Genomic DNA, 72,089 nt, shown 5'->3' with positions numbered 1-72,089 from the left:
TTTGCTAGTTTGTCAAGTGTTCTTCGTTTCGTTTCATTAAAAGAAGAATGTATTGTTATCACGCTGCGCCTTGGTCCTCCTCTCTTCCACCATATAACGATCGTGARAGCCGCCTAATTGCCAGCTAGCTGATAGCTTTACACTTGTGTATGTGCGTACATGTGTGAATCTATAATATTTTTCGGGGGGAGGGTGAACTCAGGAGGATGGTGATTGTTTAAACTACTTGTCCCTATTGTATATTTGAGAGATGGTAGTTATCGTCTGGTAAATGTTTTCATTTATACATCATAGCTTGATGTCTTTATCCCTGACCTGCTGGGGTGCGTTTGTGGTCATTGCTTTTGGCGCCGCGCGACACAGGTTTCTGGGCGCATTGGGGAATGCCGATTGGTTGACATTTGGGTGTGCATTTAGGCTCTATTGGTGACTATGAACGTACCCGAGGTTTTTGTTGTCGTTGTTGTTGAGACATGATCAAGTGGGGCTAAATAGTCTGGTCATTATTGTTGTAATCAAATTGTATTTTGTTACTTGACTAACAATATGTTCATGCTACAAGGAACAGTCAATGTACTTCTAATTCCATACACATATAATTTAGAATTAACCTAATTCGAGCAGTGCTATGCATAGCAGGTACAGTACATCTAGTTTAAAGACTAGCGTCTAAGGAAATGGGTTCTTTAACTCCCTCAGTTGGGGAGGGGGTTGGGTGGGTTTGTGGTAGGGTCAGGGTATTAGCTCACGAGATGTTTACTACTTTATACTTTCATAATTTCATTTTGTACACGTTGTATACGCTCAACGCAATTTTGTTTCTTTCCTTTTCCCTGTTTCTTATTTTCTTTAAAGATGTCTTTAAAGATAGATCACCTAATAACTATGCATTTATGACACTTAAAATTAGGGGTACTAAATGCCCAGTCAAATGCAAACGCATTCTGAATTATCTAAAMRGGCATAAGGTTGATATAGCTCTTCTTCAGGAGACACACCTGACTGACTCTGAGCATGATAAACTGAYGAGAGAGTGGGTAGGTCTATTCATCTTTCACCTCTCGGGCAAGAGGGGTGGCCATACTCATTAATAAGCATTGCCCCTTTCAGATACAATCTCAGATTAAAGACAAAGGGCGTAGGTTTATGATCATTCAAGGTTTCATTAACACTGAGCCCGTTACCATTGTGAACGTGTATGGGCCTAACCATGATGATCCTAAATTTTACCAAGGCATCTTTTTGAAGTTAACGTGCCCATCATCAGAGATAATAATGGCAGGGGATTTTAACTTGGTAATGGACCCGTCCAGTGATAGATCTTCCTCTAATAGTATCAGCCTCACACAGGCAGCTAAAAATGTTAAAAGCAGAAATGAAACATTTTGGACWTGGAGATTTCACAACCAAAAGAATACTCATTTTACTCCCCTGTCCGTAACAGTTACTCTAGAATTGACTTATTTCTTATTCCTGCAGCCAAAGGATGTTTAACTACTGGGTGTAAGTACTTACCAAGATGTATATCAGATCATTCTGCCCTGCTGGCTTCAGTACCAGTCAGTAAAACACAACCACCCTCAAGAAGATGGAGGTTTGGCACATACTTACTAAATAATCCCACATTTGTAATATTTCTGAACACTCATATAGACATATTTTTTAGCACCAATAACAACTCTGCCTCCCCCCTAATTTTATGGGAAACTCTCCTTGCATATGTGAGGGGGAAATCATATCATTTAGTTCAGGTGCTCGTAAGATGTATAAGGCTCAAGTAGATTCATGGAGAATGAAATTAGAGATCTGGAAAATGAACATAGTGTAACATTTGACGACTCAACTCTGCAAAAATTAGACTCAAAGCGATTGGAATATAACACCTTGACAACCCATAAAGCGGAAAATGCTCTTAGGAGAACAAAACAAAACTACTACAAACATGGAGATAAAGCAGGAAAGTTGCTTGCTTGGCAGATAAGACGAGGGGATGCTAGTAGAGTTATTAGCTCTATTAAGCTACCCAATAAAACAATTGTTCACAATCCTGAGAAAATGTATCTAGTTTTCAGGGAGTTTTAAGAAACATTGTACATGTCTGAAYGGGATGCCCCTGCCACAATGCATGWGTTTTTGAATAAACTAAATTTACAACCTTTAACTGATGAGGATAGAGAGCACTTGGAGAAAGAGATTACATCAGAGGAAATTAGGGAATCCATTTTCAACACTGCTGGGGGAAAATCACCAGGGTTAGACGAATTCCCTTATGCCATAGAGACAGAAAAGTTCCCAGACACACTTGAACAGGCACTGATCACAGCTTTGTTAAAACCTGGGAAAGATCCTCTGCTTTGTGGGTCGTATAGACCAATATCTCTATTGAACACTATTGATTCTTGCGAAACTCAAAGCTCTTAGACTGGATAAGGTTCTTCTGGACTTGGTTGATATGGACCAAACAGGCTTTGTAAGAAACCGCTCATCTCCTGATAATATCAGAAGATTATTTAATATTATGCATTATTTAGAGAATGACCAAGAATCTGTAGTGTCGGCTAGATGCGGAAAAAGCTTTTGACCACATAGAATGGAACTACCTGTTTGAAGTTTTACAGAGGATGAATATTGGACCTCAGTATATAGGTCTGATTAGATTACTGTACAAATGTCCGGTAGCTCAGATGCTGACTAATMGAAACATTTRCTCACAGTTCTCCCTATCACGTGGCACAAGACAGGGTTGTCCCGCTAGTCCGCTCCTTTTTTCTTTGGCTATAGAGCCACTGGCAGAAGCTTTTAGATCTCATCCACCCATCCATAGTGTTCGTATAGGTGGGCGTGAACATCTGGTCTCGCTAAATAGCCGATMACATTTTGCTTTACCTCACTAAACCAGAAATTTCACTCCGAACATTAGTTGACATCCTGAAAGAATATGGGACCTTTTCAGGATATAAAATWAACCTATCGAAGAGTATAATTATGCCTTTTAACAGGGCAGCTATGCAGAACCCAATCTTAGACCAGCCGTTTTGTTGGAAACCACAGGAAATGACATATCTTGGATTGCAAATTCCTTCTGAAATTATTAGGACATATCAACTGAACTAAACTCCACTTCTCAAAAAGGTTGGGGAAGAATTGGATAGATGGCGGGATTTACCAATTTCTCTTATTGGGCGGGTCAATTGTGTAAAGATGAATATATTACCAAGATTCTTGTACCTTTTTCAAACCTTGCCCTTTCCTATTCCCAAAGTTTTTTTCAAACAACTTAATAGGAAGGTTTCTTCATTTCTGTGGAAAGGGAAACCCCCCAGAGTGAAACTCACAACTTTATGCAAACCATACTCAGAAGGAGGACTTACTCTACTGACTTCCAGTTGTATTACTGGGCATCTCAGTTAAAGGCTGTGTGGGTATGGAAAAATACAACAGCAAGTTCACCCTCTTGGAGACAGATAGGGGAGGAGTGTCTGACCCCTGCTACATTGGCATCTATACCTTATATTAGCCCACCTAAAGCTTTGCTAGGTCTCATAAACAACCCTTTCATGAAAAACACTTTAAATATATTGAAGTCTGTAAACAAACAGAAGGACTTATATCTATATATGAACAAKCACCTTTCTATAATAACCCCATCTTATCCAAAGCCCTGAGAGATGGTATTACATTTTCTTGGTTCAACAAAGGAATTAAAACATTTGGTAATCTCTATAGATTAGCCCTGAGAGATGGTATTACATTTTCTTGGTTCAACAAAGGAATTAAAACATTTGGTAATCTCTATAGAGATGGAGAACTACTATCCTTTCAACAASTGGCATCTCATTTAAGTTACCTCAAACTCATTTCTTCAAGTACCTATAGGTTAGGCATTATGTTGCCACTGAGCAGGGAGGTAGGATTCAGCACATGAGWAAACCTATAACTGATCAATTGTGGCTGGAAAGGAAAGGGGTAAAAGGTTTCTCTGAAAGCTTGCATGAAGTGGCATGATGACCTTGGTCTCATTGTTGAGGATGAGAAATGGGGAAAGCTCTTTTTAGATGCTCWGCGTCTTTCATTTWACACAAGGCACAAGTGGTGCAATTCAATATTTTACYTAGGGTRTACTTTACACCAGAGAGATGTATTATTGTTATTTGTTTTTGTGTTGAATCATTTATTTTCTAGCATGGAATGTGAAGGTCGTTCTGTTTCTTTTTTTGTTGTTAATCAGTGAAGCTACAACTTTGTACCTGAAGTGTACCTGAAGTGTACCTATGATAAAAATTACAGACCTCTACCTGCTTTGTAAGTAGGAAAACCTGCAAAATCGGCAGTGTATCAAATACTTGTTCTCCACACTGTATATAGATATATATTTAAATTAATCTGTTTATCTTAATTTCCATAAATATGAGGTTCTTACTGTGGAATGCAGTGTTTGATTTTCACCAAACATAATGGGACACATCTCATCCAAAAAGATGACTCAAGTTTGCCAAAAACATCTGGAAGCACCTGGATGATCATCAAGACTCTTGGAAGAATGTTCTATGGACAGATAAGTCAAACGRATACTGTAACTTTTTGGCTGATGGGTRCCATTATGCCTGGCGAAAACCAAACACTGCATTCCACAGTAAMAATCTTATACCAACAGTCAAGTATGGTGGTGGTATTGTGAAGGTTTTGGGATGCTTTMCTGCCTCAGCACCTGGARGACTTGCCTTAATACAATGAACCATGAATTCTGCTCTGTATGAGAATGTCAGGCCATCCTGCTGTGAGCTGAAGCTGAAGCGCTGCTGGGTAATGCAGCAAYACAATAATCCAATACATGAAAATGGCTAAAAAGCAACAAATTCAAACTTTTTGAATGGCCTAGTCAACGTCCAGACCTAATCCCAATTGAGATGTTGTGATAGACCTTTGGTCACCCCCAAAGCCAATTCCTCCTTTGCCTGCCTTTCRTTCCAGTTCTCTGCTGCCAATGGCTGGAACYAATTGCAAAAATCACTGAAGCTGGAGACTCATATCTCCCTCACTAATTTTAAGCATCAGCTGTCAGAGCAGCTCACAGATCATTGCACCTGTACATAGCCCATCTGTAAATAGCCCATCCAACTACCTCATCCCCATATTGTTATTTTTTGTTGTTGTTGCTCCTTGCACCCCAGTATCTTGACTTGCACAATCATCTTCTGCACATCTATCACTCCAGTGTTAATTGCTAAATTGTAATTACTTCACCACTACGGCCTATTTCTTGTCTTATCTCCCTAATCTTACCTCATTTGCACACACTGTATATAGATTTTTCTCTATTGTGTTATTGACTGTATGTTTGTTTATTCCATGTGTAACTCTATGTTGTTGTTTGTGTCGCTTTGCTTTATCTTGGCCAGGTCGCAGTTGTAAATGAGAACTTGTTCTCAACTGGCCTACCTGGTTAAATAAAGGTGAAATAAAAAAATAAAAAAACTTTAAACAAGCAGCTCATGCTTGAAAACCCACAKATGATGCTGAGTTAAAGCAGTTCTGCATGGAAGAGTGGGTAAAAAGGTATCCACAGCGACGTGAGAGACTGATCAACAACTACAGGCTTGCGTTTGGTTGGAGTAATTGCAACTAAAGGTGGCAAAATCAGTTATTGAGTGTAAGAGGGCAATTAAGTATGTCATTGCTGTGTTATTTGTTCACGCAGGTTCCCATTATCTAATATTAGGTTTTGGTTGAAGATCTGATAACATTCAGTTTCAAAAATATGCTAAAGTAGAGAAAATTTGAAAGGAGGCAATTACGTCTTCACAGCACTGTGACTTTATCCAGCTATACCTGTATCCTTACATGTTTTACAATATAAGAACACCTTTAATTATGGGGATTCTTTAATAAATGTGTTAAAGGGGTCTCTGCGTTCCATTGACCAGATTGGCGCACATTCAGGAAATCTGATTTAATAAAGTGGATATTCGTCTAATCCGTCCTGATTTATGTAATGTAACAGGCCCACAATGTAGTTACTCAAGTCCGATTTGGATACATTTGGCTGTTTTCGCTGCATAACATTTAGAAGRTGTRCCTTTTCAGGTTTAGAAGAAGTGACTTCTAAATTCTAACTCCTGTTCGTATAAGCTGGTTAGCATAGCTAGCATACAGAAATTGGTGGTGGTAGTCAGTTGTTTTTAACTGTATTGCAGTTGATTGGTGACGATGACATGAACATGTGTTGGTGTTGACATCCATACAAGCATTATACTCAGATTTTTACCTCAACATAATGTGAAATACACATATAAACAACAGCCTAAATGTAGGCTGATTTTGCTGGGGGGGCCAATGAGGAGATTCGGAATCTTTCCCCCACGGCCCTTTCCCCCACACGTTTCCATGGCATTTCCATTGTTTTGGTCGAGTTCGATTGACGTCTTTACCGCATGTATTGTGTTTAATATGTAGGCTTACCTTTTCAAATACAGTCTAATCAATTTACAGATTTATTCCATTTAAAACAATGGCTACTGTACATGCAGCTTCTCTCCGCAGGCATTATGTTGTTCTATATGGTTCTTAAATGACAGAAAAAGCTGAGTAATGTGCAATGTGTTGTTTTCACACAGCTGGGGTTTTATGGAGGAAATGCACCGTGAGTGCTTCCTCTCTGAGCTGTTCCCTTTACACTAACGGTGTATAGAAYCACATATTACTGACAGGAAGATCCTACTTTATATTGCATTTTAATTGGATGCACACCTACACACCCACACATGTTCTCATCACTCACAATGTAAGGAAGCCGTACCATTCACTTAACTCTCACACGTAGCTTCTATCAAATTCATAGCCTAAAATATGCCTTCAGTGCAGTCATATATCAAACCAGATGGTTCGTGCCAATAATAATGCCGAACAAATTATGTCTGACCTGTGAAAATCATATTTATTTTCTTCTTTTGATGACACCTTTTTGTGGATTTTATTTCACTTTTCAGTGCAGAAATGTAATTGAATTAAGATAAGACCATTGAAAAAAAGATTACAGTTAAATGAAAGTATGCAGTTGTCTATGATGTTTATTTTCAGTAACTTTACTCMGTGACCCGCACACAGTGGAATAGTTTTATCAATACTTAAGGTTGGATATCTTTTCGACATCAAGGGGACACTTTGCTCAGGTTAACCTCRCAGTGTCTGAGTTCACCTGATGTTAAATGACCTGTCAGAGATAATCTCTTGACAGGGAATTTACACACAATGGTGTCGAGCATCCATATCAACTCAGTAACAACTCAGTACCCTCTCCAAGTCAATGTGCCTTGAAGGCCTCAATCTGAGTCGCCTCAATCCGAATATAAAGAGAAATAACAGTTTCCTTCATGAGCACCTAAACCTAGACCCTAACCCCCTTCAAAGTCAACACTAAYTAACTAAACACTGGAGCAGTCTAATTCCATTGATTATGATTTACAGGTACTGTCTACATATTAGGACATATTAGGACAGCCTCAGTCTCAGCAGGAGGTCCTAATATGGATACCATATTGGGGCTCAACAGCAATGTTATTGAGTGTTGATTACTAGAATGATCAACAGGACAGTGTCTGGATCTAGGCATTAAACTTAGCCTCACACTTAACTTTTGACTTTTCCACCTAACCTCAATGACCAGAGTCAGCAGACCAACTTCCCCTCTGTGATATTCTCACAAGATAAGAGGGAAAACTCTCAGGCAGCAACACAGTCAGAGAGACTGAATACTATCCACTGCCATCAGTATACACAAATACACTAAACAACATTCATACACTGACATAGGTAGCGTCCCCAAATTGTACCCTATTCCCTATTTAGTGCACTACTTTTGACTAGGATCCATAGGACTATGGTCAAAAGTAGTGCAATGCATGGGAATAGTGTATGTGCCATTTGGGAAACAGTCAAAGGTATATATGGAGACCTCAGAGGAACTTGACCACTTCTGGATGTAAAACGTATCTTTCCGACATTGTGGTCGATGCACAGCAAGTGGACCTTGAACTTTGTAGTTATTGTTACGTTTGTGCAGCAGGTTATAAAGCTTTCTGGCTGGGTACCATCCAAAACATTGTCTTATCGCTGGGGGCTGTGGAGTTTGGGCCCTTATCAGATGGCCTTGTGGCCTTACAATAACATTGGCTCTATCAGAGCCGGGCAGACCCCTATCTGGCAACGCTGCCCTACAACAACAATAAATACAGCATGCGAGCAACACACACACACTCAGATGCTCCCAACCTGAGTGTGTGTGTGTGTGTGTGTGTGTGTGTGTGTGTGTGTGTGTGTGTGTGTGTGTGTGTGTGTGTGTGTGTGTGTGTGTGTGTGTGTGTGTGTGTGTGTGTGTGTGTGTGTGTGTGTGGGTGTGTGTGTGTGTGTGTGTGTGTGTGTGTGTGTGTGTGTGTGTGTGTGTGTGTGTGTGCGTGCACTCACTAAAACATGGGAATGATAATAGATTGACCATGACAGTGCTGGGCATGGTCACTATCTGGGGCCATATGTATCATTAGGATGCTGATTTTCCTAGTCTCTTGATACATACTGCCTCTGGCCAATGAGGAGAACAATCCCACTCCACCTGAGGAGGAACGTCATTTGAATCAAGAAGAGACAATATCCCACTGGGGGAAAAACTGGTTGAATCAATGTTGTTTCCACGTCATTTCAACCAAAAKAATGCAATGTGATGATGTTGAATAAATGTGGAAAACTGAATGGATTTGCAAAAAGTTATCAACGTAAGGGAATTTCTTCGTTTTCTTCACCCAACTTTTAACTTAAATCCACTGACATGGGACATTTTTTTGTTGAATTGACGTTAGCTCACCACGTTAGCTCAACTGTAGATCTAAACAAGAAGTTGAACTGACGTCTGTGCCTAGTGGGATATAGTGATTTGCTGAAATTGCTGAAAGCAAATTTCACATTTCAAAACCTGCTGCCACATCAACTACCACATTAATATAATGCAAGGCACTAGTAGTAGATGAGATTTTTGSATTCACCAGTGTGGTGCAATAAAATAAATTGCCGCAGAATTGTGACGTGGTGGAACGTATCTCTGATGCCACAATTATTGTACGGTGGGTGATGCACAGTTTGAATTTCACTTTATTAGCTAAGAAGTCAATCACAGATTTGATGGACCGTTTATTATGAGGTGCAGATCTAATCCCATTGTGTGKTGAAGCACAGATTTGCAGAGAAAATCAAAGCTACTGATTTCCTGTGCTGAGGAAACCCCCTTTACAGAGAATGGCTTTATAATGCCGAGTGCCCGGGGCTTCCTTAAGGATAAATAAAAACATAAATAAAAACATGTCCGACCACTTAACATTTATTGTTCCTCTTTCAGGCTGTGAAGTAGGAACCATATTGTTTATAATAAATAAGTCCATTAGCAGCTTTGGGCCAGGTGGGTGACAGGGGCCCCGGGATATCCCACTATGCCCACCCCAGGCACCTACGCCCCTAGGCCCAGGGCAGAATTCTTCCATTTAAGGCAGTCGTGGCCTAGGAAGGGGGGTGCTGGGTAGTGGCGGGCTGACTAGGCTGAGGCCCTGTCACGTTTTCTCTAGTGATAAGAGCAGGAGCAGGAAGCCATGCAAGGGCAGGAAGGAAGAGCGCTTAAGCTGCCTGGAAGGTGTGAGAGAGGGAGAGAGAGAGAGGGGAACAGGGAGAAGGAGACTAAGACTAGAGAGAGAAATATATATATGAGAAGACAAGGAGGGAGTAAGTGAGAGGAGAAGGGAGAGAAAGCAAAGCGGAGTAAGAAATTCAGTTGATTAGTTAACTGTAGACCAACCCAATGGTTAGTGAAATCTCGCTGTATGTCTAATGAAACATTTTACATTTACATTTTAATCTTTTAGCAGACTCTCGTATCCAGAGCGACTTACAGGAGCAATTAGGTTTAGACAGGAAACCGCAGGTTTAGACAGGTGTGAAGGACAGCCCTTTGGCCACAGAGTGAACCGGGGCTGTGTCCCAAATAGCACTCCTTTCTCTATGTACTGTTCCACCTTTAACAAAGCCCCATAGGGCTCTGGTTAAAGTAGTGCTCTGTATAGGCAATAGGGTTTCATTTGGGATGCTGCCCTGGAGTTCAGAGGGGAAATGGGTGAATTACTATATTTGGTCAGAGAGGCCAGCGTGTTTGTGCAGGAAACACTGCTACATACACCTGTTTTCCACAGCGTCCTCATACTTCCACTGGATATCATAAGGTGAATGCACCAATTTGTAAGTCGCTCTGGATAAGAGCGTCTGCTAAATGACTTAAATGTTAAATGTTACTAGATTCAGTTTTCTCCTAGCAGAACTCAGCTAGGCGAAGTGAATGTCTGTGCCTCGCGTACTCCCTTATAAAACCTTCACTTGAGAAACAAGAAAAAGAGGCAATAGTATTTGTCGATCTTGAGACAACGTAGCCAGTATACTCTTCCTTAAAATAGTCAGAATTAATCTAAGATGACTCAAGAAAGCTGTCATTAATTTTGAAATGTTTTGCRGAGGAGATCTTAGTCATGCAATTTTACTATTTTATCTAACTAAGATATTTGGTGCAGCATTTCTCAGGTGAATTTTTTTTGCATGAAAAAGAGTCTTCTCTTGTTAAATGACAACAAACACTTAATTGAAGAATCCCTACTGTCGACTAATCACAGATGAAGGTGCGTAGACTTTGCCTACCGAATTTAGGCTTGCCTCAAGAAAATGTTTTGTGTGCACGAACCCTTGAACGAAGACCAAAACTAACAYAAACGTCACAAATTGTCATCATAATATATGCACGAAATGACATGTATGGACATTAGTTAGCATAATGCCATATAGTGGTATTAGTAGCGATCAAATGTGATAATATGATCAAATGTAACACCTGGATACAGTAACACAGACCTTAAGTCGCTCCCACAGAAAACCTATACAGCGAAATACATTCAAATGGCTCCTCCTTAATAACATGCATCCCTATGACTGCAAAAGATGAATGCTTTAGGGGAAATCCCCCACCCATCCTTGTTATATAAAAAGTGCTAATAGCAGCAGTGAAGCCCTGTCACCTGACACACCTGACAACTATTTGGGTTGTGACAGTAACAGGAGAGAATCTCAGAATCTCAGCTCTACCACACATCTCTCGTTTTTTTCCCTGAATTCCCTCTTTTTAATCAGTCTGTTCATCTAAAAAGGATTTAAGGCGACCAATAAATAAAGCTCTCATAATGCCTCTCTGGAAATTAATTTCACGGGAAACGGGTATGGTCATGTAGGTCAATAGTCGCCYCCGCTTTTGTTTATTTTCCCTTCATATAAATGCATGTTTGGAAATACGGAGAAAGCAATTCCTGTTAACCAAAACTTAACTGGAAAATGAACTGAATTAAATTGTATGTGCACTAGGATTGACAATATAAAGAGCAGTTGTTGGAGAAATATAGTCTAGTAGGCCTATGGATGGGGAGAAATACAGGTTAGATTGCTGTGATTGTGGTGTTGCAAACTAGAGTGAGCCCTCCCCTGGAGCTAACTGGAATAACAACACTCTCAGGGCTCCCTTCTATCCATTCTTCTACTTATTGACATAACATACCTACTACTGATTCAGTAGACCATCAACAACATTTAAGTTCCACACACAAATTGTATTCATTTTCCATTTTAAACTTATACATGTAGGCCTAACTATACATGTAGGCCTTTTGAATTGTACCGCCCCATGTATACAAATATACAGTATGCTCATCAAATGATAATACATTCCCACATTTGAGACCTAATGTCCTTGAATTGACTCCTTCTTTATTGAAAYGCTTCATCTGGCGGAATGAGATAGTGCACTACTTTTGACCGGAACACCARGGGCCCTGGTCAAAAGTAGTGCACTACATAGGGAAAAGGGTGCCATTTGAGACATACACAGCCTTGTAATAACCTTTAAGTGGGTGTAGTATCCTACTAAGCGGGGGTTTCTCCCTTGCTGTAAACACTATCAGGTACAGGGGCCTCCCCGGCTGCCACTAAGCAGTAAATAAATATGAGGCTATTGTATTCCTGCAGCCTAACTGTCCTTGCTCTCTCGTGCTGAGTAAACGCACACATACAATGGGAGGCCGGGCTGCTGTGTCATTTGCCATCCCCCTGGATCCCCGCTCCAGCTCTCCTCACCATGGGAAAGTGGCTGCGGAGGAAAGGAGAGGCCGACAATAAGGTGAGTTGCAACCAATGCTTTTCCTAAATTAGGTTTTATATGGAGACAGCCCGCATATGTACGACAAAACAGGCATCTCACCATTTTTACAGCTTCCACGGTGACGTTTACTGTAAATATAAACGGGTCAGATTCCAACAGGGTTACATTATTGTTGATATGATTTTGAGTTATATGGCACTCTTTGGGTCACGTTATTATAAAACTTTCAGAGGAGAAAACAACTCTAGCCCTGGGCTTGTTGTTTTGTCCTCGCAGGGTGTGTTACCGCTGGGAGGATAAACTCAAGTAAAAACTGAAAGTTGGGAGGCWTGGTGGCCACCTTAGGGTGGGTGGCTTCCTCTGCTGTGTCTCCGCAGGAAAAAGGCGGACAGCCAGAGTTCCCTGGAAGAATGCGCTAGGAGACCTTGAGGCCTTGAGCTATAGGTACCCAGACCCAGAGAGGCCCCCAGGAGAGGCACATTACTCAGGCCTGTCACTGCCTCAAGCCAGGGAGAGCTGCCCAGGCCTGCCTATGCCAGGCACAGGCGGCGGTCACTGCAGCTCCGTCCCGTAATCACGGATGACATACTTGGAGTAGTTTTCCAGATTGGTTTTCCTGTCTCTCCAGCTGCGAGTGGGCAAACAGCACAGGAAGAATAACAGAGGTTGCAGCCAGGCTCCCAGAAAGTGGCGTTTATAAACAGAGCAAAAATAAAAGTTGAAAGGCGCACTGCTCTCCTCCTGAGAGCCTCAGAGAGAGGGGGAAGTGAGGCCACGTCCTACGAGAGTCCAATCTCCCTTAAAACCCCCTGCCTCAAAACCCCCTGCCACTCAAACCCACACGGTGTTTACAAAAGCAGTGCCACCCCGAATGACCACACTATGCCACAGCCAAATGCTTCCAAACACATCCTAAAACCATTCGGAGACCCCCAAATTACCTCCAGGTGACATTTTTATCATTACAGTATAATGCCATGTCAATCCACACACCTTATACCACAAATCAACATATAGACTATGTGAAATAACAACATCAAGCTCATGGCTGGTTAATCAGGTGTCAGGGAGCTTTATGTGGTGGCCCTGTTTGCTCAGTCAGTTCAGGTTTACATGGTGGCTATCATGTAGGTAGAAGATATGGCTCATTGCCATACAGTGGTGCTCCGGTCAGCATTGTGACTGCAGCTGAGAACCAGCTACCCCGCTGAGAGGCTYGGGCTGTATCACTCAAGCTTACTCTGCTAAGCCAATTACTACAGGTTCTCATGTCAATAAAAGCTAACAGGTGCCCACCATGGAGGGGAAACAGGAGGAGGAGGAGGCGGAGGAGGAGGAGGAGGAGGAAGAAGAAGGTGTTAGGGGACAGACAGATTGTGCCCCCAATGAGAGATGTTGTTGGAGTTGCTACTGGAATTGTCATTGTATGGAGATTGTAGTGTAGTCACACACACGCCAAGCACACACACCACACACACACACACACACACACACACACACACACACACACACACACACACACACACACACACACACACACACACACACACACACACACACACAACACACACACAACACCACACACACACACACAACACACACAACCACACACACACACACACACACACACACACACACACACACACACACACACACACACACACACACACACACACACACACACACACACATGCTCAGGTATTGTTCTTGTCCCTGACCTTCATACATCGCTAACAGATCCCTTGACCTTTGAGAATAGAAGGTCATCCAGAGAGTGCACAWTCCACAGACACATCAAAGACCATTGAAGAAGAACTGTGAAGACACATCTTAAATTGCATAGGAGCTTGTTATTGGGATTTAGAGTTTAAGTGTAGAGGAAGGTTATGCTTTGTTTTAACAGTCCACTATTTACCTGATATTTAGAAACAACATATTAAAAGCTACATTTTTATTACCTAATAAATACTTTTTTTATTCCTTTGGGATTCATTGAAAATGGTAGCACTAACCATCACCAGTAAAACACAGTTACACATATCAGTAAATATCAAATAATTACCCATTACCAAATGTTAGCATGTAATAGTTGATGAATACATACTAGTAATAATAATAATTAAATAGTATAATGTATTACATTTGTAAAGCACTTATATGTTATTACATATACCTATGAGGTTATATCCTGATAAAATTCAAGTGACCTCAGACTATTTTGCTAATGAAGTGATGTCCCAGGTGTATTGAGGTACGGAGAAAGCAGGGGGAATCTGTTCCTGTGACGTGTGGACACGGTGGCACACCATCTGCAAGGCTCATTAAATCAGTCTCATCAAATCATAAAAACACAACTGCACAACACTCATATACAGTACATACCCAAACGCTGAGTCATAGTGTACTCTGAGAATATTCAGGAAGAGCCCTGACGTTATTTCCAGAGGACGTGGTGTAGTAGGGCAGGGTAATGGGCTTGCTAAACAAACTCCAGATGATCACAGCGCGGGTAGCTCCCTGTGAGCAACTCATAGTACATACACTGATTAAAGCGTCCAGGTGATTATAAAAAAAGAACACACGCACCCACAAACACACACACACACACACAAAACACACACACACACACAGTACATACGACTACGCTTAGGTTGAGGATTGTGTGTGTAATCAGTTCCTATATGTGTTTGTTGACAAGCTCTGGGCTCAGGAGCCTCTAATAGAGTATTGTATCTTCCCAGCAGGTCACAGGGGCCACACCTAGACGCCCCATTCTATTCAGTCTATCTGTCAGACTAAAACCCCATTACTGTAATCAGCTGTCTGGTTTTCTGGTGGTGTCTCCCTGCTCCAAAGGCACCCACTCCACTCAAAAGAAGGGTCCCCACTGTGTTCCCCCCCTGGAGACCGGAGGTCCCATTTACCCATCTCTTCTCTTCTCTCCTTTCCGCTCTACTATATCTCTTCTACAACATTTATTCTCCTCTCCTCTCTTGTCTCCTCTCTGCTCTACTCTCCATTCTCCATCCCTATCCCCTCTCTTCTCTCCCCTCTACTCCTTCCCTTTTTCCATCTCCTTTCTCCATTGTCCCTGCAGATAGGAGCCAAAGCCAGGTTCCTCCCCAAGTTAGCCAATGATGGCCTGCGTCTGAGCATAGACCTGTGAGACTCAGAGGTGAAAGCCCATTGAAACTGTTGGACTGAGACTGAGACTGCCCTGATGAGGTTATTGTAATCTGATTGTCCAAACAAGAGCTTGATTGGAGTTGCCCCAGATAGACTCATAATTAACTGTTCTGCCCTTAGATTTTTATCAGAGACTAATTAATGGGTTTTAATAGGACTGGTTGGTTTTTAAGCTTTTCATTTCAAGCACACCACACACCTACAGTGGATGGTGGTCATTTTAAGCTGGAGTCAGAAATGTCTTAACATGTCTCCTTAGTGAATCCCCTTGCCTATTTATTTGTATTTATTAATTCATTAATTTAATTATTTTCCAAGCTCTTTATGTTGTCCATTCCAGTGCCAAGTCTATCAAACAGCCTCTCTATTAAATTATAGAGAGAAATCAAATTTCTCGTCACGAAGCCGTCGAGAGTCTCAAATCAGAGTTTCCTGTTTCCTGTTTGACTCTTCTTCTCGTCCACAGACAGAGAAACATTCCTGAAGGAGAATTCACGAATGAGCACTATCAGTAGAGAGCAAGTCTGGGTAGCTGCAGCCCAATATGGCAACCAGACTATGAGCAAGTGGTTGTGTCGAAAGAAGTGGGTGTATGGAAAGCGAATCCGCTAATTGGGCAGATTTCTTGCCACTCGAGACTGTTTTGCATGGCTGATTGAGCTGCACGGCGAGTTGATAAGCCGGTGACTAGAGTAGTGGTGTTGTATGGAGGTGCCTGCCGACCTGAGGTMCTTCCCACTGGGCAGCTGTATCAAGGTATTAACGGCGGTAGTTAAAGTAGCAATATTTCTTCCTACCGTGATTTTATTTCAAGTAGAATAGCAGCCGCTCCATTTGAATCTTATTACCATCTAACAAAAAGATAACAATAATACATATAAGAACAACCTGTAAAGATTGTTGTTTTTTATTTGGTGTGGGGGGGTGTAGGCACCTACATCCTTCAGTAGGCCTCATGAAGTTAAACTCAGACATCTCAAAACTCACAAAGTCAAACCGACTGCACATCTCTCCCACTTGACCCATCAAAGCCCAGGAAACATTCCTCAATAAAGCCCTGATCAACCACATACCTGACAATAAGTGACAACTGCAAGCAGACTGGTGCCACCATAGGTCCCAGAGCGGTGGGGCAATTTTTGTCTCCTGGGGTCCAGAGTTTTTCCTTATCTGTTAACCTAACCAGGAAAACTCTAGACCCTTATAAGGTATGACAGCGATTAATCAGTTGTAAAAAGGTTTTATAAGGGCCATGATGGGACCAGTTTTTCCTAATCAGGTCACATGGTTTTAAAAAACTGGGGGGGAAGAAAACGATGAATCCTTTCACTGCTATCATTGACACTGTCTCTGTTGGTCCTTCAGGAAATTCCTGAAACGGAATATGGATTGTAGCTAAGAGACCAAATTACAACAGAGAAACACAGTAGAGAAATGTAGGATTAGTTTAGAGAAGGGATCAACAAATTGTGCACAAGAGAGAGAGAGTAAGAGAAAGAGAGAGAAAGAGGGAGAGAGAGAGAGAGAGATTGAGAGCTTCTAAAAGGAAGTGATTCCCAAACCTTCCATAACAAAGACATCACCTATAGAGAGATGAACCTGGAGAAGTGACCCTAAGCAAGCTGGTCCTGGGGCTCTGTTCACAAACACAAACACAAACAGACCCCACAAAGCCCTAGGACAGCAACACAATTAGACCCAACCAAATCATGACAAAACAAAAAGACATTACGACACATTACGACACATTGCAAAGAATGAACAAAAAAACTGAGCAAACTAGAAAGCTATTTGGCCGGGGGGGACACAGTGGCAGAATACCTGACCACTGTAACTGACCCAAAAGTAAGGAAAGCTTTGACTATGTACAGACTCAGTGAGCATAGRCTCGCTATTGAGTGAAGCCGCCGTAGGCAGACCTGGCTGCCAAGAGAAGACAGGCTATGTGCACACTGCCTACAAAATGAGGTGGAAACTGAGCTGCACTTCCTAACCTCCTGCCAAATGCATTACCATATTAGAGACACATATTTCCCTCAGATCACACAGACCCACAAAGAATTCGAAAACAAATCCAATTCTGATAAACTCCCATATCTTTGGGTGAAATACCACTGTGTACCATCCCAGCAGCACGATTTGGGACCTGTTGCCACAAGAAAAGGGCAACCAGTGAAGAACAAACACCACTGTAAACACAACCCATATATGTATGTTTATTTATTTTCCCTTTTGCACTTGCACATTGTTTCAACACTGTATATATACATAATATGACATTTGAAATGTCTCTATTCCTTTGGAACTTTTATGAGTGTAATGTTTACTGTTCATTTTTTTATRGTGTATTTCACTTTTGTCTATTGTCTATTTCACTTYCTTTGGCAATGTAAACATATGTTTCCCATGCCAATAAAGCCCTTTGAATTGAATTGAGAGAGGAAAGGAGAGATTTCAAACCTTCAAAATATCCTGTGTATTGAGCTTGTTGTTGTATTTATGTGTGAGAGAGATAGTGTCTCTCAGTCACACATAAACACACACTGTCTGACGGTTTTACATGAGTATCATGGGAATGGACCTGACGTCAGATTTCTTCCGTTCATTCAGGGATCTGTGGGTTGGAGCCTGGAAGTGCTGAGTGGAGCAGCTCTTTAGGCCCCTAATCAGCCCTCTCTCCTTGGGCAGGTCGCTGGAGCTCAGTCCCCTGGCCTCCATCTTGCGCTTCCCCCTTCCCCACAATTAATAACCATCCCTGTCATTATTCAATGTTTCCTCATGTGAACCCTCAATAAAGGATGCATCAAAAAAATATGTGTTGGTGAATTTGAGTGTGGAGTGGGGACTTGTGATGTGTTTTATTGTAGCATTCGTTGCTTGGCTGATGGAGCTAACCTGCCTGGGCCTGTGCCCAGTCAGGTTGGGGCAGAGTGAGAGAAACATTTTCATAAATGGATAAACATTTGGCAGCCAGAGGCATARGAGTCGGGAGATGTGTGGATCTTTGGCATATATTTAGAGCCTTTGTGAGATGTTTTAAAATGAAACAGGAAGTGCGGAGGTTTATGCCCCTGGCGCCCACCCTATTTTCCTCCCCTCGCCCAGTCAAGAAAGACATAGGCCCAGAGATAAAACAGTATGTCAACAGCCTGGCTTCTGCCAACGGCTGGGCAAGCAAAAAACCCAACAGCCTCTCAGTCCACTCCAGTTTGTTGACATAAGTAATAAATATTCCAGATCATTTGTTGCCAGTCATCCATCAAAATATAGTTTTCTTTATAAATGAATCTGTTGAAATGTTGTATAATTTAGTGCACCACACATTTTAATCTGTTAATTGTATAGCATTCACTTGAGAGTAAGGACATCCAAATGTAAGGTTATTTTAGATGTATTTATTTATAAGAAATACTGGGTTGGAAACATTCATCAATAAGAATACATTTTGACAAAAACAAAATATACAATATAAATAACAATGCTAAAAATGTCATCTTTAAAACATATAATAACATTTCCATACTTCTAAATAATATRAAATAAGTTGGGGAAAAAAACAATCATTTAAATTATTACATTTTGGAGTTGACATAGACAGGTTGGTTGTTTAGCAACTCAACCGAAGCGTGCACAACTATGGGGGAAAACAGACAGGGTTGGCTTAGATTGCTGACAACATGTAAACTATATTTTGTCTCCAAATGTTTATTGAAAACATAAAACCTTCGCACAATGAGCACTTGTTATCTCTCAAATACATGGTTAGCTAGCTACAGAATTTTTGCCATATTAGCATAGACATGACATGAGTTCAAACCCCTCAAAACAAGAAATGGTATCAATAACAAGATACAACGAGCTGAAACGAGCCACCTACGATTCCCCACATGGCAGCTTCTTGTCATGTTTCRTAGCTATCTGATCGTTCAGAATCATAACACAACACAGCCTTCTGCCTCATCGATGAGAGTGCATCATTTTCATGACGTTGTCAGCCAACCCATCTATACTGTGAACAACAAAGACAGCTAAAATCTTTGCCATATATGGCAAATTACATAGTTCAGGCCTCCCGTAGGCTGCCTTGCTGGTGATAACTGTACTCCATTGGCTCAGGCCTACATGGGGGCGGGCTCAGGTACTGTTCAAACTCACTGCGGTCCAGATCATACAGCATATCTAGGTGAATCTGCTCCAGATAGAACTCCAGAGAGAGGTCAGTGGAGGAGAACAGCTGGAGGCCCTGGACCATGAAGTCCCCCTGCTCCCAATGAGACACAGCATAGGCTGGGCTGGGGGCCTCACACTGCTGCAGCCCATGCTGGGTAGAGTAGTATGGATGAGGCTCTGCTGGGTATGTCCCTGTGTTAGAGTATTCTAGAAGCTTGTTAGGGAATGTGGATGATGGGTCTGGGTAATTGGACCTGTTTGGGTAGGTCTCGGGCATATGGGAGAAGTATGCCTGGGAGTTTGGGTAGATGGCTGGGTTTGGGTAGGCTTGCTGCTGGTGGCACTGGTTTTGGATTAGGTAGTTGAGAGGGACCAGGGCCTCCACAGGTAGGGCTTTGGGGCCCTTCTTCAGCTGCTTCTTCCTGCGGGGCCGGTACTTGTACTTGGGGTGGTCGATGGTGTGCTGTACTCTCAGGCACTCTGCTTCCTGCATGTAGGGCCGCTTCTCTGCCAGAGACATGGCCTTCCAAGTTTTACCTGCAGCAACACAATCATATTAGATATTAGTATAGAAACACCACAATATGCATGCTACGCTCAGCTAACTTGCTATGTCTGTCCTCATCAATTGGTTAATAGGCTAATAATGATTTTGGTAATTGTTGAAATATGAATAGTCTCATAATAGTTTTAATTCAAATGGAAATTATGTGAATAAAACTTACCGAGCATTTTGCTGAGTTCTTTGTTCTCTAGTTCAGGGTTGAGTTTGGCAAGGCGTCTGCGCTCCTCCTTGGTCCAGATAATAAAGGCGTTCAGCGGCCTTCTGACCCGTGGTTCTGCCAATGGTTTCGGCTCAGGACTAGAGCAGCTGGAGTCGGAGTTGACCGAGAGATGACAAGATGGTACAGAGCCGAGGGATTGCGCCTCGGACATCTGCTCACTCTGGGAAGACGTACCGCAAAACTCGTCGCTTTCAAACATGGCTTTCGTTGTGCAAAGATCGGAATGTGGGGGGATCCGATCAAAGTACATGGTTATGTATCTTTTTTACCTTTGATGTTGCTTTGAGGTTGCTCTCCTACTCCACTAGTGATGGACATTGGCTATATGCGTTCCCGGGTGTCTATCCACCAATAGTAGGCCAGGAGGAGTGGATTTAAGGTGTCAAATCAAGGTGTTCTCTCAAGTCCGTGATAGTTCTTGATGCCTCGCTCAGTCGATCATCAATCAATCAAATGGCCATTTAATGTTAAATCAAAAATAATACCTGTAGGTCTATTATTTGCCTATCGAATTTTAAAAAACTATATAATTTAATTTTTTTAATGATTCGTGATAAATGCTCTCATGATTCGGTACAATGACTGCTCGATTGGATCACGACAATCTTGGCAAATGTGACATAGGCCGTCTTTCCCTTTGAAGTTGAAGGCTAATAATAACAACGTATCCATTATGGATTTACCTTTTATGAAGCTGGCAAATTCCTATGCCTTATGCCAAATGAATCGGATGCCTACTTTGTTCCCCTTTTGAAATATCTTTCCGTTTTTCTATTAAGGCATGACTTCCCTTTCCTCTGTGTGTTATAAATACAATTAAATCAATTGGACATCTATCCTCTAACATCAAAGTTCTCTGGCAGGACTTTAGTTATTCATTATAAGTCACGTGCCAATTGCACGCTCCTCAAATCAAATCAAATCAAATTGTATTGATTAGCAGATGTTATTGCGAGTGTAGCGAAATGCTTGTGCTTCCAGTTCCCGACAGTGCAGTAATATCTAACAGTAATCTAACAATTCCACAACAACTACCTAATACACACAAATCTAAGTAAAGGGATGGAATAAAAATATATACATATAAATATATGGATGAGCGATGACCGAGCAGGATAGGCAAGAAGCAATAGAAGGTATAAAATATAGTATATACATATGAGATGAGTAATGCAAGATATGTAAACATTATTYAAGTGGCATTATTAAAGTGACTTGTGATCCATTTATTCAAGTGGCCAATGATTTCAAGTCTGTATGTAGGCAGCAGCCTCACTTATCAGGTCCACTGTCTCTTTCAAAGCACGTTTTACACCTATGGGTACACTGAAACAAACGTGATCAAGGCAGGTTTATTATAGGATTATGTACACACATATTTACCCCKAACAAAAGCGAGATCTAAACGTTTGATAAGGGTGCATGACAAGCTTATCTTTGTGTGTGACAGTGGCCTATTTCAAGTCGATTCATCAGTAGGCCTATAATACAATAGTCTATTGAGCTAAAGCTATCTTGGACATTCTGTGGGTTTCCATGGGTTAGCACAAAGACATATCCAGTATGTAAAAATATATATGTAAGAAAAATATGAAGCCTATTTTAAACAGGCCTTTTTGACATGTTGGCCATGTTCGTGTTGCCTTTGCCGTGTCAGCCATTGCCGTGTCAGGTTTTTCAGAGTGATAAGATTTGCACAGGAAGTCCTAAAAGGTCAGGAAGGAAAATCTTTTGGAGTTGTGTGGGACAGTACAACCCCCCAGGGAGCTAGGGCGAGCTTGTTTTCATATAAACATGTTTCATTTTCACAACTCGTGATATTGTTCATGAACTCACAAATGTAGATATGAAAATGACCGCAGCGCGTCAACAAACCCTGGCTGTGAAGCGCAGCCTTTGAGTTCAGTCAGTGTATTCCGTATGATTTGCAATTTGCATGACTAGTCTATTACAAAAAAAGACCTAACATTATAGAATTCCTCTTGGTTTCATATGATAATCCCACTCTATTTTCGTTGATTACACATCTGATTATACATCCCCATCAACTTCAACAAGAGGCTAGTGTCATTACAGCAGTTTATGCAGATGTAGAATCAACAAGACACAGGTACGCCTGTCATCCATTCTGGTTTGCACCACCTGTCATGTTTTGTTGTGGCTAGGCGTTGTGAAAATACACACCGCACAGCAGTGTCTTCATTCATTTAGGCCTTCGCCTGCACTGTTTCGCAGTGACAGATGAATTGCTGGATATGTCTTCAGGCCCCGTAAAAGAAAAAGGTAATGGAAGTTGACACCTTGATCAAACAGACGAGTCAGTTCTGATGTTTCTTCGGTTCAGTCAATAACAGGGTGGTCAATGTTTCTTTTTCTTCTAGATGCTCCTCTTTTAGACTCTTCAAAGTCAAAGATCAGTCTGGGCGTCGGCGCAACGAAACTTTGAGCCCTGAGGTGTATGTTTGTGAATCGATATAATGTATGTTTGCTTATTAGACAGACTAATGATAACAGAACGAAGTAATCGAATTTAGGCGCTCCAATTAAAGCATAGGCTGATAGCCACACTAAATATGTGTTAGTAGACTATAGCCCTATTTGTTAAAATTTGCTCTAGCCCTATAGTTAAAGATGTTAATGATATTTTGTCACATACTGCATTCATGATCTCTCACAGGATTCGTTAATCAAGATTATGCGCTTGACATTGCATATGAAACTAATCAAATTAAGTTATTTAGCCCGAATAAAAATACAAAATGATTAAAAAAAGATATCCTTATTATTTATTAGCATACTTTAGAAGCCTAATATTAGCCTAATAAAACACATAAAACATTTTATTTTAACAACACAAAATGTATTGCAATGTCTTTCAGGGAATGTTAGAATTAAGGTTGGAATCCACATCCGAGTGTTAAATAGCACACACAGGCAGCGGCCGTGTGAAAATCGCTAATGGTTTGAATTAATTAGCTTGAATGACTCAGCATGAATACAATAATATTAGTTTCGGTTGACATTTCTGTAAATAATGTTTGACATTCAAAGTAGCGTATCTTATTCCCCCCCTTAACTCTGGTATCTATTTACCTTTGGCATTTACTGGTCAGAAAATATAAACGTGATTTATTTTTTATAGCTGTTCCAAATGTTCCTTATATTCTTAACCATTATTTTGTTATGAATTGCAGGTAGATGTGTGTAATCTCATTGGTTTCTTAATAAATTAATGGATGGCAGTTGACCCACAGTAGGCCTATCATTGCATTGTTTCACGCATGCCATTGTGAGTGTTGAAATCCAAACAGCTAGGGACAGTGATGTTGCTGAATGGTCACTATAATGTTTGAATGGGGATTGTTCTCGGAAGATTCCCCATCACAATGTTCCATTGTATTGGACAGAAGTCATATATGAGACACTCCTGAGACACTCTCTGTCTTCAGTCTGATTTGGAGTGAGCCAGGATGGCCCAGGTGTAGAGATCAGCATTGGAGGTCTCCAGGGGTCTCCACTACAGTCTCTTCACCCGAAGAGCACCTTCTCTGGAATGGGTCACCTTCTCCATGGATGTAAGAACAAGGATTCCCGCTATGACAGTGTCTTGGATGTGGATGAACCTAGGACATGCTGGAGCCAATGCTGTCCCTCAATGGACCAAGGATGTACAGTACAGTGGGAAGAAGAAGCTCATTGGATGGGTCACCTTCTACGTGGATGGGTCAGAACAAAGATTCTTGCTATGACAGTGTCTTGGATGTGGATGAACCTAGGACATGCTGGAGCCAATGCTGTCCCTCAATGGACCAAGGATGTACAGTACAGTAGGAAGAAGAAGCTCATTGGATGGGTCACCTTCTCCGTGGATGGGTCAGAACAAAGATTCTTGCTATGACACTGTCTTCGATGTGGATGTTCCTACACTATCCATAACCTAGAAAGGTTCTTCAGCTGTCCCCATAAGATAACCCTTGAAGAAACCTGTTTGGTTCCAGGTAGAACCCTTTAAGGTCCAGGTAGAACTCGCTTGGGTTCAATGTAGAACTCTTTCCACAGAGGGTTCTACATGGAACCCAAAAGGGTCTACCTGGAACCAAAAAGGGTTCTCTTATCTCTTATCTGAACATTTTACTTTCAGTTCCACCACATACAAACGTAACCCCTGCATGCAAACCACACTGACACAATACAAGATGGTCCCATTGGTGGTGATGATGATTATATCCAGGCATGGCTATCAGCCTCATGTCACTCCATCCAATGAGCTTCCTCTTTCTACTGTACTGTATGTCCTTGGTCCATTGAGGGACAGCATTGGCTCCAGCATATCCTACACGGGTTACTTCAGCTGTCCCTCAATGGACCAAGGACATACAGTACAGTAGAAAGAGGAAGCTCATTGGATGGAGTGACATGAGGCTGATAGCCATGCCTGGATATAATCATCATCACCACCAATGGGACCATCTTGTATTGTGTCAGTGTGGTTTGCATGCAGGGGTTACGTTTGTATGTGGTGGAACTGAAAGTAAAATMTWCAGATTCACCATRTCCCATCCTCGGATGATCTTCARCAACTGTACTTTCAAGCTCTGTGTATTAAAGTAACTCCAATGACAAATGTGTCACTGCAAAAAGGAGACATAGGAAAGAGTATTTCTAACAAGAGGATGTTTGTTGACGAAGCTCTTACAAAACAGTCCCATGTGGAGATACAGGTGAGTTTCCTCACAGTGGTTTATCATAGGAACTTGTGATGAGGTTTGAGCTGCGAGCTGCATTGTTTCGTAAAACTGTGTGAGAGAGGGTGGAGTGGGAATCTGGGGACTTTTGTTCAGACTCCTAGTGTATTGTATGGGCTCAGCAGGCTGCCATCAGATACACTGTCAGGCTAAGACACTATTCTATGTAACAGTCGTGTTCCCCTCCTCTCCCAATTCAATTCAGCAGGCGTGTCCCCTCCTCTATTCCTGCACCCAGTCAGTACTAATCATGTGTCTGAGCACACATCACATAGACCCAGGCCTCAGCCCTGGGTGCTAGCCCCAGCACTTGTAAACAGTGCCCTGCCCTGTCCTACGTGGGGATAGCTGAGACGATTACATGCCCCCTGGGGTGGCTGGGCTTAACGTGGTCTCATTAGCTGAACACAATGATGTCCCCACCTCTCAGAGCAGATAACACACCAGACCCCAAACAGAACTTACAACAGTACAACCACATCCTCAGACCACTAAACCCTGGTTGGCTACAGTGCTGCAGCAGGGACCAGACACAGAATGGGTGTATTCGGCTACATCATTTTTGGGATAATTTCATCATGATTATTTCTTTATTAGGGTGATTTGTGCTTTTACATACATTCTAAATAGCTCATCTGCTTTTCCTTCAGTTTTGTTTTCAACGTTTAGTTTACGTCCACATCTTGGTAACTGAAATAAGACAAAATAATAACAAAATCAAGGTATTTATATTACAGTGTTGTAATACATTCAGTGATGAGGAAGTACATCTTAACAGTATAACCAGCACCTTTGCAAGAGCACAACACAGCTGGTTTAGAAAAAGAAAAAAACACCTCTAGAGATCCAATAGGAACCAATGATGACTCTGTCCATTGTATCAGCCTACTGTGTCATGATGCAGAAAAAACATCAGTGTTCATATCCCATAAACCGATTCCAACTTTATTCCTCCCTAGTGAGTTATCCATAAATGTCTTTCATTGTAAAAATGCATTGCTCAGTAGCTCTGAAATACACTATTGAAGGAGGCATCAAACCTTTCGAGTCAATTCTATTCTTTGCAAATTAGGAATTGTATTCTGGACCTGGCTCTCTGATAAGAACCTTATCTGTTGAATTGAGTGGTTTGTTTATTGTCCGGGCTGTTGAGCTTTGGCATTTGATGAAGTATTGTATTGCCACAGCAGGCTACTGCACTACATCCAATACAGGCAGTCTCAGTCACTGAGCCTCTCTGCCGTTCTACCCAAGCACTGCTGTCATGGAAACTGTATCTCATCATGGTCCTGTGCAATGTGCCAGATTCTCATATTTGACCCAAAGGTAAAGACTTGTCCCCTAGGGAGTGTATAGCCCCTTGATCTGACCCACTGCTCTTCCCTGTCCTGTCCCCGGTCTTATCTGTGTGATCTGCCCATAGCCCAGGTCCCCTGGCAGACAGACAGATAGAGCTCCATCTTATTGTAATTGTCTCTAATTATTAACTGGTCTAGAATCAGTATCAATGTATAGCCCTCACTAGACCTCTGAGATACCATGATATCTGTGTCTTTCCTAGACGGCCTACTCAGAGATAGCAGATAAGTAATCACAATGATCTGATCTGGTCTGCTCGGACAACGACAATATTTGAATGTTTAATTAGATAGTGTGAACTGGGCAGACTATCAGACTCAGACATTGGGTTATTTGTAGCACAAGCCATGGTAAATGCTTGATAAACTCCCAGCAAATCTTTTTAGTCTTAAGTAGGAGAAATGCTTAGACCACTCGATTGACAGGCCATGTGAATGAAGTTTCGAACAAATGTTAAGTCTGGTTAAAGTGTCATTTAGTTTAGTCTAAAACACTTAAGTCTACTATTATACAAATGTGGATGCTTTCTGCGTAGATACTTTKAATTCAACATTAACTCCAGACCAGGGATTTCAGAGAAACCTCTCAAAAGTTTAAACAGTCTCTTCTTTTTTTTAAATGTTCAGACCTGATCCAGATTAAAAAGGATTTCTGTTGCTTTGAAGATAAGGACTGCAGCTCTGCCATAAACAGTAATTGTGTAGTTTCTTTCCTGTGGTGTGATTTATTTAAAGTATTATGCTGTAAGGTTTCAGGATTGTTTTCCTGGCAGGGCCTGCCATGTGTGTACTGTATCTACTACGTATGTATGGAGTTTATTATCGGCAACAAGATGCCAATCCTGAGACCCTCCCCCCATATCCACACACTCAGAAAAACACTCACGATGGCCTTCGAATGTGACATTTATGCAGCGTATACAGAAATAGCATAAGACATTTACAAATGCTATAACTAAATGCGTAGTAAGATTAGAACATTTACATTTAAGAAATTAAGTTGTACACTAAAATTCCCCTAATATTGCAATTGTAAAAGTCTAAAAGAATGTTCAGAGCTATTCCACCTTTGGCAATTGATATTACAATACACCCAAGCAATTTGATTTACATAGTGGAAGATAATACAGATAAAATAATACAAATAAATATTAAGCTATTTATGGAGAACACATATAGAAGAGGCCGGGGAGTATGACTTTTCTGATGCTATTTATTCTGGAATGCCAATGGGGCAATATGTTGTAAATTCAATAGCTTACATCTGTTGGGAAGAATATGTAGAGACGACTACACAGTATAAATATGCGTTGTTTAAAAAAATGTGTCTGATCTAATTAAAATCATGAGGAATGATGAAGAAATTAAAGATTATTCACTATATGGATGTTGTTTTGCATGTGCACATATTACCGATTGCATCAAAGAAGCCCTTTAGTCAGATGCATGTTTTCTGAACTGGGGGTGCACTCTAATGGTGGAATTCCAGAAATGTGATGTGGAATACCTTGTCCTCTTCCTGTCTGAAAGGGTGATCATTTAGATAACAACCAGGAAGTGTTTTTGGAGCATTACATTAACATCATGACATTTTTTAAATACCTTTTACGTTTCAGTCAGCTTTAGAGCATAACAGGGGCAAACTGCAAGTGTGTGCCTCAGATTGTGTTCCAAACAGGGGGTGTAGAATCATTCCAACGTCCAGGCCAGGATACAGCTGCCTATGACTAATTTAAAAACCCCTTCTCAATCTAAGGCAGGCCTTTTCACATGTAACACACAGCAGGCATCTGTTTCCTGTTTTCATTCAGAGTTTTTATTTTCCTTATTTCCCCCTCACCTGTTGGGGTCTACGTTCCTTCCATCATGTTGATCATTGGTGTTTCTCAGTAAGGGGACCTAAAGCACCGCCAGCGGATTTGATCATTACAGCACTTTCATCTGAGACTGCCGTGCGGTCATTAATCAAAGTCAATACATTAGTCAAAGTGTGAGCTATCCCAAGGCTATCCCTCTTCAGTGTATACTATATATACAGTACCAGTCAAAAGTATGGACACAGCTACTCATTAAATGGTTTTTCTTTAATTTTACTATTTTTTATATTGTAGAATAATAGTGAAGACATCAAAACTATGAAATAACACATATGGAATCATGTAGTAACCAAAAAAAAGAGTTAAATCAAAACATATTTGATATTTGAGATTCTTCAAAGTAGCCAACCTTTGCCTTGATGACCGCTTTGCACACTCTTGGCATTCTCTCAACCAGCTTCATTAGGTAGACACCTGGAATGCATTTCAATTAACAGGTGTGCCTTGTTAAAAGTTTATTTATTGTAATTTCTTTCCTTCTTAATGCATTTGAGCCAATCAGTTGTGTTGTGACAAGGTACGGGTGGTATACAGAAGATAGCCCAATTTGGTAAAAGACCAAGTCCATATTATGGCAAGAACAGCTCAAATAAGCAAATAGAAACGTCAGTCCATCATTACTCGAAGACATGAAGGTCAGTCAATCCGGAAGATATCAAGAACTTTGATTGTTTTTCAAGTGCAGTCGCAAAAACCATCAGGCGCTATGATTGAACTGGCTTTCATGAGGACCGCCACAGGAAAGGAAGACCCAGAGTTACCTCTGCTGCAGAGGATAAGTTCATTAGTTACCAACCTCAGAAATTGAAGCCCAAATAAATGCTTCACAGAGTTCAAGTAACAAACACATCTCAACATCAACTGTTCAGAGGAGACTGCGTGAATCAGGCCTTCATGGACGAAATGCTGCAAAGAAACCACTACTAAAGGACACCAATAATAAGAAGAGACTTGCTTGGGCCAAMAAACACGAGCAATGGACATTAGACCGGTGGAAATCTGTCCTTTGCTCTGATGAGTCCAAATTAGAGATTTTTGGTTCCATCCGCCGTCTGTGTGAGATGCAGAGTAGGTGAACGGATGATCTCTGCATGTGTGGTTCCCACCGTGAAGCATGGAGGAGGAAATGTGCTTTGCTGGTGACACTGTCTGTGACTTATTTAGAATTCAAGGCACACTTAACCAGCATGGCTACCACAGCATTCTGCAGCGATARGCTATCTCATCTGGTTTGCGCTTAGTGGGACTCTCATTTGTTTTTCAACAGGACAATGACCCAACACACCTCAAGGCTGTGTAAGGGCTATTTGACCAAGGAGAGTGATGGAGTGCTGCATCAGATAACCTGGCCTCCACAATCACCCGACCTCAGTCCAATTGAGATGGTTTGGGTTGAGTTGGACAGCAGAGTGAAGGAAAAGCAGCAAACAAGTGCTCAGTGTATGTGGGAACTCCTTCAAGACTGTTGTAAAAGCATTCCAGGTGAAGCTGGTTGAGAGAATGCTATCAAAGGCAAAGGGTGGTTACTTTGAAGAATCTAAAATAATAAAACAGATTGATTTGTTTAACACTTTTTTTATTACTACATGATTCCATAGGTGTTATTTCATAGTTTTGATGTCTTCACTATTATTCTACAATGTAGAAAATAGTACAAATAAAGAAAAATCATTGAATGAGAAGGTGTATCCAACCTTTTGACTGGTACTGCATATACAAAAGTATGTGGACACCCCTTCAAATGAGTGGATTCGGCTATTTCAGCCACACCCATTGCTCACAGGTGCATAAAATTGAGCACACAGCCATGCAATCTCCACAAACATTTGCAGTAGAATGGCCTTAATGCCTCCTGAGTGGTGCAGTGGTCTAAGGCACTGTATCGCAGTGCTAGCTGTGCCACTAGAGATCCTTGTTCGAGTCCAGGCTCTGTCGCAGGAGACCATGAGGCGGCGCACAATTGGCCCAGCATCGTCCGGGCTAGGGAAGGGTTTGGCCGGAAAGGATGTCCTTGTCCCATCGCGGTCTAGCGACTCCTGTGGCYGGCCGGGCGCATGCACGCTGATACGGACGCCAGATGTACGGTGTTTCCTCCGACACATTGTGGTGCGGCTGGCTTCCGGGTTAAGCGGGCATTGTGTCAAGAAGCAGTGCGGCTTGGCTGGGTCGTGTTTCAGAGGAAGCATGGCTCTCGACCTTCGCCTCTCCCGAGTCCGTACCGGAGTTTCAGCGATGGGACAAGACTGTAACTACCAATTGCCATGAAATTGAGGAGAAAAAGGGGTAAAACAATTATGAAAATAAAAAAAATTAAAAACGGCCTTACTGAAGAGCTCAGTGACTTTCAACGTGGCACCGTCATAGGATGCCACCTTTCCAACAAGTCAGTTTGTCAAATTTCTGCCCTGCTACAGCCCGTCAACTGTAAGTGTTGCTATTGTGAAGTGGAAACATCTAGGAGCAACAACGGCTCAGCCGCGAAGTGGTAGGCCACACAAGCTCACAGATCGGGACCGCCGAGTGTAAAGATTGTCTGTCCTCGGTTGCAACACTCTCTGCCTCTGGAAGCAACATCAGCACATTAACTGTTCGTCGGGAGCTTCATGAAACGGGTTTCCATGGCCGCGCAGCCACACACAAGTGTAAGATCACCATGCGCAATGCCAAGCGTCTGCTAAAGCGGTGTAAAGCTCACCACCACTGAACTCTGGAGCAGTGTAAACACGTTTTCTGGAGTCATGAATCATGCTTCACCATCTGGCAGTACGATGGACAAATCTGGGTTTGGTGGATGCCAGGAGAATGCTGCCCGCCCCAATGCATAGTTCCAACTGTAAAGTTTGGTGGAGGAGGAATAACGGTCTGGGGCTGTTTTTCCATGGTTCGGCCTAGGCCCCTTTGTTCCAGCGAAGGGAAATCTTAACGCTACACAATACAATGACATTCTAGACAATTCTGTGCTTCCAACTTTGTGGTAACAGTTTGGGGAAGGGCCTTTCCTGTTTCAACATGACAATGCCCCCGTGCACAAAGCGAGGTCCATATAAGAAATGGTTTGTCAAGATCGGTGTGGAACAACTTCACTGGCCTGCAGAGCCCTGACCTCAACCCCATCAAACAACAGGCCTAATCACCCAACATCAGTGCCCGACCTCACTAATCCTTGTGGCTGAATAGAAGCAAGTCCCCACAGCAATATTCCAATGTCTAGTGGAAAGCCTTCTCAGWAGAGAGGAGGCTATTATAGTAGCAAAGGGGGGACCAACTCCATATTAATGCCCATGATTTTGGAATGAGATGTTTGACGAGCAGTCGTCCACATACTTTTGGTCAAGTAGTGTGCGTAACCTAACCTCAATTTACTCCTCCATTCCCTATAAGCATTGATCATAAAGCATGGTGCCTTTCTTACAGAGATGTACAATAGAAATACATTATTTTCAGATTTTGGCTGAAACGCCCCTAAGACAAATGAGAGAACAATGGCATTAAATTATGAACATTTAATACAGTATTCACAGTACATCATTTGTGTTGAAAAAGCAGAATCTGTTGGAAAGTTGTGCTAAGAGACGTTTATTTTAAATCACCCATCATGACATTTATGTACATAAACGGAGCATGTTTATTTTAATCATTTTTAAGAATTGTAATATTGGAGCAGTTTGTCGTCGGTCGGTTTCAGAATCTTTTTCTCTGCCATGTTGACCACCCAGCCTGGCGAGAGGCCAAAGAAGATCTGTCTGGGGTCCTTCCTCATAAAGAGCATGTGGAACAACTCGTCTTTGGAAATGTCCGGTAAAATGTAGCCATACTTCTGGGCCAAGGCTATCCGTGCTTTTTGAACCTTCTCTGGGTCTGCCAGGTAACCACGGTTGGCAGAATCTGTGTAGTACGTGACCATGTCCTCCCCAGGTAACATTCTCTTTGGAATGGGCTGTCCACTTAAGAAGAACGGCACAGGCTTACACAGGACCGCTACAGACAGAACAAAGCACAGAGTTACTACCCCTCCAAGTGTAAAGTGTAAGTGGCGTCATAGCAAGATGATTAAAGTTTTGGCTTAATGTGTTTCTATGGAGTAACACTTTACAATAAGGTTCTATTTGTAAAGGGTTTATAAAGGACTTATTACTACGTAAATGCATTATAAATCATTAATAAATAAGTTATAAGAAAACAAAATATCTCCAGCTATTAACCATTTATAAATGCACTTAACAAATGCGTTGCATAATCATGCAACCTTATTTTCAACGGTTGCAAAGTTAACAATAGTTATTTTCTCACTTTTGGGTATGATGCATTCTTGGGTATGATGCATTCTATATATTCATACTTGATCAGCTTTAATATTGCGGATAGATTGTGGCTTCCATCAATGTAATTGTCAGCATCATTTCCAACCCCCATATATATATATATATATATTTTTGTCAATATATATAAATTATATATTTTTCTTTCAAATATATTTCCCCCTATACCCCAATGATGTGTCTCGCCCCATGTTTGAAACCCTGATGACGCAAATATATTTTGGGGTAGCCTAATGGTTAGAGCGTTGGGCCAGTAACCGAAAGGTTGCTGGGTCAAATCTCAGAGCTGACAATGTAAAAATCTGTCGTTCTGCCCCTGAACAAAGCAGTTAACCCACGGTCAATTAAGGCAGCCCCCGTACTTTAAATAAACAAATACAATTGGTACACTTATTTATTCCAGGAATGAAGGCTTCATCTCAAGATCACAAGTCACATTATTGGTGCAGTTTGCTGGTTTCTGAAAAACGTCCAACTTTGGAAGATCTGTGAAACGCGCTTAAAATAAACGACCTGGAATGTGCACAAAATGTTGTGTTGGCACTGACATTATGTGACAGTGCGTCGTGAAGAATCATGATGGACGTGGCTATGAGAAAGGTGCGAAGGCCAGACCAAAGAGATTGCGCAAAATAAACGTTGTTCACAAGATACAAATGTTGACAGCGGAGAAAGGGTAAATTCTCTATGCAATTTCTTTCAGTTTTGAATACAGAAGTTCTCCTAGATGATTTAGCATGCTGCTCAGCTAGCTAATGTTTGCTAGCACATCTGTCCTGCCTACATAGCTAGGAAACGTTAGCTAGCCCGCTAGCTAGCAGTAGATAAAACCTAAAATGTATTTTTGAATATAGACATTCTGCTTGACGATTTAACACAAGATACTCTTTGGCATGATATAGCTAACTAAATAAGTAGATCACGTTTGCTGGCTAGCTAGCTCGAAAAAGACACCCCGTTTTAAGATTTAACTTGCTAGCTAGCTAGTGTATTAGCAAAAAAWTTGATAACTACCTAGCTAAGCCCTTTCATCAGTGTTAGCTAACTATTAGTGTTMGCAAGTAATGTTAAACACTAGCTATTATTATTAATATTATTAGCTAGCAGTGGATAACATAACTAGCTAAGCCTAAATGGTAGAAATTATGATAATGATGATAGTAGAGTAATGTAGCTAGCTAGTGTCTATGCRAAATTGCCATAAATTCCTCTCCCTAACATTCCCAACTTGCGGCCCCCCAAGTTTTCTGAACAAAAAAACATATATATATATATTTTTTCTCCCATTGTTGGACATAAGACTGTAAAACACCAGGAAATAAGCTCCAAGTGATTTTATTGTAAAAAATATGTTCCCAAGTATTCCCACGCATAATAGAGAGACACGTGATCGTATACAAATGTAAGCAAGGTTAGAAATTATTATGTTCCAGTCAAACATATCAGTTTGGGCTTCTTGCGGTCAATTTGCAGTTTACAAATGACTTGGAATTATGTTCTGGCCCCCCGACCATCCGCTCAGCAAACACATTTGCCCGCGGCTGAATCTAGTTGATGATCCCTGCCATAAGGTCTCAGACTCCAGGATGGGGAAAGAAACAGAAGGGGACTGTGTTGTATTTTAAATAGTTCATCTGTTATACATTCCTATTCTGACTTGTAAATGTTAAAAAGGGGAGAAAAAGACACCCCCTGTTTATCTGAATTAGATAGGCTACTCACTATACCAATTACATTTTACATTTACGTCATTTAGCTGACGCTCTTATCCAGAGCGACTTACAAATTGGAAAGTTCATACATATTTATCCTGGTCCCCCCAATGACAGGCTACAGATTTGAGTCCCCCCAATGTATCCTTCTCTTAAATTAAATTTTGTTCTTACTATGTATTGCATGTTTGAGGAGGTTATATACTGTTATAAAATGTTTGTATCTTGACATTAATAAATAGCCAGAAGGTTTCTACTTTCTTTTAAGGTATATTTTTTTGAATATATAAATATTGGTAGGCCTAGCTCATTKATAAATGGTCAGTAGGGTTCCACTTTCTTTAAAAGGTTCTAGATCTGTTATTCTCATTGAAAGCAATAAGTGGTAGATCTGTTCTATGTGCGCTATTTCTATGCTTCCTGTTTTGAAGTTTTGTTTTTACCTTCAATTTTGTACACCAGCTTCACCCGCTAAAAATACAATATTCTGGGTTATGGGAAAATCATTTTACAGCGGTTTAGATGGTTCAATGATTGTCTACACAATGACTGCTTGTATTGTSACAAAACTGAAATTAGGCAACCAGGAAATGGCAGAGCGATTTCTGCGACGTTTAAAGGAATCTTTTCAGCAGTTATAAATATTGGTAACTAATTTGTTAATYGTCAGTGGATTGACACTTTAAAATAAGGTATCATTTGAGCAGTTATAAATGTTCATAGATCTGTTACTTAAAATAAGGTATACTTTTAGCAGTTATGCATGTGGGTAAATCATTTATAGGTTTGAGAGTTCACTCAGAGTTTAGACATACTTATAGGACAGTATTGGGTACTCATCACCACATACATGAGAGAAGATAGCACATAGTTAAGCATGTTCAGTCAATGAATGGTGGGTATGAAGACCAAAACAGTCCATGTTGTGAGAGGATATATCTTCCACTGTTACACAGACCAAAGGTATTAGGGTTACCATTTCACACCAGAGCGTTCACCATACTTGGWGAAGTGAAGTGGTAAGTGTGTGTTGATATAATCTGGTAAGGGGTAATAATTTAATTATGTCCTGGATGTAAATTTGTCCAGAGCATCAGGGTTTCAAACATGGGCCAAGACACATCATGAAAACAAAGCTCTTCTGTTRSTGGGACAGAGCACCAATGCATCACACCCAAAAGTGAGAAAATCACTATTGTTCAACTATGCAACTATTGACAATAAGGTTGCATAAGAGTTCATCAATATAAGCATTTGTAAGTGCATTTATAAAATGGTTAATAACTGGAGGTAAATATTGTCTCACTATTTGGCAAACACTGACCAGTTATTGCACTATTTTGACCAATGCGATATAACCGTTTATTAATGGTTTAATGCATTTTCAAATGATTAAATAACATAATTATAACCCCTTTATAAACACTTTACAAATGGAACCTTATTGTAAAGTGTTACCCACTACGACATTACCATCAATACTACTCACCGAGACTTCTGGGGTCATAGAAACCTGTAGTGACGATCCCTCCGTTTCTCTCAATGGCAGCAATGGCCTCCTCAGACGCCATCTGAACTTCTATGTTGACTTTCGCTGCAAAGATACCAGCACCCTGATAACACACACAATTGGATGCAAGAATAGAGAAAATAGATTTTCAAATCAATACAGAACGGGGAAAAAACTGCCTCTGGTCTAGCATAATCACACTACAATCTAATTAGCTAAATACTGCCCCCTACTGGCAAAATATATGTGCACTAAATAACAGATCTTCCTTGCTTTACATAAACATAAGTAATCAACTGCCTTGGTGGGATCGTGCTTCATCCCCAAGCTTCCGTAACAATGAATTCACACTCAAATCAAGCGGAGACACAGTCATGACAGCTCATAGGTGTAAATGTAGCCAATGTAAATACCTCGCCAACAAGCTGAACACCATAGTCCCTCTTCTGGGGCTGGATGGTCACTCCCCTGCCGTTGACCAGCTGTGTCAGGTCAATGGGCTGAGTGGGGTCAATCCGGCCCAGGTCAATCAGATACTGCAGCCTGTTCAGGGTCAGTGGCTGGTACTGAGCCCGCCGACTAGGAAGAAAAGCACAAATTTGTGAGCATAATCTCCTGTCCCTAAACAAACGGCTATAACGTATAGAAAATGTGATTGACATCAAGGCAATAACAACTACAGTACAGAGATACAGTATGAAAAGCTACAAAGCCCTACTTTGTTGCTTCTCAGACTGCATCTCTGTATTGTAACATTATGCCCGTATGACAAACATGGCGTGTTCAACAATGCACATGGGACAACAATGTATTAACCTGTGTCCCTCATTGTAGCCGTATTTGGGGATGGCTAGATAGAAGGGAGTCTGACCCCCCTCGAACCCCAGGCGAGGTCGGTTGCCTCGCTGCCTCTCCCCTTTGTGACCCCGGCCACTTCTGTTTCCTCCATGTTGGCCTCTGCCTCGCTTCTTCTCCTACAAAATGATAGATGAGACAGAATTTGATTCACATTATCAGTGTTTGTGCTATTCTTTCTCCACTATTAATGTTTCAGAATATATTACATGTGTAACAATTGACATATTACATAGTAATCAAAAGTAAATTATTTGTCATTGTCACAATTAATTTATGCAATGATTTAGCTACAGATTGGTTATATCACATTATCTGGTATACAAAGATTTTTATGACCATTATTTGGCGGTACCATGGCCTCGTTTCCCAGTTGTGATGTAACTTAAGGATTACAATGATTGTTCCAGATAAAAAGTTGTCTCTTAAATAACGATGTAAGTGTTTTCCCCAAACAAGCACACGGAGAGAACGTTTGCTAAGTCTGTAGTTGTCACGATCGCCATAAGGAGTYGACCAAGATGCAGCGTGGTATGTTTCCATCCTTTATTTTGGAATAGAAAACTCAAAGGGAAAAAACAATAAAGTGAACAAACGAAACGTGAAGCTCAAAATAGTGCTCACGGGCAACTATACCTAGACAAGATCCCACAAAGCACAATGGGGAAATGGCTACCTAAATATGATCCCCAATCAGAGACAACGATAAACAGCTGCCTCTGATTGGGAACCATACCAGGCCAACATAGACATATAATTCCCCTAGATAACCCACCCTTAATCACACCCAGACCTCACCAACATAGAGAATAAAAAGCTCTCTATGGTCAGGGCGTGACAGTAGTTAGACCATGTGTTGCTACCGATAGGATCAAAAGAAAAGCAGTGCTGCTCTCGGATSAGCTTTCACTATTCAAACCTTTCCATAGCATTATAATTACTCCACAATATTGACGACGGATCAGTTCCTAGAGTGATATTACCACCAATGGCTGCAAAAATTGATGCGGCTTATTCTAAATGCTTACCCTATATTAATGCACTAAATTAAGATTTGGCACATTGTGCACATGTTGTTATACATCATTAAATATATTTAGCCAAAATGTACAAACAGTATAATAGAAGTCATTTGAAAGAACATAACATTTATTTTAATGTGATCGAAATGTACAGTGCATTCGGAAAGTATTCAGACCCCTTTACTTTRCCCACATTTTGTTACGTTACAGCCTTATTCTAAAATGTATTAAATTGTTGTTTCCCTCATCAATCTACACACAATACCCCATAATGGGGCCTCCCGAGAGACACAGCGGTCTAAGGTACTGCATCGCAGTGCTTGAGGCATCACTACAGCCCCAGGTTCGATTGCAAGCTGTGTCATAGCCAGCCGTGAGCGGGAGATCCTTGAGGCGGCGCACAATTGGCCCAGCATCATCTGGGGTAGGGGAGGGTTTGGCCGGCCAGGATTTCCTTGTCCCATCGCACTCTAGTGACTGCTTGTGGCGGGCCGGCCACCTGCAAGCTGACCACGGTCGCCAGTTGTCCTCTGACACATTGGTGCAGCTGGCTTCCGGGTTAAGCGAGCAGTGTGTCAAGAAGTAGTGCGGCTTGGCWGGGTTGTGTTTCGGAGGATCGGTGGATACATCTCATTATTGTAACATGTTTTTATATTCGATGACGTCAACAGCTGGTATTCAACGGAGAGAGATGCTATGACATATTTAGTGCATTGAACTCAAAACGTTATATAACCTGACAAAATGTAATTTAAATATAAAACAAATACAGTGTAGTGATATGAATATCTGGTTAACTAGTGGAACCAGTAAGCTAGGTAGCTAGTAAGGAAACCTGAGCTTCGAGATAGAACTGGACTACCCTAAAATGAGGTAGTTGTTGATCAATATGATGAACCCGTATTCACATTTACGAACCTGATGATATAAAAACGGGGTGAACGTACAAATCACAATCGACTTATTACTCAAGAGTAATTTAGCTAACTCTTACTTAACGTTATCATTTGATTTAGAAAGAATAGAACAACATAAATTTTAAGTCCATGTAGCTATATACCTGAGCACAGTGTTTTCAAAACATCCAGTACTTTCATGACATTCCCTTGACCTCCTTGTCTCTCTAAATGCCAGGGGTTTACAAAACATAACTAAAAGAAAAGCACCGTTTTCAAAACAAGTATACAAATGCATGGCTTATAATATCTGGAGACTTCAATGAAACACCTGATAACTCTTTAGATAGATTTCCACCTAGAATAGCTCAGAGATCTCAGAATAGTGACATTATCACCTCATTTTGCAGTAAACTGACAGTGGTTGATACATGGCGTTTCTTTAACAGAAACTTAAACAAATACACCTGGTGTAATAGGTCAATGATGGTCAGATCCAGAATTGATCTGTTTCTCATTTATCCCACACTTTTACAGTATGTACAAGAAGTAAGTCATAAACATGCTCCTTTGACTGATCATACAATTATTTTATTGACGTTAGAATGTTCTGAAAAATCCAGTGGCATTCGAGGATACTGGAAACGTAACAATTCACTCCTAAAGGATCCAGTCTTCAACAAGAACATAAAGAACTTGATCATAGACTTGTTTAATTCAAATGATTTAGAATCAAAGCATGGAAGTGGGAAATATTTAAATTCAAAGTAAGATCTATCGCCATTACACGCAGTAAGGAACTAAAGCAAACAMTTTTGAAAGAAGATGAGCTTACGAATAAATGGAATGTTCTTTTAGAAAAGGATACCCTTTCAGCAGAGGAAGAATGAGATTTGAATACAGTGTCTCGGTATTCAAATCTCTGGAATAGAACTAGATCAAATGTACATGAATTTAGCTAAAGGGCCCTTTATTAGAACTAGAGCAAAATGGGTTGAGGAGGGTGAGAAAAACACAAACTATTTTTTTGCTCTTGAAAAAAGGAACTATAAGAGAAAATCTCTTTCTGCCATAAATATTGACAACGCCTTGTGTAAAGACCCAAAGATCATCTCTAGCTTTGTGTGATCTTTCTATGAACATCTGCATCAATCTAATTTTAACGGGATTGAATGTGAACATTTTATAAAACACGTCCATGGTCATGTTCCAATGATTTCTGATGAGTTCAAGTCCATATGGGAAGATGAGTTTTCTATTGTAGAGATTAGAGATGCTCTTAAATCTATGAAGAAGGGCAAAGCACCTGGAACAGATGGTCTTTCTGTGGAATTCTATTTACACTTTTGGGAACATTTAGAGGGACCAGTATTCAACGTGTTACAAGAATGCCTAGCTAAGGGTGAGATGATAAGCGCCATGAAACATGGGGTTATTTCTTTAATACCAAAACCTGATAAAGATCCCCTTTTCATAGATAATTGGAGACCTATTACATTATTAAATATAGATTATAAATTGATAACTTTGGCATATGCTAATAGACTTTAAAAAAACACCTTGTTAATGAAACCCAAACTGGTTTCATGAAAGGTCACCACATCAGCTGTAACATTAGGTTRGTTTTAGACTTGATTGATTAGGCTGATTCAATTGAATCAGAGGCTATTATTCTATTCCTCGACTTTTGTAAGCATTTGATACAATTTAACACAAATTCCTAAGACATTCGATGTARACTATTGGTTTCGGAACTAGCTTTGTCTCTGTTATTAATACATTTTATAAAGATATGAATAGTTCTATTATGATTAATCGGAACACATCTCAAATATTTAATATTCACCCTAGTGTACGCCAGGGTTGCCCTATTTCAGCTTTCTTATTCCTTTTAGTTGTAGAAGTACTATCTATTAGCATAAAAAAAAAAAAAATGAATTAAAAGGTATTTCAATATTTGGAAAATACATTTAAATATCTCAATTAGCAGACGATACAGCTATTTCTAAAAGACAAGGAACAAGGATACACTTAATATTATCAAATCGTTCTCTTCTGCTTCTGGTCTGGAACTTAACTTAAATAAATGTGAAATATTATCCATACATAACTCAAATTACCAATCTGTTGAGAATATTCCAGTGAAAGATAATGTGAAATATTTAGGGTTGCACATAGCAAAAAAAACACATTGTCAGTCAACATCTCAATTTCTCTCAGAGATGAAAGAAAACAAAATCCATCTTTAACAACTGGCCCCAGCGTGACCTCTCTATTATTGGAAGGTTTTTAATTGTCCAAAGCAGAGGGTCTGTCACGTTTTGTCTACCATGCTCAATCCCTATTTGAAGTGGATCAAACCAGCAAGGATATCAACAAAACTTTCCTAGACTTTATACGGAAAAATAAACAATGCAAACTTAAGAAGTCTGTAATATCAAACCAAAGAGCTGATGGTGGGCTTGAAGTACTAGATTTGATTGATATCAACAATATCTTTAAAGTAAAKTGGATAAAAAAGATGTATGCTTAGCTCTGAATCTATATGGCACTTCATTCCCTGTCATATTTTTATGAAATTGGGTGGTCTTACATTTTTGTGGAAATGCAACTATTCTCCAAATGTCATGAAAAATACATTTTAYCCTGGAAAATAAGTTACGTCCACAACTTCTCCCCACACAAGGCACTTCTGTGAAACAACAAAGATACTGTTGTTAAAAACAAGTATTTCTTCTTCCCGAAGTGGTTTGAAATAAATATTATATTTGTGCTTGATTTATTTGATAAAAAAGGAATTATTCTCTCATAGAAAGTTCTTAGAAACATAACTTCCAAATACATAAATTTAATTCTATATGTAAAGCAATACCTTCAGGACTTAATGAAATCTAATTTGTGTTTAGGAGAACATGTCAAGATAGATGCACAACTTACAGTGCAGCAGCTTGATGAATCCACAGATGTGGCTAACCATGCAATTCTAATGGTCGATGTCAGACACGTCTGGGATAATAACTTCGAGGAGCGGGTCCTTTTTAATGCTGATTTGCCCACCACCACCACAGAGGCTGTCTTTAACACAATGGATATGTACCTGGGCTCCGTGGGACTTGCCTGGGGTGGGTGCGTCGGTGTGACCACTGATTGGGAAGCTGCCATGACGGGAAAGCACTCCGGAGTATTACAGCGGATCCTGGAGAGAGCTCCAAGTGCAACCACTGCTTCCTACACAGGAAGGCATTGGCAGCAAAGGACATTGTGCCTGAGCTCCACACCACTCTCCAGAATGTGATCAAGTGTGTCAACTATATCAAAAAGAGTTTGACAAAAAGCAGGTGTTTCCAGGCCTTCTGTAGGGATATGGGGAGCGAGCGCCAACAGGTGCTTAATCATGCAGAGGTCCGCTGGCTTTCCAGGGGTAACGCGTTGGGTCGCTTTTATGAGCTTCGAACATTTCGATTGAGAGGAATGGGTCGCGCAAGTTGCTTAGCTGGCGGATATTTTTGATCATCTGAATTCGCTCAATGGAGGGAGGGGGCACAATCGATTTGAACAAAGGGACAACATGGATTTGCAGTTTGGGCAAGTTTCTAATGGGAGGATTGACATGTTTCCCAATGCTGATTTTGAGATTCAGAATCTGATCAACATACCACATTGCGATACACTGAAAAAAGAACTTAAACAGCATCATGTCAAGCTGCAGGGAAAGTTTTGCGACTAATTCCCGGAGGAGTGACTACTTCCCGGTGGAGAACAGGACACTAGACGACAGGACACCGGCCTCCTTTCGAGTGGAGATGGGAATCGTCACGTTGCCAAGCAACGAAAAGGATCTGCTGGTGGAGCTGTCATTTGATCGCGGACACAGCCACAGTTCTGGTGCAGAGTAATGGGAGATTATTCTGCTCTCGCCTGTAGTGAATCATGCTACCGTTCAGCACTGCTTATCTGTGTGAAAGTGGCTTCTCTGCTATGGCCGTGCTGAAAACTAAAAGCAGAAACAGACTGGACAGCCAGCAAGACCTCCGAGTTGATCTGTCAACCATCACCCCAGACTTCAATAAACTTATCTGAAGAAACCCCCAGCTTTCCCACTGATAGGCCACACACACACACAATAAATAGGTTAATGAGTTATTGTTCACTATGTACATTTTTTATTGTTCATTAATTCTGACATTTATATTACATTTTATTGAACTGGTTAAAAACGTACACCTTTAAAAAAACTTTTCAAGGTTGTGAAACTATTCACATGGTAATTGATGATTACGAATTCCTAATGATTGTTGTTTTTTCTATTTTAAGCACTGGTATGTGTTACTGTTCATTAACATTATTGGACTGGTTTTAATGTCATGTTCTGAGTCTGATAATTTATTACACTCCACAGGTGAACTGGTCGCCTAATTAAATGGCTTATTCTCTTGAACTGATAATACATGTTGTTTTCTCAGTTAATCCAGGCTGCATCACATCCGGCCGTGATTGGGAGTCCCATAGGGCGGCGCACAATTGGCCCAGCGTGGTCCAGGTTTGGCCGGGGTAGGCCGTCATTGTAAATAAGAATTTGTTCTTAACTGACTTGCCTAGTTTAAATAAAGGTTACATTTAAATAATTGTGAAAAATATTTGAATGACTTTCTTTAATACCATAATAGTAGACTGTGAGACAGTCTATTTTGCAAGTAAAGCCTGCCCAAGAAGGCAGCTGCAATACAACATTACAAAATGTAATAATCAGCAGTCCATAATATTGGGTCGCGACGAAATTGTCATTGTCAAATTTGGGTCCCCAAGCAAAACCATTTGAGAACCACTGACTTAGAGGACATATGACTTTTCTGTGATAAAGAAGGGGAAACTATTATACACTTTTTATATGAGTGTGACTCTGTGAAGTTATTTTAACTATTTAAGAGTTAAGGATTTACATGTTTTATTTTAATAATAAGACCCATCTATTCAAATGAAAACAGAACTTCTGAATTAGTCGTTAGTCGTTAATTTCATTCTCTCTGGTAAACTTTATATAGACAAAAACAAATATTTTAAATCTGTCCCCAAATGCAATATATATTTCTACTTCAAATCCAATATTTAATAAAATCTCTAGAATTAGTCAATAACAACAACAAAAAACGCTATTCTTACAACTCTATCATAGGTTTGTACATTTGTAACCCTTGACCTTATTTTAGGAACTTTAACTTGTGAAACTCAATTCATGTGTAGTGATTAAAAAAWWWTTTTTTTTACTTTAATGTTATTTTATGTTTCTTCAGAGAAAAAATACGTGTAGTGACATCCTATGTTTGTGTTGTTACTGTATTGTAATTTGACATGTAATAATAATAAAAAAGGATTTAAAAATAAAAATAAACATGCTATGACATAAACATGCATAGCCATCTCGAGACAACTCGGATGTAAAATTGTTTTTTCTCGAAGGTGCAGGGATGTCACATCTCCTATTTTATACCAGTAAGTTACACTCGTAACAACTCAAGCATTAGGAAACATCTATTTGATCAAATAAACCTCACGTAGCAAATAAGCCATTATTTGTTGTTGTTGACCAAATTCGACAGCAAGAACTCCTTGCTTGGTGGGCGAATAAACGCCACCTGTTGGAGGGAGACAGATTTTACGCCGAGTTGGGCCCTCTTCCTCTCTGACTATTCTAGCCATGACAGCTAGCTTGCTAGCTTTTCAGCAACTTTTGGGCTAGCTAATACACGCATACTTACAGCTTTCTTTGTCCCCGGTTCCGCTCGCAAGTTTGCTAATGTAATACGAGGCAAATTCTGCAAAATATCTAATGCCTTCCCACCAGTTTTTTTGGTAAAAGACATTGTTCTCTCCACATGCCAGTGTTACCCAAGGACAAAATCAGGAACCATGGATGTGGCTCACGTGACGTGACATATTCACATGCCGGAAGCGGAAGTACCATTGTTTCACTGATTTTTGGAACATCTAGATTTCCTACAGCTTGATTGGATTATAATATTGTCCTATCCATTGTGTTTACCAGTTAAAGAATGTGTGCTGCGCTCGCTCTCTGCCAAACTGATGCCCGCGACTACGTAAACAAACTGTACCCACATAACTATCGCAAATCATTCCCATCCAAGCATACATCGTCAATTCTGTTGTTGAATGCCAACTACGTACGTTGTATGCAGTGGCGGTTCTAGCTTGTATGGCTCCCTTCAGCGCCCGTCGCACTAACTAATTTTTTCAGACATTTGGAACACAAAAAATAATCATAACATTTAAAACTATATAAATATATATATAAAAATAAGACTCATAAATATCAAAAAGACGTAACAAAGACAAATCGAAACAAATTTGTGTTGATTTGGCACTCGAGCATCAATACATTATCCATCCCCCAAAACTGAAAACCAAGAGTCAAGACTAAACCAATTCACCTTGGTGGTGTACAGTACTGTACAAAGTTAGAGGTGCACTATTTGATAGATTCCCCCACTCTCCCTACCTCGGGATTCCAGTGGGGAGACCTGAGGTCAACCTACCCCCACCCCCGTCCCCATCTCGTACTTCTGAGTGGGAGACTTTCCCAGGCAGTAGCCTGCCTAGCTTACAAACTAGAATCAGGGCGCCCACTCCGACAAGGTTAATTGACCCACAGTCCCACACGGTGACATGATATCATTGACGTAACGTGCAAATGAGCGATAGAAAACCGATCCTGCAAATGTCACCATTCCGATTTTTTTTTATGTCGGTGCCCCGCACCTGGCAAGATGRCGCCCTGGGCGGCTGCCCATGTCGCCTAAACCTAAATCCGCCACTGGTTGTATGTGCGGTAATAATATGTCATTGCCGTTGCCTGCTATTGTACCTGCCGCTCGGAAAGCTACTGCAGCGGTGAGTGAGGGATGTTTGGCAGCGAYCATTGAAGGCAACATGCATGTTGTTACAGACAATAACTTGCTCTCACATTATTGTCTCACATACGTCTGTATTCCCAGTAAATGCCCCCCTAGTGGGCTGCTAGTATCAGTTGTTTTAGTGTAGGGCTGTAACAAAAGCCTGCACAGTAGCTTGCAGGTGGAGGGTTGAACACCCCAAACCTAGACCTACCAGCCATTGACATTGACGCGTTGTCAATAAAGCTAACCACATTGTGTATTTCTGTATTTCTTTTGCATTACAGGTGATATTTCTTCATGGCCTGGGTGACACTGGGTATGTGCAGTACAGCTCATTCATTTCATCCCTCATTTTACTCCTACCACTCACAATTGACTCAAGAGTTATCTGTATTTATTTCCATTTACTGTAGTCTTAAGCTCATAAGATGTCTTTTGCTTTTGTTCATAGCAATGTCTGGGCAGAGGCCTTTGCTGGGATCCAGACACCACATGTGAAAAACATGTGTCCTCACGCGTGAGTACCTCTGTGGACAAGCACAGCTCCTGTATTTGGAGATTGTTGATGATCGTGATTATTGATTACAGTTTGTTAATACAGTTGAAGTCGGAAGTTTACATACACTTAGGCTGGAGTCATTAAAACTTGTTTTTCAACCACTCCACAAATTTATTGTAAARAAACTATAGTTTTGGTAAGTCGGTTAGGACATCTACTTTGTGCATGACACAAGTAGTTTTTCCAACAATTGTTTACAGACAGATTATTTCATTTATAATTCACTGTATCACAATTCCAGTGGGTCAGAAGTTTACATACACTAAGTTGACTGTGCCTTTAAACAGCTTGGAAAATTCCATGGCTTTAGAAGCTTCTGATAGGCTAATTGACATCATTTGAGTCAATTGGAGGTGTACCTGTGGWTGTATTTCAAGGCCTACCTTCAAACTCAGTGCCTCTTTGCTTGACATCATGGGAAAATCCAAAGAAATCAGCCAAGACCTCAGAAAAAAAATTGTAGACCTTCACAAGTCTGCTTCATCCTTGGGAGCAATTTCCAAATGCCTGAAGGTACCTCATTCATCTGTACAAACAATAGTARGCAAGTATAAACACCATGGGACCACGCAGTCGTCATGCTGCTCAGGAAGGAGACGCGTTCTGTCTCCTAGAGATGAACCTACTTTGGTGGGAAAAGTGCAAATCAATCCCAGAACAAAAGCAAAGGACCTATTGAAGATGCTGGAGGAAACAGGTACAAAAGTATCTATATCCACAGTAAAACGAGTCCTATATCGACATAACCTGAAAGGCCGTTCAGCAAGGAAGAAGCCACTGCTCCAAAACCGCCATAACAAAGTCAGACTATGGTTTGCAACAGCACATGGGGACAAAGATCATACTTTTTGGAGAAATGTCCTCTGGTCTGATGAAACAAAAATAGAACTGTTTGGCCATAATGACCATCGATATGTTTGGAGGAAAAAGGGGGAGGCTTGCAAGCCGATGGACACCATCCCAACCATGAAGCATGTGGGTGGCAGCATCATGTTGTGGTCGTGCTTTGCTGCAGGAGAGACTGGTGCAATTCACAAAATAGATGGCATCATGAGGAAGGGAAATTGTGGCTATATTGAAGCAACATCTCAAGACATCAGTCAGGAAGTTAAAGCTTGGTCGCAAATGGGTCTTCCAAATGGACAATGACCCCAAGCATACTTCCAAAGTTGTGGCAAAATGGCTTAAGAACAACAAAGTCAAGGTATTGGAGTGTTCATCACAAAGCCCTGACCTCAATCCTATAGAAAATTTGTAGGCAGAACTGAAAAAGTGTGTGCGAGCAAAGAGGCCTTAAAAACCTGACTCAGTTACACCAGCTCTGTCAGGAGGAATGGTCCAAAATTCACCCAACTTATTGTGGGAGTTAAACAATTTAAAGACAATGCTACCAAATACTAATTGAGTGTATGTTAACTTCTGACAGACTGGGAATGTGATGAAAGAAATAAAAGCTGAAATAAATCATTCTCCCCAAGTGGTGATCCTAACTGATCTTAGACAGATAATTTTTACTTGGATTAAATGTCAGGAATTGTGAAAAACTGAGTTTAAATGTATTTAGCTAAGGTGTATGTAAACTTCCGACTTCAACTGTATATGCATTTATTAAACAGTGAAAGTATTTTCTTTTCTTAAAATTTTTCAGTCCAATCAAGCCTCTTACATTAAACGTGGGCATATCCAAGCCTTCCTGGTAAGAAGTCAAGTTTATTTAAATTTATAAAAAGAAGGCAATATCAAAGAACAGTAGCCGATTTGGGTTAATCACTTCCCTCTATGTTATAGGTTTGACATCATCAGATTGCAAACAGATGCAGAGGAAGACGAAGCTGGTATTAAACAGGCTTCAGAGAAAAGTGAGTCTACATGGTTTAGATGTAGCTGCACTAGGGCATACAGTATGGTAATGTTTTAAACTGTGTGAACCTGAGCTTGATTCTATTTGAGTTTGATTTCATTGAGTGCTGCCTGTCTTCTCAGTTAAAACGCTGATTGATCAAGAAGTGAAGAATGGAATAACATCCCACAGAATTGTTCTTGGTGGGTTTTCTCAGGTAGACTAGCCCATGACAACAAAAAAACTGTAAAACAACACTGAAGTGTACTAAACTCAGTGGTAAGACATAGCGATAGTAATGATTTATGTGCTTTGGTGTATACAGGGTGGAGCGTTGTCTCTCTACACTGCTCTCACGACCCAACAGAAGCTGGGGAAAGTGGTTGCTCTCAGCTGCTGGCTCCCTCTACAGCACACCTTCCCTCATATACATAAGATCCATTCTATTGTTTTGGAATGTAAACAGTCTATTAGCTTGTTACTTTACCAAACCACACAAATCAACAATGGTCAAAGTAAATTCCCAGACATCGACAAAATCATTCTAGAGACTTTGCAAGTCATAGCTGATTTTAAATATAAGCCTAATGTTGTCCTTCTCAGGRGTCGGCCAACTCTGCCAACAAGGAGATACATGTCCTCCAGTGCCATGGCGAGGCGGACCCTCTGGTGCCCGTAAAATAAAATAAAATGGAGAAACTGAAGACCCTCTGTAACCTATCCAACATCARCTAAAATACTTATCCCAGAATGCCTCACAGTGCCTGCCCTGAGGTTAGTATGGTTTGTACAGCAGCTGTGTGAATTCTGTAATATGGTTGAACTTAGAAGATTGGCACTTTTTGAAGTCTTTAAACATGCATACTAGAGTTTATATGAAATTATTGTATTATATTTTGTGTAGTAATACTTTTCTCTCTTGCGTCCAACAGGAAATGATGGATATCAAGCAGTTTATTGAAAAACAGCTTCCTCCAATCTAAGGGTTAGACCTACACACCCACTGCCATTAGAGCTCATTGAAGGTGACTCCTGTGATGCTCCATAGAKTCTCTGAACCACATATCTCACTCAATATAACCTGCTGCTAACTCTGACTGTCAGAAACATAGTCAGGGACAGGCCTTAGGGCTAGCTAGAGACAAGCCAAGGAGAGGGACACCATAACTTCAAACAATTGTATTCTCTGCTGGAGCCTGGTGGAATCTTTTAATATTTTAATCTGTTGCCAGATGCCAGTACTGTTGTCGGTGTAGCTATTTGCTATTGAAAAGCCATCTCTTCCAGGGAGTATTTTTTTGATTGTATGGTTTGAAAATATGAATCTTAATATGTTGATTTGTTATGGGGAAATAAAACCCTGATATAATGCAATAGTAAAAGAAGACGACAACATATTAATTATTGTGCTTTATTTGATTTGTAAGAATTGAAAGCCATTTTCTGTTAATTCAATACACAAATACAGTATATGAATGGTCACATACTATTTATTTCATACATGTATGTTCCTGTTTATGTTTTGACTGAGAAAGAAATAGGACTAAATTAGCATCACAGTATTCATATCACAGGCAAGATCTTTTTCAGGGTATCAGCTCACACTGTACGTAAAAAGTTACTATTCTTTGAGAAGAGCTGAAAGCACCACAATTTAATATCAAGTGTGTTCAACTGCTGCACCATTTTTGTGATATTTTATTCAAACTGCAGTACCAGTCAAAAGTTTGGACACACCTACTCATTCACCTACWAATTTTTCTTTATTTTTACTATTTTCTACATTGTAGAATAGTAGTGAAGACATCAAAACTATGAAATAGCACATATGGAATCATGTAGTAACCAAAAGTGTTAAACAAATCAAAATGTATTTTAGATTTTAGATTCTTCAAAGTAACCACCCTTTGCCTTGATGACAGCTTTGCACACTCTTGGCATTCTCTCAACCAGATTCACCTGGATTGCTTTTTCAACAGTCTTGAAGGAGTTACCACATGTGCTGAGCACTTGTTGGCTGCTTTTCCTTCACTCTGCGGTCCAACTCATCCCAAACCATCTCAATTGGGTTGAGGTCGGGTGATTGTGGAGGCCAGGTCATCTGATGCAGCACTCCATCACTTTCCTTCTTGCTCAAATAGCCCTGACACAGCCTGGAGGTGTATTTTGGGTCATTGTCCTGTTGAAAAACAAATTATAGTCCCACTAAGCCCAAAACAGATGGGATGGCGTATCGCTGCAGAATGCTGTGGTAGCCATGCTGGTTAAACGTTCCCTGAATTCTAAATAAATCACAGACAGTGTCACCAGCAAAGCACCCCCACACCATCACACCACCTCCTCCATGCTTCACGGTGGGAACCACACATGCAGAGATCATCTGTTCCCCTACTCTACATCTTACAAAGACACAGCGGTTGGAACCAAAAATCTCAAATTTGGACTCATCAGACCAATGGACAGATTTCCACTGGTCTAATGTCCATTGCTTGTTTTTCTTGGCCCAAGCAAGTCTCTTCTTCTAATTGGTGTCCTTTAGTAGTGGTTTATTTGTAGCAATTCCACCATGAATGCCTGTTTCATGCAGTCTTCTGAACAGTTGATGTTGAGATGGGTCTGTTACTTGAACTCTGTGAAGCCTTTATTTGGGCTGCAATTTCTGAGGCTGCAGAGATTCTATGCAGCAGAGATACCTCCGGGTCTTCCTTTCCTGTGGCGGTCCTCATGAGAGCATCACCATAGCACTTGATGGTTTTGAGACAGCACTTGAAGAAACGTTCAAAGTTCTTTCGTATGTCTTAAAGTAATGATGGACTGTTGTTTCTCTTTGCTTATTTGAGCTGTTCTTGCCATAATATGGACTTGGTATTTTACCAAATAGGGCTATCTTCTGTATACCAACCCTACCTTGTCACAACACAACTGATTGTCTCAAACGCATTAAGTTAACTTTTAACAAGACACACCTGTTAATTGAAATGCATTCCAGGTGACTACCTCATGAAGCTGGTTGAGAGAAAGCCAAGAGTGTACAAAGCTGTTATCAAGGCAAAGGGTGGCTACTTTGAAGAATCTCAAATAGAAAATATATTTTGATTTGTTAAACACTTTTTTGGTTACTACATGATTCCATATGTGTTATTTCATAGTTTTGATGTCTTCACRATTATTCTACAATGTAGAAAATAGTAAAAATAAAGAAAAACCCTGGAATGAGTAGGTGTTCCCAAACTTTTGACTGGTACTGTATGTTGAAGTTGTAGTGGTAAACGATCTCATGCCAAGGCACTTTCCCATGTCTTCTTAATATTAAGTGAAATTAGATTTCATAAAAAATAACTGAAAATACTTTAAGTCTGACAATAGAACTACACACAAATGCAATGCTAACAGATACAACATGCTTTCCCCTCATAAAACTATAGAAAAGTGCAATGTCAAGTGCTAGGCAATATAAAAATATAAATATATTTGGAAACATCTTGCAATCTGAATTGGAATACAGCGTATGTTCTTGCTCGCTTTGAGGATTTTGGAAAGCCAATATTTAAGGTAGTAAACAGTAGTTACACCTTAATTTAATATAGACATTTTTGTAAATAGAGCCTATTGATCAATCAACATGTGAACTGTAACTGAAAGCTGGACCTAAGATACACAAGTGTCATCTAAAAGCAATGTGTAGAGTGATTGATGGAGAATAAAAGTCTATGGCTCTGTGGCAGGTGGGGGTTCTTCCAGGTCCTGCAGTAAATCTGCATACGCTGTAGAGTTCATGTAGCGTGGGTATGAGTCTCTCTGCATCAGCGTGTAGATCTGCTGCTGGGCGTCCTCAAACGTGTGGGACGTGGGCTCCAGCATGTTCTTGTTGATCACGTCTCGAACACGTGAGTCCAAACTCACCTGGAGAAGTAATTAAACAACCAGAGAAGTTGAATAAGAGCAGTAGCGGTCTAATGAATAACTATAATAAGTAGGAATTATGTCAAATCTAGAGTAGTCTTGCTGAAGCAAGCCACACTAATAAGAATACTCTATGGAAAAAGCATTTTAGGTTTACAGCTATAAATGAGCACAATTATAGGATACTTCAGTCTCAAGAAAGGCCAAAGCAGTGTAAGCTCACCTCTTTAGGGGAGAGGATAGAAATGAAGCCCTCATAGATCTGTCGTACTTTCTCCTCCACCACAGTTTTGTTGGTCTCCTTTTTGAGCTCTTCGCAGGCCAACCAGAACATCATGTTCTCTTCACTAAACTCTGTCCTTAGGAACTGTCGGAAGCAGCCCCGCCCTGCGGGGCTCTTCATCAGCCTCTCAAACGACATGGTCCACATTGTCGCATCCTCCAGAGTAGGCTTGGGGCTTCAAAAAAGGGACCTTGCTCTTTATTTCATACAATAGATGTAGTTGAGAATGTTTAATGTTGACGTTTCAGCTCTAGCTCTGTATAATTACATATAGAACTCAAAACATTACATTACATATTAGTAATTTAGTAGGATCTCTGTGTCTAGAGATTTTATTAAACAGTCTCAACCATATCCCCTTTTCTTGTTTTTCCTAAACTATGAAGCTAACCCTATAGGGGATATTTACTGTGTAGTGCTGTTACCTGTCGTCATAGTTTGCGATTCCCTCTGTCCTCCTCTCATAGGTGTTTCTTTGAATCCTCTCATCCTCTGTCATAACAGTCAGACTGAAAAACAGTMAAAAACYGAAAATATACTGTATGTACAATGTAGGGTTTTCGGCTATTGTCAATTGGTGTGGTGGGTAGCAGGCATGTTGTTTGTTCCAAACTGTGAACAACAGTGGTGGTAGGTGCACATGTCCCGGATGCGTGAGTTCTGCAGGGAGGTCTTGTGTAAACACTACTGTCATCCAGTCCTTAGAGATGTGCTGTAGTTAATTTAAACAACTAGTGTAGCAGTCACCTGTAGCCTAATTAAAGGCAGGTGAGAATCCACCACATCTGGGCTCTCCAGCCACACACTGTAGCTCTGCGACAATTAGCACAACTTAATTGAGGTTGATGTGGAGTCAGAGACTATTCCCACTCCCTGAGGTGTGAATTAGCATGCTCTTATTCTGCACACAACAGGTAGTGCTGTCCTAAGAGAGCAGTCAGAGGAAGAGGCATAATCCTTGCTTACGTATACACCTATGACTTCAAAACATAAATGTCCCTGTGGGTTTTGTCCACAGAGACCGTGTGTAGCTGGCAGATGCTCCGTTTTTATGCCTCTGTTTGTGTCCTGTGCAGAGTATATTGTACAGTGCATTCGGGAAGCTTTCAGACCCTTGACTTTTTCCACATTTTGTTATGTTACAGCCTTATTCTAAAAAATATTTTTTTCTCCTCATCAATTTACACACAGTATCATATAATGACAAAGCAAAAACTGTTTTTTCTAAATTTGTTACAAATAAAAAAATGAAATACCTTATTCAAACCTTTTGCTCTGCGACTCTAAATTAATTTCAGTTGCATCCTGTTTCCATTGATCATCCTTGAGATGGTTCTACAACTTGATTGGACAATTAAATTGATTGGACATGATTTGGAAAGGCACACAACTGTCTATATAAGGGCCTACAGTTGACAGTGCATGTCAGAGCAAAAACCAAGCCACGAGGTTGAAGGAATTGTCTATAAAGCTCTAAGACAGGATTGTGTCGAGGCACAGATCTGGCGAAGGGTACCAAAAAATGTCTGCAGCATTGAAGGTCCCCAAGAACACAGTGGCCTCCATCATTTTTAAATGGAAGAAGTTTGGAACCACCAAGACTCTTCCTAGAGCTGGCTGCCCAGCCAAACTGAACAATCTTGGTCACCAGGGAGGTGACCAAGAACCCGATGGACTCTCTGACAGAGCTCCAGAGTTCTTCTGTGGAGATGGGAGCATTATGCTGTGGGATTTATGTGGCAGGGACCYGGAGACTAGTCAGGATTGAGGGTAAGATGAATGAAGCAAAGTACAGAGAGATCCTTGATGAAAACCTGCTTCAGAGCGCTCAGGACCTCAGACTGAATTGAAGGTTCACCTTCCAACAGGAGAATAACCCCAAGCACACAGCCAAGACAACGCAGGAGTGGCTTCGGGACAAGTCTATGAATGTCCTTGAGTGGCCCAGCCAGAGCCGAAATTGAACCCGATCGAACATCTCTGGAGTGACCTGAAAATAGCTGTGCAGCAACACTCCCCATCCAACCTGACAGAGCTTGAAAGGAACGGCAGAGAAGAATGGGAGAAACTCCCCAAATACAGTTGTGCCAAGCTTGTAGCATCATACCCAAGAAGACTCAAGGCTGTAATCGCTGCCAAATGTGCTTCAACACAGTACTGAGTAAAGGGTCAGAATACTTATGTAAATGTGATATTAAAGTTTTTTTTGTAAAAATTTGCTAACATTTCTAAAAACCAGMTTTGTCTTTGTCATTAAGGGGTATTGTGTGTAGATGGATGAAGGAAAAAAACTATGTAATCCATTTAGAATAAGACTGTAACATAACAAAATGTGGAAAAAGTCAAGGGTTCTGAAGACTTTCCGAATGCACTGTATGTAGGTTGCTCCAGATTAGAGGCGTCATGTCCATAGGGGGCACGTGCCCCCTCAGAGATGTCCTGTAAAATAGAAATAATAAAAATGCGTTTCATTCATAATACTACTATCCACCTAGCAATACTATGAAGTTGGCTTTAGCTAGCCCAGATAGGTTCCCAATCTCCCAACCTCATAACTAGATACCAAGAAGCCATTGCAGGCTATCAATCAAGTAGCTATCTTGTCTAACTATCTTAGCTGGCATGCCGGCTGTCGGTGGACTTTAGAAACACAAGAAATTACTAAATGCACTGAATATGACTCACATTCCTTTCAAACTTATACCCAGATTTGAGCATATTTAGTTTCTTTAACAAAATAACTACAGAGGATACAGACAGCTCAATAGGTATGCTTAGATATGCAGAAAAAMAAACATATTTTTGACATAGAATTAAGTATAATGATTATGGCTCTTGATTGCAGGAAAGACCGTTTCAGTTGTTTGAAAAATGCAAAATTCTCCAACTTTCTGTCTGGGGGCTTAGTCCCATTCCAGACCACTCCCCAGCCATCTTCACATACTTGGTGCCCTCTCAGATTTTTGGGGTGCATGATACCCCTGCTCCGGAGTGCAGAGTTTTGGTATAAGCATGGTATATATAATGTAAGGTAGCTATGGGTTACGTCCCAAATGGCACCCTATGGGCCCTAGTCAAAAGTAGTGCGCCATATAAGGAATAGAGTGCCATTTGGGACACGAACCCCTACTATGGATAGTATAGTGGTACCTACCAGGAGCAGCTGCAGCAGCAACACCAGCAGAAACAACAGGCATTGGAGGRGTTGGTGGGCATGTTCCCCATCCTGTGCTGTGATTGGAGGACACTGGCCGCGGTTTCCTGGTGCATTTGCATCTGTCTCTTGCGCATTCACAGCCGCTCTGACCCCATGGGCTGCAGACCAAGACACACAACACCACCTAGGTTGTAGGTGAGACAGACTCACAATACTGCAGACCCCCCCCCCCCCCCCAAATACAATACAGCACACTGCACTCACTTAGCTATACAACCTGGACACTCAAGTTGTTCAGATAATTCCACATAGAAGGCAGGCATCAGTCATCCATCTGTATACTTGACTCCATATCTTCTTGTAGATGACATTGAGGGAGTGAAAAATATGCCATTTTAAAGACTTGCACACAGTGGCGGATTTAGTGATAGCGACATGGCAGCCGCCAGGGCGGCATCTTGCCGGGGCGGAACGGGGCTCCCACACACATTTTTGAATGGTGACATTTGCACGATCGGTTTTCTAGCGCTCATTGCATGCCACGTCAATGATATCATGTTACCGTGTGGGACTGTGGGTCATTTAACCTTGTCGGAGTGGGTGCCTGATTCTAGTTTGTGAGCTAGGCAGGCTACTCCTGGGAAGGTCTCCCACTCAGAAGCACGAGATGGGGAGGGGAAGGGGTAGGTTGACCTCAGATCTCCCAACTGGAGCCGAGATAGGAGGAACCGGGGAATCTATCAAATAGCGCCCTCTTAATTTGTACAGTACTAATGCAATTAGTAAAATCAGACACACTACAAAATGCTACCAAATAAACCACAATTCATTCATAATACTGTGAATATATAGTTTCACAGACATATGTTGCATTTTTTTCTGGTTTGTGTGAAAATTGTTAAGAATAATATTAAACCAGTCTGCACACCACCAAGGTGAATTGGTTTAGTCTTGACTCTTGGTTGACAGTGTTGGTGGATGGGTAATGTAGTTGATGCTCGAGTGCCAAATCACACAAATTTGTTTCTATTGTCTTGATACTTCTTTTTGATATTACGAGTCATTTTTTGTATATTTTTATATTCGTTTTAATGTAGTGATTATTTATTTGTGTTGTTCCAAATGTCTGAATAAAAATTGCAGTTAGTGCAGATTGGTGCTTTTTGGGGGTGGGGGGGTGGGGGGGGGGGTCGCCCAGGGAGCCATACAAGCTAGAACCGCCACTGCTTGTACAACAGCTCGAAACCACGGAAAAATAGTAGCCTACTGAGGGAATCCCCACGGCATGTCGTCACATCAGCTCGAGCGCGCATGTCTTGCGGAATGCTCTGACCACTTCAGCAGAGCAAGAATGATCGCTGTGCGAACTTCTTTTCATTGTCAAAGCTATAACTTATTATAGCGAGAAATGTAGTACCAGTTGGCTATGCAAAATACCGTCATTGACATTAATACATAAACATATATAAGCTATATCTAAGCTATTAGACGCCTATTACCAAGCCTAACATTCGCAGGATCAAATCATTTTAACGCGCTCTGGGTTGAGGAATGCATGGGATGAGAAAGACGAGGCGTTGCTGCCTCCATCCAAGCATCCTCAGATACAACACATATGGAGACTTGGGGGTTAGAGCGCTTTTGTTTTTTACCATTTATATTTGTTTAATCAATATTGAGAACATTTTAAACGAAATACTGTTTGCTGACATACAGTATAATAACGCATAAGATGTATTTTACTTTCAAGATGGAGAATATGGCATCTAATGATCTGATGCAAATTATGACTACAGCAGCAATAAATAAATGACCATTCAATTCGGTAGCTATTTCCAAAAGATAGAACGAGATTGTCAAGAAACCATGCTGGCAATAATTATCGAGTGTCCATCATTTTCCATTTAGATAGCTGATGTTGAATCTAATTCAAATTTTAGCATTCAATTATATTTCAAAGAGGAAATTCCAATGTAACTGTACTCACTGTGTCACCATGAATGCCAGAATACAGGTGATTCTTGCCTCAATCACAACCGTCTGCACTGTGTTGCAGTTCGTTTGCTCCATGCGCATGCGTTTTGTTTGAGTGSAAAAAAAATATGTTCTGCAGCTGAAGCGTTGAAGGGCAGACCAGCTTTTACTGGAGGCTTCAAGCAATGTTTGATGATGCTCTCATAAGCTCATCTGTAGCATAGCCTACTTCACAACCACTGAATGAAACCTATACATGATCCACCCACCATGAGTAGCTAGGTTTCCATCCAATTGGCGACAGATTTTCATGAAAATATTCTAAAATCCACATGTAGAAAATATGCGCAATTTAACCACCACTAGTGTTGTCACCAAACGGACTCGTTCCAGATACAAATCAGTGCGTGATGACATAGTGTACACAAAAATATTTGTTTCGCTTCATTTTTCATTGTACCAAATAAAATGTCCATCGCATTTTCCAAAACTGTTGCGTTAAATAGCAATAGCCTTCTCTGGTTTTGGCACGTGCGCTCTAGGCAACAACAGATACGGCGCGGGTAGGCTTAGTCTACACGATGAGTATTTGTCAAACAGCAGTCAAGCATCGATCTGATCATCATGTCTCCAGAACAAGACCCTCGATATTTATCAGAAAAGAGCATCAAGCTCATCACATTGCACTTTCACAACCCTGTGAAGTTCATCATCATTTATTTAATCTGTAGCCTYATAAACTGCATGGTTTCCTGACAGGTCGCAGTGGGAGGAACACACAACATGTATTTTATTTGTATTTATTTGTTTTACCACACAACATGTCATCATGTGACTACATGTGTACTTCGATATGATGGTTATTGTATCAATATTTGCGCATGAAAGCGTTCCCTCCTACATTTTTCGCATAATTAATTTTACCGACACAAATAGATCCCACCTTGTCTAGCATATTTTGTTTTGTAGACATTTGTAAAGTGTACCGATACATTGTATGTTTCCATTATGCCTGTCATGACATGTTTTATCCAACATATGCGCATAAAAATGTTGGATGGAAACCTGGTTAGTGATAGAGATTTTATTCTATAAATTCATCATCAGGATACAGTATAACCCCTCTGTAATTCACATAAAGACCACAYGATGTCACCAAACTATTTTCCCAAAACGTACCCTGGCTGTCACTGCTCATGCTCAACAAAACATTTTCTCCGTGTTGTCACAACTTTTGGAGATACTTCAAGAAAACGATTTTGTGAGAAGTTGATCACAGTTTTTGAAAATGTGAAAAACTTMTAGATATTTTCCAATGAAGTTAGATCTATATTTGTTTTTTAAATATGCAAGTAGGAAAGGCTTAAAATAAATAACCCACTTGTTTAGAGAGAAAATCTAGATACTTTTTGAGTAAAGTAGTAATATGTTGGATGAGTGTGTTGAGGGCAACTAGCCTTTTAGCAATTTTACACAGCATTTTATGTCATTTTGATGGATAGCAAGCTACGTTTTTAAGAGAGAGCTTTTCAATTGGCGTCTCTTCCCCTGTTTTCAGTCACAGGTGGGGACTGGATTAGGTGTGAGCAGTGTAGGAGGTGGGCTCATGAGTTGTGCTCCAATTTGACTGGGGATAGCTTTATTCGTGACCTATGTACAACTTAGAATTGTGCAATAGCAGAGCATAAGAGAGCTGCCACATCAATGTTACACTGAGTTAATTAGTTAAGTTATTGTTATTAAATGTTATATTTAATTTMAGAAGTTATATTATATTCCAATAAATACATTTCTTTATGAATTAAAAACAACTTTTGAAAACCTTTTGCTCATGAATGTCATTTTAAAGACTGCTGGGATTTAAAATCTTGCATTATTTAAATATGATTTAGTGCAATTGTACATAATGGAATGTACGGGAAACGAACAACAAAGAACAAAGAAAATTAAAAAAGAGGGACTTTACATCAAATCTCCTCATAGTGAGGTTAGTAATGGTGACATGTGCAACACCATTCCCCCCCATATTTTATTTAAATAATTAAAATAAGACAACTAGACTTAGCTTTTAAGTATTACTTACTAAATAATTTCTAAATAAAACATGAAATGGATTTTAACACACTTGGGTGAAACCCTTTGCCATAATCTTCTACCGGTGTCAGGTTTTGAAGGTAAGACCCAGATGCAGACTGTGTCAAAGTAACAATGTTTATTACAGCAACATGGGCAGGCAAACAAAAGGTCAAGTCAGGCATGGGTCGGTAATCCAGAGGTGGGGCAAAGGTACAGGACGGCAGGCAGGCTCAGGCAGGGTGGTCAGGCAGGAAGGCTCAGGCAGGGTGGTCAGGCAGGCGGGCTCAGAGACAGGACAGGCAAGGGTCTAAACCAGGAGGGTGAGAAAAAGAGAGACTGGGGGGGAAATTAGGCACTGAGATAAACCGCTGGTTTATCAAGACGAACTGGCACAGACAGATAGAAAACACAGGTYTAAGTACCCAGGGGATAATGGAGAAGGTGGGCGACACCTGGAGGGGGGTGGAGACAAGCACAAGGACAGGTGAAACAGATCAGGGCGTGACAACCGGGGTAACTGGCACACCCGTGGTTACGGCCTTTTTATAAAAATGTATTTCATGAAAAAAAAAAAAGTCTGAACTGTAGCCATTTACTTCCCTTTATGGTTGAATTGCCTAAGCATAACCTTCATCCATATACCTTTTTTTTCTCCAAACATTTCTTTTTTTGTGTCAGCAATTAGACATTGTTCTCGGGGGGTAGTTACCACCTAGTACCCTAATATGACTATGCAATGGTGTGGGTCATTGAGATGTGAGGTGTTAGAATTTGTGACCCATGTCTTCCATGATACAAGGCCAACTATGTCAGCCAACTCACAGCTGGAAAACAATCGCACCTCCTTGGAGCGCCTGGATTTGGTCTCTCTTTGCGTAACGGCAGTAGGAGCCTACAGCCACAAGAGAGCAGTAGCGATCTTTGTTAAAATGCACGATGCAGTTTTCATAGGACTTGATGGATGCTGTGTAGAATTAGTTTCCGATGGAGCGCGAAGTTAACAGATCTCTTTGCTGCTAATACTAATGCTAAAACACATCTATCAACACGTGTTTCGTTTCCAAGTAGAGAATGGTCTTATCGAAGACTAAGGTAGGCTTAACTCCAAGACAATGTCCATTAGGCCTCTGCCTACGTTATAGCCTGCTTAGGCCTACATAGGTGTATAGTGGTGGCACCCATGCAGCACCAAATGCCAACTAAACTGTGTGGGTTCCTTTGAATTCAGCCGTAATGGACTTTGTCAGAGAGGTGAAAACAGTACAAGCCATCAGTGACTCTCAGCAAGAATAGATTCCTCCATCTGTTACATATCTCTATCCAATAGACCTGGTTTAATGTGATTTGAAAATTGTTTTCTCTGTTTATTGAGCTTGAAATTCAGCAGAAAAAAAGGACTTGTGCTTTTATCCATACATAAGGCGAATAGACGAAGGCTACTCTGTAGTGAAACAATCAATCAACTGTACTTGTTAATKATCTCTGCCGGTTCACTGAACTGTAACAATCCCTATCTTGCCAGTAGCCTATTGCAAGTTTGAGTGTTTATGCTAATGTGTGTGTGCATGTGGGTGTAACTGAATTTGTGTGTTTGTGGGTGTGTGTGCGCACGTGCATGCTTAGGTGCATGCATTAATGCGTGCACACATGTCTCTGTCCAACTTCTTGACAATTGTAAAGTTGGTGTTGCAATATGCAGACATCTAGTGTCTAGGTTTGATGGGGAAAATAATTGGGTAATAGGGTAATAGGGTAACAAGGTTCTTCTAAGACAGATACTGTTGAGCAGATGTTCTGACGCACAAGCACCTGTCCTGAAGGACATCCCCACTGTGTTACACTACACAGCACTTGGAACTGGTGAGGACCGAGCTGGGAGGGTGTTTTATTAACTGTCATCTCAACTTTCTCCTCTTCGCTCCTATTAAGAAGGTCAAACGAGGGCTTTATAGTTTGATAAAATAGCTGTTGTGTGTCTGTCTGTGTGTTTCAGAAGAAGAACATCTATCGTACAGAATATCTTACCTCATTTCACGGTACAACACTCTCTGGGCAGTCGGTCTCTCCCCTGAAGCTGAAGTTGCAAATATGACACTGGAAATATGTTATATGGTTATTGGGAGATATGGCCTCATTCTGAATATCTATCCTCCTCTACTTTATATGACAACTGGGCTATAAAATACTTTCAATTTAACAGACCTCTGTTTCAGGTCTCTCTCTCTCTCTCTCTCTCTCTCTCTCTCTCTCTCTCTTCTCTCTCTCTCTTCTCTCTCTTCACACACACTTCTGTCTTCTCCTTGTTCTGTGGTGTGTGTGTGTGTGTGTGGTGTGTACTGTGTGGTGTTGTGTGTGTGTGTGCGTGCGTGCGTGCGTGCGTTGCGTGCGGGTGGTGTGTGTGTGTGTGTGTGTGTGTGTGTGTGGAGTGTGTGTGTGTGTGTGGCCGAATAGTAATCTTTTCAGACTGATAGCCTGGTTAATAGGCGAAGCCATTGGAGCCCATATAAGTTATATCTCCTCTGAGAAATGTATTACAGCAGTGTATGTGAGAGTGTGTGATATTTCATATCAAACTATGAGACAGCACATCTGAGTCCCTCTCAGTGAAGATTTAACACTGCATTGAGGGTTGTTTTTATTATGCATATGTGAACTGCCTGTAATGTATTTGACTTAAATGCATATTTGATCATTTAATTTMTCAATAAACCACAAAATCCATGACTTGAATGCCTTGAAATACACATTAGATAAATCCKAAAATTGTCTTGTGGTTCAGCAATATATGGCATATACCTCAGCTATAGGCTATTGTGTTCAAGGCAAATGAGGCCATATATTACTATAACTGCATTTCTGTATGTGACATTATGACCTCATGGTTTGACACATGAATCAGGCGCTGGCAGTTTATGGTTCTTTGAGGAATTCAATTCACAGATAGCCAAAATCAATTGGAGAGATAGTGGCATAAGTGTAATTGTCAAATGTTCGAATATTCAAGTTGTAAAATACGGAACGTTAAGGTATACATTATTTGCATTTCAAAATGGGAAAAAGTTGCAAATTCATAAGCAAATTCAATTCCTATCTCAGAATAACAGAAGATCTCTCTCTAATGGATCATCTTCATTTTCCTCCTGGACAGTAATTGCCATTTCTACATGCTTCAAATATAGAGCAGGGTGGCCTGAGCTGTGCAATGCTGAGGGGAGGCAGTCTAAGGATGGGAGGCAGTCCCTCAGGCAGCCCCTGAAAGACTGCCCCTTTGGCCAAAGAGTAATTTTGTTGTCAGAGAATGTAAGACCAGGATTACCCTCTGCTCCATACCTTTTAAATCCAATATCCAGTGTATGCATGCCGGAAGTAGCCTGTGTCTCAATGATGTAGTGAAATAATGTTACACGTGAAGTGGCCAGGTGAATAGAAACAAGTATTAGCATCTAGATGCGTATTCTGTTGTCGCCATGTGAAGAAATCTCAAAGAAACATGGAACAATATCAAACTTTTTACCACAATGTTAATAATAAACTGTAGATTAAAGATTAACCAAAGAGTGCGCTGAGATTCGGGAAGCAAGTACAGGGAGTGAGTGTTTTAATAAAGAAATAAACAAAACAATAACCACGAACCACAAACACCACACTGACATGAAACAGAGTCCATAACACCTGAGGAAAGAACCAAGTGGAGTGACAGATATAGGGGAGATAATCAAGGAGGTGATGGAGTCCAGGTGAGTGTCATGAGATGGAGATGGCCGCCTCGCTTCGCGTTCCTTGGAAAATATGCAGTATTTTGTTTTTTTATGTGTTATTTCTTACATCGGTACCCCAGGTAATCTTAGGTTTCATTACATACAGTCGGGAGGAACTACTGAATATACGATTAACGTCAACTCATCATCGTTCCTACCAGGAATATGACTTTCCCGAAACGGATCCAGTGTTTTGCCTTCCACCCAATACAATGGATTCTGATCCCAGCCGGCGACCCTGTGCGACGCCGTAAAAGGGGCAAACGAGGCGGTCTCTGGCCAGGCTTCGGAGACGGGCACATCGCGCTCCACTCCCTAGCATACTACTCGCCAATGTCCAGTCTCTTGACAATAAGGTTGATGAAATCCGAGCACGGGTAGCATTCCAGAGAGACATTGTAAATGTTTTCTTCCCTGGGGTGAAGGAGAGGACAAAATGCAGCGTAGCCATGTGCCAACATGTTTAATTATAAGAACAAGTGAACACTACAAACAACTTACAAAATAACAAACGTGCAAAACCGATACAGACCTATCTGGTGCAGAACACAAACACAGAGACAGGTAACAACCACCCACAACGAACACAGTGAAACAACCTACCTAAATATGACTCTTAATTAGAGGAACGCAAAACACCTGCCTCTAATTAAGAGCCATACCAGGCAACCCTAAACCAACATAGACACCACAACATAGAATGCCACCCAAACTTCACGCCCTGACCATCACACACATACAAAACAACAAGAAACAGGTCAGGAACGTGACAGAACCCCCCCTCAAGGTGCGAACGCCGGGCGCACGCAGCACAAAGTCCAGGGGAGGGTCTGGGTGGCATCTGACCACGGTGGTGCTCAGGCTCCGGACGCTGTCCCACACCACCATAGTCACTCCCCGCTTCTGTATCCCCTCCCAATGACCACCCTCCCAACTAAAACCAACCTAAATGAAGGGGCAGCACCGGATAGGGGCAGCACCGGGATAAGGGGCAGCACCGGGATAAGGGGCGGCAGGTTCCTGGCTGAGGAACTCTGGCAGGTCCTGGCTGAGGGACTCTGGCAGGTCTGGCTGAGGGACTCTGGCAGGTCCGGGCTGAGGACTCTGGCAGGTCCGGGCTGAGGGACTCTGGCAGGTCCGGGCTGAGGGACTCTGGCAGGTCCGGGCTGAGGGACTCTGGCAGGTCCGGGCTGACGGAAGGCTCTGGCTGATCCGGTCTGGCGGAAGGCTCTGGCTGATCCGGTCTGGCGGAAGGCTCTGGCTGATCCGGTCTGGCGGAAGGCTCTGGCTGATCCGGTCTGGCGGAAAGGCTCTGGCTGATCGGTCTGGGCGGAAGGCTCTGGTGATCCGGTCTGGCGGAAGGCTCTAGCGGCTCCTGTCTGGCGGACGGCTCTAGCGGCTCCTGTCTGGCGGACGGCTCTGTAGGCTCATGGCAGACGGGCGGCTTTGCAGCTCTATGGCAGACGGGCGCTTTGCAGGCTCATGGCAGACGGACAGTTCAGACGGCGTAGGGCAGACGGGCAGTTCAGAACGCCGCTGGGCAGACGGGCAGTTCAGGCGCCGCTGGGCAGACGGGCAGTTCAGGCGCCGCTGGGCAGGACGGCAGACTCTAGCCGGCTGAGACGACTGTAGGCCTGGTGCGTGGTACCGGAACTGGAGGTACCGGGCTAAGGACATGCACCTTCAGGCTAGTGCGGGGAACAACAACAGGGCACACTGGACTCTCGTGGCGCACTCTAGGCCTGGTGCGTGGTACCGGAACTGGAGGTACCGGGCTGAGGGCACGCACCTCAGGCGAGTGCGGGGAGAAGGAACAGGGCTCTGGAGATGCACTGGAAGCCTGGTGCGTGGTGTAGGCACTGGGGTACTGAGCTGGGGTGGGAAGGTGGCGCCGGATATACTGAACGTGAAGGAGGACACGTGCTCTTGAGCACCGAGCCTCCCCAACCTTACCAGGTTGAATGGTCCCCGTAGCCCTGCCAGTGCGGCGAGGTGGAATAGCCCGCACTGGGCTATGCAGGGCGAACCGGGGACACCACCTGTAAGGCTGGTGCCATGTTCGCCGGCCGAGGAGACGTACTGGAGACCAGATACGTTGGGCCGGCTTCATGGCACTCGGCTCGATCCCAACCTAGCCCTCCAGTGCGGCAAGGTGGAATAGCCCGCACTGGGCTAAGCACGCGTACTGGGGACACCGTGCGCTTTACCGCATAACACGGTGTCTGACCAGTACGACGCTCTCTCACTCCACGGCAAGCCCGGGGAGTTTGGCTCAGGTATCCAACCGGCTTCGCCACACTCCCTTTAGCCCCCCCCCCCAATAAATTTTTGGGTGAGCCTCTCGGGCTTCCAGCCTCTCTTACGTGCTGCCCTCCTCAATCCACCGCTCCTGGGCTGTGGCTGCCTCCTTCACCTCCGAGAGCGGCGATTCTCTCCAACCCTTCCCCAGGGTCCTTTTCCGTCCATGATCTCCCAAGACCATTCCTCCTGTGTCCAGTAGTCCTGTGTACTGGGCCGCTGCTGCTCCCGTTGCTACGCCTGCTTGGTCCTGGTTTGGTGGGTGGTTCTGTAAAGGTTTTCTTCCTGGGGTGAAGGAGAGGACCAAATGCAGCGTAGCCAGTGCTCAACATGTTAAATTATAAGAACAGTGAACACTACAAACAACTTACAAAATAACAAACGTGCAAAACCGATACAGACCTATCTGGTGCAGAACACAAACACAGAGACAGGTAAACCAACCACAAACGAACAAAAGTGAAACAACCTACCTAAATATGACTCTTAATTAGAGGAACGCAAAACACTGCCTCTAATTAAGAAGCCATACCAGGCAACGCTAAACCAACATAGAAACACACAACATAGAATGCCCACACCAAAACTCACGCCCCTGACCATCACAACCATACAAAACAACAGAAAACAGGTCAGGAACGTGACAGACATCAGGGATTGCAACGTGCTCTGCTTCACGGAAAAATGGCTAACTCAAGAGACGCTAACGGAGTCGGTGCAGCCAGCTGGTTTCTTCATGCATCGCGCCGACAGAAACAAACATCTTTCTGGTAAGAAGAGGGGCGGGGGGGTATGCCTTATGATTAACGAGACGTGGTGTGATCATCATAACAACACACAGGAACTCAAGTCATTCTGTTCACCTGATCTAGAACTCCTCACAATCAAATGTCGACCCGCATTATCTACCAAGGGAATTCTCTTCGGTCATAATCACAGCCGTATATATTCCCCCCAAGCAGACACATCGATGGCCCTGAACGAACTTTATCTGACTCTTTGTAAACTGGAAACCACACACCCTGAGGCTGCATTCATCGTAGCTGGGGATTTTAACAAGGCTAATCTAAAACAAAACTCCCTAAATTCTATCAGCATATCGATTGTGCTACCAGGGCTGGAAAAACCCTAGACCATTGTTATACTAATTTCCGCGACGCATATAAGGCCCTCCCCCGCCCCCCTTTCGGAAAAGCTGACCACGACTCCATTTTGTTGATTCCAGCCTACAAACAGAAACTAAAACAACAAGCTCCCGCGCTCAGGTCTGTTCAACGCTGGTCCGACCAATCTGATTCCACGCTTCAAGACTGCTTCGATCACGCGGATTGGAATATGTTCCGCATTGCGTCCAACAACAATATTGACGAATATGCTGATTCGGTGAGCGAGTTCATTAGGAAGTGCATTAACGATGTCGTACCCACAGCAACGATTAAAACATTCCCAAACCAGAAACCGTGGATTGACGGCAGCATTCGCGTGAAACTGAAAGCGCGAACCACTGCTTTTACCAGGGCAAGGTGACCGGAAGCATGACCGAATACAAACAGTGTAGCTATTCTCTCCGCAAGGCAATCAAACAGGCTAAGTCCAGTACAGAGACAAAATCGAGTCGCAATTCAACAGCTCAGACACAAGAGGTATGTGGCAGGGTCTACAGTCAATCACGGATTACAAAAGAAAACCAGCCCCGTCGCGGACCAGGATGTGTCTTGCTCCAGACAGGCTAAACAACTTTTTTGCCCGCTTTGAGGACAATACAGTGCCACTGACACGGCCCCTACCAAAACCTGCGGGCTCTCCTTCACTGCAGCCGGGTGAGTAAAACATTTAAACGTGTTAACCCTCGCAAGCTGCAGGCCCAGACGGCATTCCCAGCCGCGTCCTCAGAGCATGCGCAGACCAGCTGGCTGGTGTGTTTACGGACATATTCAATCAATCCTTATCCCAGTCTGCTGTTCCCACATGCTTCAGAGGGCCACCATTGTTCCTGTTCCCAAGAAAGCTAAGGTAACTGAGCTAAACGACTACCGCCCCGTAGCACTCACTTCCGTCATCATGAAGTGCTTTGAGAGACTAGTCAAGGACCATATCACCTCCACCCTACCGGACACCCTAGACCCACTCCAATTTGCTTACCGACCCAATAGGTCCACAGACGACGCAATCGCAACACACTGCACACTGCCCTAACCCATCTGGACAAGAGGAATACCCATGTGAGAATGCTGTTCATCGATTACAGCTCAGCATATAACACCATAGTACCCTCCAACTCGTCATCAAGCTCGAGACCCTGGGTCTCGACCGCGCCCTGTGCAACTGGGTCGGACTTCCTGACGGGCCGCCCCCAGGTTGGTGAGGGTAGGTAACAACATTCCACCCCGCTGATCCTCAACACTGGGGCCCCACAAGGGTGCGTTCTGACCCTCTCCTGTACTCCCTGTTCACCCACGACTGCGTGGCCATGCACGCTCCAACTCAATCATCAAGTTTGCGGATGACACTACAGTGGTGGCTTGATTACCAACACGACGAGACGGCCTACAGGGAGGAGGTGAGGGCCCTCGGAGTGTGGTGTCAGGAAAATAACCTCACACACTCAACGTCACAAAACAAAGGAGATGATTGTGGACTTCAGGAAACAGCAGAAGGGAGCACCCCCCTATCCACATCGACGGGTCAGTAGTGGAGAAGGTGGAAAGTTTTAAGTTCCTCGGTGTAGCACATCACGGACCAAACTGAATTGGTCCACCCACACAGACAGCGTCGTGAAGAAGGCGCAGCAGCGCCTCTTCAACCTCAGGAGGCTGAAGAAATTCGGCTTGTCACCAAAAGCACTCACAAACTTCTACAGATGCCCAATCGAGAGCATCCTGTCGGGCTGTATCACCGCCTGGTACGGCAACTGCTCCGCCCACAACCGTAAGGCTCTCCAGAGGGTAGTGAGGTCTGCAGAACGCACCACCGGGGGCAAACTACCTGCCCTCCAGGACACCTACACCACCCGATGTCACAGGAAGGCCATAAAGATCATCAAGGACAACAACCACCCAAGCCACTGCCTGTTCACCCCGCTATCATCCAGAAGGCGAGGTCAGTACAGGTGCATCAAAGCAGGGACCGAGAGACTGAAAAACAGCTTCTATCTCAAGGCCATCAGACTGTTAAACAGCCACACTAACATTTAGCGGCCGCTGCCAACATACCGACTCAACTCCAGCCACTTTAAAAATGGGATTGATGAAATTATGTAAAAATGTACCACTAGCCACTTTAAACAATGCCACTTAATATAATGTTTACATACCCTACATTACCCATCTCATATGTATATACTGTACTCTATATCATCTACTGCATCTTGCCATCTTTATGTAATACATGTACCACTAGCCACTTTAAACTATGCCACTTTATGTTTACATACCCTACAGTACTCATCTCATATGTATATACCGTACTCTATACCATCTACTGCATCTTGCCTATGCCGTTCTGTACCACCACTCATTCATATATCTTTATGTACATATTCTTTATCCCTTTACACTTGTGTGTGTATAAGGTAGTAGTTGTGGAATTGTTAGGTTAGATTACTTGTTGGTTATTACTGCATTGTCGGAACTAGAAGCACAAGCATTTCGCTACACTCGCATTAACATCTGCTAACCATGTGTATGTGACTAARAAAATTTGATTTGATTTGATTTGATTTGATTTGGATAATCAGCAGCCTGATGACCTAGAGGCAGGAGAGGGAGTATACGTGACATTAACTTTGTTCAACCGAATGCCATTTTCCCAATTCCCATATTGTGCACAATGTTATAACAAATATAATCCTTAAGAGTCTATTGACGCACCCGTGCTTCAATCTAAGTAACATAATGAAAAAGTCCCCATAAAAATCTGTCCGTTTAAACTAACATTTCTGTTTTTTAGCATGGGCTGCGTCTCAATCCAGGCATCCGCATATGTCGGCCTTCCCAGACCCAGCGGCAGAACGAATCAGTTGGACTGGGGACACGTTTTTTCACTGGACCTCCTATGTGTGCAGAAGCTTGTGAGTTCACACTTTTTTAAATGGCTGTAATAGTAAAGACCATAGGCAGCTCCTGAGTTTCAATTTTGGGGAAGCTTACAATTTATCTTACCATTTCTACCGATATGCCAACACAATCTCACACTCAATTCATGCAAATATATACAAAAAAACATTTCAGCAGATTTCATGCATTTTTGTGTAGCTTAATTCGTGTGTAAAGACACACAATTGTGCGACTTAATTCATAGGAAAATACAAATTAGTGTGCGACTTCATTCATAAGAAAATACATTTTTGGGGCAAGTTTCGGGAAACAATCTTTTGAAGGTTATTAGAGCAATGCTTGATGGGCAATGGTGTTCTACACTGCACATTTATTTATATTAAAAGCAAACGTGTTAACAACCCAATATATTTGATCAACCAGGTTGTCACCGAAATAATTATAACAGTAGCCTTACGTTTTTTAATMATTTTTTATTAATGCCAATACTGTTTTCTATGGTTGTTTTAACTTAATACTCTGGGATACTAGTGCACTTGTAGTCAGAAAGGCAATTTTTTTGTGTAGGCCTACACGGTATTCTTCATAATGCATTTCAGATTTTGTGGAGAAGTGTAGAATTTACCTGTTTGTGTCATGTGACAGGAAGCAGTTTCAGAAGCGAAGCCATGTGCAGTGTTGCCAATTTAGTGACTTTGTCGCTATATTTAGCGAGTCTTCAGACCCCTCTAGCGACAAATTTTCAAAAAAGCGACTAGGGACTTTTTCTGGTGCTATGGAGACTTGGATACTCTGAAGTGAAAGCACGTATCATTCTTACTCTTCTCAACGAGCAGCGGGTGCTGCCGTGGGCCCCACTCCCGCACTCACAAGCGGCCCAGTCATCGGAGATGTTCACCCCTCCGCATCCAGACTGTAAATAAATTGCGCATGCAGGAAGCCGCCGCTAGCTGATCCCGCCCTGGCTTACATTWAAAAAAARTATTAACCTGAATTAGGGCCAGACTAGTTACCATATTTATTTTCACATTGCCATTGATAGTTTTTTTCAATTGTCTCTTTTTGGTCCATTTAGATTGTTAATGTAGATTATATATGTAACGGATGTGAAATGGCTAGCTAGTTAGCGGTGGTGCGCGCTAATAGCCTTTCAATAGGTTACGTCACTTGCTCTGAGACCTTGAAGTAGTGTTTCCCCTTGCTCTGCAAGAGCCGCGGCCTTCGTGGAGTGATGGGTAACGATCCTTCGTGGGCGACCGTTGTTGATGTGTGCAGAGGGTCCCTGGTTCGTGCCCGGGTCTGATAAGGCTGCGAAGGTTCAACTGAGATAGGAACAATATCACACCTGAACTTGGTTAAAATAATTGTTTAATTCAAAAGTTAATAAATGGCAAATGCAATTTCCGTATATATATATATATAAGCTCAGTTACGAAGCACAGCAGCAGATCCTGAACGAGTCAAATGTGCAAGACAACTCACTCAGATGGAGCACTTCCTAGAGTTCATGCAGAAAATGCTCATCAATGACCATGCAGAGGTAGCTCCACCACTTCAGGAAGGTCAAAAATGCTGGTACCTCCCTTCGTTTGGAGTCTCCTTCAATGATGAACTCCTCACAGACCCAGATCTCAACAACAGCCTTCTGGGAGTACACAAGAGGTTAGGAAAGAACCCATGGCCATCACTGCTGATATCCAGCACATGTTCCACTGCTTCGTGGTGAGGGAGGAGACTTCCTCCGCTTCCTGTGGTATCGCAACAATGACCCCAACTATGACATTGTTCCCTGCTGTTGCCATATACGGCCTAAAAGCTGCCAAGGAAGAAGAGGATGACTTTGGCCGCGATGTGAGAAGGTTCCCGAACGTGAGTTCTATGTTGATGACGCACTGAAGTCTCCACCCCCTCCAGGTGTCGCTTATTTTCCCCAGTGTATTTATCCCTGTGTTTCCTGTCTCTCTGTGCCACTTTGCCTTGTATGTTTAGTTAAGTCAACCAGCGTGTTTTTCCCGTACTCCTTTTCTATTCTCTTTTTATAGACCTCCCGGTTCTGACCCCTGCCTGACTCTGGACTACTTTCCTGCCTGCCTGATCATCATCCTGCCTGCCCTGACCTTGATTCTGCCTATCCTTTGGTACCTATTGGACTCTGATCTGGTTTTGACCTTTTTGCCTGTCCACGACCATTCTTTTGCCTACCCCTTTGGATTAATAAACATTGTAAGACTCATCTGCCTCCTGTGTCTGCATCTGGGTCTCGCCTTGTGCCTTGATAAAAAAGGGTTTATTTACAACCTCTGGGGTAGAAAATGTTTGGGYAAAGTGGTATAGGAGAGTCTGACATATAACCACTGACTTGCGTTCAGTCTTTGCCAATGAGAACCAAGAGGGGTCTAACTTCATCCTTCATGACAGTGAAAGGCCTCGATTCTAGGCCGTAGGAAATCCTACATCCATCTCATTAGATCAGAACAGGATGGATCAACAGTGATTCCTTTTACTAGTTTGCATCCTAAAAAAAGGATAGTTGTGTTTTGCTGCATAACACACTTTACATTATTTGTCTACCAATATGATGTGGATCATTGTCAGGTTATTTGATATACGCTTCAGT

The 72,089-nt window shown here is 41.8% G+C and overlaps 4 protein-coding genes across 4 annotated transcripts; 1 reads left to right on the top strand and 3 right to left on the bottom strand.

Annotated features, from left to right (window-relative positions):
- Positions 1-19,472: 19,472 nt before the first annotated feature.
- Positions 19,473-20,614, bottom strand: LOC111973577 (sex-determining region Y protein-like). Its single transcript, XM_024000953.1, has 2 exons — positions 20,305-20,614; positions 19,473-20,116 (listed from the first exon to the last, which is right to left on the bottom strand). Exons 1-2 carry the CDS (start codon positions 20,612-20,614, stop codon positions 19,473-19,475), a joined length of 954 nt encoding a protein of 317 aa, XP_023856721.1.
- Positions 20,615-31,832: 11,218 nt separating this feature from the next.
- LOC111973229 (large ribosomal subunit protein uL15m) lies at positions 31,833-44,597 on the bottom strand. Its single transcript, XM_024000520.2, has 5 exons — positions 44,415-44,597; positions 36,702-36,859; positions 36,299-36,464; positions 35,865-35,988; positions 31,833-32,322 (listed from the first exon to the last, which is right to left on the bottom strand). The coding sequence occupies exons 1-5, from the start codon at positions 44,517-44,519 to the stop codon at positions 31,985-31,987; spliced, it is 891 nt and encodes a 296-aa protein (XP_023856288.1). The 5' UTR covers positions 44,520-44,597; the 3' UTR covers positions 31,833-31,984.
- A 418-nt stretch (positions 44,598-45,015) lies between these two features.
- LOC111973345 (acyl-protein thioesterase 1-like) lies at positions 45,016-49,444 on the top strand. The gene is made up of 9 exons (XM_070446721.1): positions 45,016-45,564; positions 45,854-45,885; positions 46,021-46,086; positions 47,777-47,824; positions 47,917-47,987; positions 48,112-48,185; positions 48,294-48,390; positions 48,567-48,742; positions 48,901-49,444. Exons 1-8 carry the CDS (start codon positions 45,463-45,465, stop codon positions 48,650-48,652), a joined length of 576 nt encoding a protein of 191 aa, XP_070302822.1. The 5' UTR covers positions 45,016-45,462; the 3' UTR covers positions 48,653-48,742; positions 48,901-49,444.
- Positions 49,364-57,657, bottom strand: LOC111973267 (regulator of G-protein signaling 20-like). Its single transcript, XM_024000570.2, has 5 exons — positions 57,299-57,657; positions 55,309-55,469; positions 52,580-52,663; positions 52,095-52,329; positions 49,364-51,871 (listed from the first exon to the last, which is right to left on the bottom strand). The coding sequence occupies exons 2-5, from the start codon at positions 55,443-55,445 to the stop codon at positions 51,677-51,679; spliced, it is 651 nt and encodes a 216-aa protein (XP_023856338.1). The 5' UTR covers positions 55,446-55,469; positions 57,299-57,657; the 3' UTR covers positions 49,364-51,676.
- Positions 57,658-72,089: the final 14,432 nt, after the last annotated feature.

Source organism: Salvelinus sp. IW2-2015, linkage group LG14 (assembly GCF_002910315.2).
Source record: "Salvelinus sp. IW2-2015 linkage group LG14, ASM291031v2, whole genome shotgun sequence".
Taxonomy (NCBI): domain Eukaryota; kingdom Metazoa; phylum Chordata; class Actinopteri; order Salmoniformes; family Salmonidae; genus Salvelinus; species Salvelinus sp. IW2-2015.
This window is presented reverse-complemented; position numbering and strand designations above follow the sequence as displayed.

Bases quoted from the DNA above. Each gene is read 5' to 3' on its own strand.
- LOC111973229 (XM_024000520.2), bottom strand. From the start codon at position 44,519: ATGTCTTTTACCAAAAAAACTGGTGGGAAGGCATTAGATATTTTGCAG. The intron at 36,465-36,701 runs GTTAATACATTG...TTTTCTTCCTAG, and splicing joins GGCTACAATGAGGGACACAG to TCGGCGGGCTCAGTACCAGC. The intron at 32,323-35,864 runs GTGAGTAGTATT...TTCTGTCTGTAG, and splicing joins CTATGACCCCAGAAGTCTCG to CGGTCCTGTGTAAGCCTGTG.
- LOC111973577 (XM_024000953.1), bottom strand. From the start codon at position 20,614: ATGTACTTTGATCGGATCCCCCCACATTCCGATCTTTGCACAACGAAA. The intron at 20,117-20,304 runs GTAAGTTTTATT...GTGTTGCTGCAG, and splicing joins AGAACTCAGCAAAATGCTCG to GTAAAACTTGGAAGGCCATG.